This window comes from Momordica charantia (genome assembly GCF_013281855.1).
Source record: "Momordica charantia cultivar OHB3-1 chromosome 4 unlocalized genomic scaffold, Mcharantia_2.0 BLBB01000004.1, whole genome shotgun sequence".
Lineage (NCBI taxonomy): Eukaryota > Viridiplantae > Streptophyta > Magnoliopsida > Cucurbitales > Cucurbitaceae > Momordica > Momordica charantia.
In genome coordinates, this window is record NW_028275162.1 from 15,208,799 (window position 1) to 15,280,887 (window position 72,089).

The following is a 72,089-nucleotide window of genomic DNA, read 5'->3' on the forward strand; positions in this document are numbered from 1 at the left end:
TAAAGTTCATTATTATTAAATATTCAATAATAATATTTTATAATGTTTGATATTATTTTTTTTATAAAAAAGTGTTTTAATGGATGCTTTTTAATTTAATTGTTCATTATTTATTAATATTAAATAAATTATTATAATAAAAATATTTATAATAAACTAAATAAAAGTTTATTACTATCTTAATTGAAAAAAAAAAATAGCACAATAATGTAATTGCAATTAGCTAGAAAGAAAAAAATAGATGTACTAATAATTGTAATATATCCATCAATTCCAATTCCGGTGTTAATAAACATCACGGAATTCTAGTTCCAATTCTAGAAAATTTTTAGTAAATAACATAAAAAGGATAACATTCTCATTCCTATTAATTTATATTATGATTTCTGGTAAGCACAACCTAAACTCAAACTAAAGCATAAAATCTATTCAATACAGAAAGAGCAACAGAAAAGTTTAGAACATACGATAATGGTCCATCTCAAAAGCTAACAATTACAAGTTTAGCTGAAATCCATAATACTAGTAGAATATTTAAGGCAATAGAGGCCACTATTAGCATTAGGAGGCTGCATATGCTATCAAGTAAGGATTGTAGTAAAAACAGAAGGTAAGAAGGTTGACAATGACTCAGTTTATAAATAAAATGATAAGAGTTTATAGCCTGAGAAAAAAATGGAGATGCATCAGATAAACTTCAGGAACATAAAATAAATGAAATGGGGAGAGAGGGATATTGAATCACTGAACAGTGATAGAGAGATGGTGAGAAAGAAGAGATCATGGAGAAGCAGAAGTAGAGGAAATGATTGAAGAGAGGAGAATTGAGAGGGAGATAGCGATGGGAAAGGGAGGAAAAGTGAGTGTAAAGGAGTTTACCTAACGTGAAGCTTCAATCTATTCACTTATGAAAAGTTTTGAAAGTTCGACTTTATAATAAAAGGATTGCAAGTGCATTGTAACAATTACTATATTCAAGTAGTTGTGAAATATGTCAGAACAAAAAAAAAAAAAAATAGAAACAAAGAAATGTGAATAAGCCACCAACGGGCCACGCCAATGGCAAGAGCTTGAAGTTTCTTAATCATACCGACTTCGAAGTCTCGAGTTCAAACCTTCGAATAGTTTAATACAAAAAATCTTTGATGTCTTCCATTTCTGAATTTTGGGACGAGTTTGAGTGCCCCAGGTACAGGAGAGCAAAATTCAAACTCCCAATTATCAAACAATAAAAAAATAATAAAAAATAAATTAAGAAATGTGAAGAAGGGAATTCTCAAAGGATGATATTTTCAAAACCCTCTCTCAATCTCACATTTCATCCAAAACTATTCACAACTATTTTATTTTTTGAAAATAACTATTGGCATTTAAGGTACCAGAACACCCAAAATATTTTAATATTCTACATTTCTTGCAAAAAGCACTTGAGACTATCAACATCTAAATGTCATTACTTACTGGTGGAAGCATCATAAACTTCCTTGTCTATGATTACATCATTAAAATGTCGTAAACAAATGAAGAAATCATGGGATATACGAGTGAAGTGACCATTACCCAATGGCAAGCCGCCCCAATCTGAGGATAACCATGGCATCTCTGGGAGCTTGCTTTTTTGGACAACATCCAACCTGTTCACCAATCTTATGAGCTTTCTTAAACAACAGCAGAGAGTATGTCATCGGCCTAGATATTTGGCTGAAAAGGAGAATGAATAAATAAATTTATCTATACAGTGGGATACTTTCGAGGGAGACAAAAATTGACACGTAATATACAAGAGCTTCAAATAGTTCAGCAAAGGGACCATACAACAGGTTCTAAGCTTACAAACCAGCTCCTTCGGGTGATCAGAACTGACCCATTCCACAGCGTGGCATCATAGAAACTGCTGGAAGTTGTCCGAAATATCTTAAACGATGGCCGAAAGGACATCATCTGACTCAACTTTAAGCTGAAAATATGTAAAATGTGAGGCATATTTGACAGGGACGCTGGTACATAGCAACTGGAGCTGATCATTAAAATATAACATACCAACTTCAGATGATTCAACAAAGCACCACGCAATAGGTTCCTCAGCTTCTCACAAATATCCACCATGTGTCCTGAGCGGACCAATTCATCTATTCTGCACCATAAGTATTGAATAGCCGTATAGGGGAAACAAACAGAGAATGGTCTTTTTCTGTTAATTATGTCTGCTGGTGGCTGCAGAGAGTTGGAACATGTTTCAGTACGTGGCTCAGAGTGTTAGAAATTCATTTGAAAATGTTACAATTAGAAAGAGAGGTTCAACGTACACACCATCACGATTTCTTATACATTTAGTCGATGTTATATCATTGGTAAGTTCACGAATTGAATTTATCACTAGGCATAATTAATATAGTAAATTCTTCATACATGGTCAATAGTTAGATAATTGTTCTTTGATGAGTTTTATTAAAGAATATTCCTCAAATTGGAGTTAAGATAATAAGTGAAGGGGATTGCTTTGGAAGATGCAGGACTTTCAGATACCCAAATAAATAAAAGAGAGCTTCATTTTGTCGATATACTGATCGATAGAATTTGAAATATGAAAGCCAACACAATTTACCAGTGATGCAAATGATTCCATGCATTCCAGCAACAGATGTGTAGCCTCAGTATATCGACCATAATCAACGTATAATCGAAACAATGATGCAGGATTTGATTCTTCACCGGTCATCCCCCAAGACTTTGCCCTTCGACGATCCTGTCATAATATTGTTGGCTCCATTCTATTATATCAATGTACAAATAAAAACCACAACAGGACGTGTACGAGTAAATAATATGGGAAATAAAAATTAAAATTCAAACTTCTGCTCAACCCACCTATATTTATGCGATAGAGATGCGTACATTTTATTACATTGAAATTCTATCGTTTGCAATCTCTTTACGGTAAATCAACTCTGGACCATTTTAGCATTTCACGAGTTAAGATAATTTTGAACATTTTGTTATCTACATCTGCTTAAACACTTATATTTGCTAAAAGAATTGTGAAATTGAATTAACAGCAGCAAGAAAAAACTAAGGCGACCTGTGTCAAACATCCAGGAAATACAATGTTTAGGTTGAAGTTTCCGTGCAACACAAGTCAAATGCCTGAGGCAAGCAAACTAGTTAAGGCTGGTGGCTGCGGCTAATGGCAAGAGCTGGGGGATATAGTAACGTGTTCTAGTTTCTTAAGCCAAAAATTTATAGAAGGTTTCATGAGAAAATAATGTATATGCTGGAACAATAAGATTTCATAAATGTTGAACGGTTGCCCAAATTTCCATTTAGCTGCTTAATTCTCTCCAACTGCTAGCTGCAATCGTATGCCTTGCCGTTTGTATGTTAAACCTTTCTCCAATGAGTCTCAATTATCTCATAGTGATTTAAATACCAAGTTCTCTCCGTAATTCCTCAAGTTAAACAAGAATTGCACCAACGACTAAAGACAATGCTAAGATTTTTCATCCCGTAAAAATGACTAAAATATAAATCAGTGGCAAAAAGAAGAACCTTAAACATAAGAACCAGCCAAAGAGGCAATTCCATCTTAGAATCCGTCCGAAGAAGTGTTTCAGCCACAATAAACGGCAATCTAGGATTGAAACTTTTATATTTTTCCTGCAAATTTTCAATATAAATGATTAAGATAGTGAAAATTATAATTATTAAAATACAGAGTAGATAAACGTGACAAGGAATAGAAACAACAGACAAGTGAAATAAAAATACAAATGATAACAGCATTTGCTATCTAGTTTCTTTAACAAGCAACTGAATAAACTATATGCATTTAATCTTTACAAAGAGTAAAGAGAAAATAATGCACGAATAAGTTGTCTGAACTTTTAAATGGACTTAAAATGATTCTTTATATGAGCTAATGCAACAAAAAATATGCAAGAGTACATATCAAAAAAGTTCATGCACATTAAAAAATAATGCATTTACAGTGCTATCGTAGCGACATTATAGAACTTTCAGAATATTCCCATATAATAGTAACAAACATTCTGTAAAATGACAAACCTGATGTAGCCTAAAGTTCTCAAATAATCCACCAAGAAAATATTTATTCACAATGGAAATTTGATTCTAATGATGTGTCAATACAAAGCCCAAAACCTCTATTTATTTAGGAAAAAAAAAACAACTAAGTATTTAAAAACTAAAAAAATTAAACCAAAAATATAAACTAACTCACTACATCACAACCTATAATGTCTACCATATAATTTTACTAGGGAAAATCTTAATGCAACGTATATGAAATAATATGAAGGTACGTACAAGATAAAGTTCCAGAGTTTCCCAATGGCCATATCCGTTTAGATGCTGACGGACAGGAATCACATCAAGTGAACCATGAACATCATCTCCACCATTTGGAGATATCAATAGAAGACTATTTGTTCTTGGATCATTCCTGAAGTTGTATACAGGCAACAGAAATTTGAGTACAAGTTAGCAATTGAGTTTCTTACTTGTGAAGCTCACCAACCAATAGGAGAAGCAACTGAAATGATTTCTCACAAAAAAGGTTTATCTTACCGAAGCCCAGATGAACTTAATCTACTAGGGCAACATTTCAATGACATGGCAGAGAAGACTCTTTCCAACTCCCTGAGTCAACAAAGTTCAAGATTTGCAATTCTGAGCAGAATGAATGGATTTTTGTTGTTTTAATGCAATGACAGCATAAATCAAAATCGATACCTCTTTAATTCTGAATCTCTCCAGAATCTCAGTACAATAGTAAATGCCATATCATAAAAATTGTTCTGGACCAAAAGATCAACCAACTCTGAAGGGGCCTCATGAATCCCTGACAAACGAGAGTCTGCATAACATTTAAGTTGATGCAATCTACAAATAGGTGCTTTAATATCTTAGATAGATTAAAGGCTTAAGTTTTTGTACTAGGATTTTATTATATTTTCTCATCCTGCTTCACAGAAATCATAATACAGAACAACCCATATCCTTACCGGTGAATGGCCATTTGATATTTGCTACTGAAAGGAGATACTCTGACGAAGTTAGGACAAATTCATTTTCTAGTTGCTTCATATCGATAAAAGAATTCTGTTTTTGAGGCCTGATATCATCATTTGCAACTGTGCCTAAAAAAAGAAGCCATTTTTCTCAAGCAAAGGAATATTTTCAATTCAAAACAGTGAAAAATAAATACCATTCAGATCCAGAGAAAAGTAGTGATAAATTAGAAAATTTTGTCTGGAATTAAGAAAAGTACAAGGGGAATAAAGAATTCCTTGAATAAAACGTTACTTACACTGTTCGTCAACAGTTCTTTTAGCTTTTTTACTCGGGTAGTGCTTGCTCTGAATATCATCTCTTTCAACTGGGGATTCAATCCATGCAAAATCAGGATGAACAAGATGCAATGCATTAATAGCAGCAGAAAGCCCATTCAATCGTTCTAGCAGCAAGGATGAACTGAACTGGTTATCTCCCAGAGCAAGTTCCATTCTTAAACGAACTGAATAAAGGTAAATATAACTTGCTGCTTTTTGCCAATTATGTCGGTGTATTTCAAAGGCATATAGCAACTTATACAAGCTTGGCTTCGACAAGAGATCAGAACGTTCTGCCTGCATTTTGATGAAGAAACCCTGGACATGAGTTGTCTGAGAGCATCTGTTTTCTTTTTCCCTCTCTCTTTTTTATCTTTTTGCAAACAAGCTAGTAAGATAAAATAACATCGGGATGAACATATTATAAACTTCATATTCAAGCTTGACAGCTAGTACCTTCCACACAAGCTCCTGCTCCACCTTTTCTGCTAATCCAATGAATGGTAATTCACCACAACAAAGAATCTGTACAATGGACCATTAAGAGACATCTTAAACTGAGAATAGTGAAGGCAGATCTCTTCTTACTTCAGGAAATACAAAAGGAGAGTACAAACGGTGGAGAGCATGTCACAAAAACAATTAAAGGAAACACCAAGACTGCAGAAAACATAGGTTTCCTGATGTAACCGTTTCTAACAAAGAATACATTACTACGTTTTCATTTCCTAGCTTGTCAATAAAAATTTAAAAAGTTGAACCACTTCAACCTTCGACCAAAATTTATTTTCTAATTATGCTCTGTTTTCTGTAACCAAAATTTGAGGTTCTTTTTTGTACATGTTGTCAGTTTCACCTTTTGGAAGGGCTGTTCTTTTTGTGGGTCCATCGCTTTTTCATCTTCATAATGAAAATTGATATCAAATTAACAGAAAAAAATATACGGGGGATTTTTTAAGACAGTGGAAGTACCAATTTTCTCAAGTGATGCTACATCAATGAAATGACTTGAACTGACATTAATTTGAAAGTCAAATTACCATAAATCGTAATTCTTCATCTAATTTTCTTGTGTATTCATCATTGCATCTTTTTTCTTTTGTTTCGATCAAGATTTTTCGACTCTTGGTACATCTATATTCAAATTGATCTTATATTCACCTCAAACAAACCGTCCCACTGGCCGACCATGACCCCCTGTTATTTTGAGATCGTATCTAGTATTCAAAGTTTAAAAAAATTGCTCAGCAATAGTCAGATAAGTGGGGTACTCCCATAGCAATTGGGGTTATGGATTTTCAATTTATGGTGGAGCAGCAGAAAATATAACTAAAAAAACTATTTCAATATAGCAGCGTCAGTTAGAACCATTAAAGAGTCCTACTGGTTTGGAATTTATTTGGCTCAAACGAGCCGAGAGTAGGAGAAGTAAAAATTGGAACAAAAATATCGCACTGCTCTAAGTTTCTATTTTTGACGATAGTTGGAGTCGGCAGCTCTCTTTAGGGTTCTCTCAAGAAAGTCGCCCTTCCCCCTTCACGCAACATTCTTGAACTTGCTAAAGAATCGAAACTTGAACCTTTGTATAGGCATTCAATTCAAGAAAGCACCGGGGGTGGGTGCATGGAAGACGATTCCAAAGCTCACACATCGACTTGGGAAGAATCAATTCCAAGCTTTCTGTTAAATATATAAACGAATCATTTCTGGGAGACAATTGGCCAAATCCAATGAAATCGCTCAAGGACTTGAACCTACAACATCGAGTTTTGGATTGTGGGGGAGCAATACAAACGTCGTGTTGCACCCATAGTTCTACATGAGATTGCCTCACTATCTATCAATGGATGGGAGGGTAAAGGAAATGAAACAAATGATACGGTAAAGCTAGGATAGCAAGCTATTGCCTCAACTAGCTAACCAGATGCGGCTTCGAAATTTCTTATGGGAACAGGCATCCCGGGCGACTAAATCAGTATATATTTTGTTTTACACCTATGCCAGCTAGGCAAGAGAATAACAAGTTACAAATTCTGATGCAGTAGGACATGCCTAATACTACGAAATTCATACATATACATTTCTGCAACACCTTGAACAGAGGGACAAATACTCAATGTTGAAAGAACTTATTGATTATTGTCAACCTCCTGTAACAAGGAATCTTTGGATATTAGTTTGAAAGGGAAAGACCAAATATTAATCCTTTCGCAAAGATAATTCCCTCTAAAGGGGTTGCAAGACCCACCTATCGATCAGGGACAAAAGTGGGACTTATTGATCCAATGATGTCGAAACAATCAACGTATTGATATTGGAAGAGCTAGTAGAAATTCCTCGATTTCTCAAGACATCTCTCTTTTTAGGAGGCATCAAGGATTCAGCTGCTCTACCAAATGAGCTATCCCATCCATTTCTAACACATTATCCTTATTTTAGTAGATGACATAACACAACATCGTTGTTCGTAGCCATGTGCTCTAATTCTTTGAGCTACTCATATTGACAAATTCTGTATAATGCCATTTGATCACAGAATTCACCAAGATCAGGGGATTCAATTAATCGAGATTCAAAAGCTAAAATTTCTCAACTGAAGAAGATATTTCTCCCTCTCTTTTTTCTCGAAGAGAAGGGGTTGCTAACTTAACGGTAGAGTACTCTGATTTTAAGAGCGGGCATACTTTTTTTTTACATATCTCTCGTTATTTGGGACCCTATTCATCTTTGGGCTTATATTCTATTCACAAGAACTCCTGAGGATTGGCCTTGTGGCATTGGAGCAAGGGAAAATGGGACTTGGGACTTTGGTGGAAAGGGTTCAAATCCATGGTAGCCACTTAACTAGATAGAGTCCTAACATCTTTTTGGCCACCGTATGCTGTAGGGTTTTGCACATGCCTTTTGAGATAAGTTGAGGTGCGTGTAAGCTTTCTCGAACACTCACAAATGAAAAAAAAATTTAAAACTCATTTTTAACAACTGAGCACATTGATAAGGGTTGAAATCGAGTTTTAAAACCCATTGGGCTCAACCAAACATAAAGAAGACTGAAACTAGGCCACGCTAACAGCACGAACTCAACAATCTAAAAAATCTTAAAGTAACCAGCAAATCTTCCACACAACTCATGGAAGTCACAATATTCCTTTCGGACTGAAATCAATTCAATGAGAGAGCAAACATACCCTAACTTAGACCCCCTATTCAAATGTTTATCATATGAAAAATTGCAATAAGGAAAAGAACATTCAGTTAAATTGGGACATGAACTTCTACAAGGACAAAGTTTAAGAAGAAAGCGCTAAAAATCATGCTAGTACATGAAGAAGAGGCCAATGATTGAGGAGAGGCATAATTGAAGGTGCAGTAAAGGCTAAATGAAAATATGAGAAACATGGCTGAATTGAATCATCCCTGAACTCAATAGTGGGATTACCTGCACGGAGCACAATGAAAATGAAAGGGAGCTGAAGAAGAATGAGGTTTTGATTTTAGCCAACTGTAGAGCAAGTCATAATTTCATTTCACAAGAACTCGTACAACCCTTAATGGTGAATACAACGAGTAATTATCAAATTTAAATCTTTATTTTTTCAAAGAACTATTTGTACTTTCAGAATTGTTATACTTCAAAAACAGATTTGAGAATTGAGATGTTACAACGAATCACGATTCTGGTTATCAAATGGAATTTTATTTTCTTGAAACTCAATTTTGGGTGGTCGCAACCAAAGAAAGACTATATGCAACTACAGGTGTACAAAGTCATTATTTATGAAAGGATAATTATTTAAACATTGCGACAAGTGGCAGACAAAGTCACCAATAATTCGTTTGTGTTATAAACCCAAGAAACCTTAATTAGTAAAATAAATATAAGGAATTATATTATAGGTTTTCTATTTCAATTTTGGAAGTGGCTTTCATTGCAATGGCAGATGAAGTTACCCGGCCAAGCAAGATAACAACTGGAACATGATATCTTTATTTTGACTATTAATTCAAGCCATAGTAAAAGTGATGCTGAAAAGGAAATAGGCAACGAACCTTAATGTCATGACACTCATAAATAACTATTATGAAACGCCTTAAGCAGAGATATTTGCTCTCCTCTTCTGGATTTGAAATTATTGCACAATATGCATCATAGAATTGATGTAGATCCAGAGCAAACTTGAAGACATTTGCCCAAAGCCGTCCTTGGATAGAAATGGCAGATTCATTGAAAGGAAGTCTACCACAGTTATTGTCTTTCGGAGTTACAGCTTCTTCTACTAGCTCAAGTGCAGCAAGAACGAACTCAAAAGCTCCTTTGCTGATATTATACTGCTCAAACAATTGCATTGCCCACTGGTAGTAATGGAACCTCCATGTGATACTTGATAAACAACCAGCTGAGAAAAAGTGAGGTGGGACATGTGATTAATACACAAGACCAAAACGCGAAATCAGCTGTTCCATAACAAGCTTTTAAAGGCATTTCACTTTTATTCAATGAACTTACTAGTCTCAAAAGAGGAAAATCCCACTTCGTGTGGCAAACTCTGCAAAGCCTGGGAAGATCTGTTTCCAGATGAAGCTCTGCATAGAACCATAAAGAAAGTGAAATCACCTTGCAACAAATGAATATATTTCATTATTTTACAAAAAAAAAAAAGAAAAAAAAGTAATTAAAAAAGAGAACATATTTTTTTTCTTCTTTTTAACATTTTGAAGCTGAATATTCGGGATAATATTACTATATGACACAGGAGATTCTACATGAACATGTCACTGATTAAACAAAAAAGTATTCAACTATAAAATGAAAAATCAGGTGATGCAATTCCTCGTGAGGAGGATAACAACCATGAGCATTTAATTGTGCATGGAAGTAAAATAAAACCATCATTGAATTCTTGGACACAATACCTGAAGAAACTGCATATAGCTTCGTGAACCTTCCTCTCTTTCAGCACTCCGTGCAACTTATAATGTGCCTGAGCAAGTTGACAACAACCAAGCAGGTGATGCATTACACACCATCCACCATCCGCATCTTGCATGCATTGTGATGTTTTCTCATTTTGTGATTGTGCCTTCACTACACTGAGCAGGTACTTTTTTTTGTTTGGAGGGGAGCAATAGAAAATAAACTATATAAGAATGGGAACGAAAAGTACAGAGGAAAAAAAAAATAAAAGAAAATAGAGAGATTCTGAAGCAAATTAGAGAGAAACTATAACAAATTATTACTAGTAACCAGTACAAAATGATGGAAGCCACTAAGTGGGCTCTGTCTCTCTCTAGCCGGATCTACCCTGGTCCCCTGGGTCTCTCATCAAATAACTATCCCAACAGAAACTGGCAATATGATACTTTCTCCTTCTGATGGCCTCAGGCCATTAGTTACAACTAGGCACAAGACAAGCATGTTGCATGAAGATGTTCTTTTCTAGCACTGCAGCACATGACACAGTCACAATAAAAAGGACCTAAACTCAAATTCTTTATGTAATACACTCATGCACAGCAGCTGTGAGGTTCGAATTGGTAACACCATTAGTTTGCACTCAAGCGACAATCAGCAGCAACCTCTAATTAAGGAACATCTTGAGATCTTAACAACAGTTGAAATTTGTTAGATAATTAACTATATTGCAATACTCAAAGAAATTACAATATCGATAGTCTTTTCAGAGGGCTATCTCTCTCCCAAGAACTCTCTCAAGTTCCTTACACAAAACTATTCTCCAAGATACTTTCCTTCTCCCCTACTACCCTTATTTATAACCAACTTACCCCTATCCAATTACCATAACGCCCCTAACCCAAATACTAATATCATTCCTTAACTATCCCTAATAGGACTCTCACATTACCCCGCCCTTCAAAGACACCTTGTCCTGAAGGTGTGCATATGAAAACAAACTGACTTTTAACACCATCAAAACTAGAAACCTAGCTAAATAACAACTAAGAAAACCCTAGATTTTGACTACTAACGGACGGCGGCGGGCGGTGTGTGCGGCAGATGGCGGGTTGTGCGAAAGATGGTGTTGGCCGACGGCAGATGGTGGTGGTTGGCGGCAGGCAGTGGCAGATGCACAGGCGGCGGACGATGGTAGTCCATTGTCGGCGGCGTGCGGCGAGCGGCGGCCAACGGGCACATCAGGCAGCCTAGGTTGGAGGGCCTACTACCAAGGAGAAAAAGTGGAGGGGCAGCTAGGGTTACTTCAGATTTTAGGTTTAAAATCAAGGAAACCTTGGCCCAAAAGCCCATCTTTTATTTTTATCTCCTTTTTTATCCTTGAGAAGTTATGACCTCAGCCAATTTATCTAATTTCAGCCCATTCCCCTCATTTACTTTCAGCCCATTTCCCTTAGCCCCTTTGACTCCAAAGATATTAGGGTAAGAAACCCTAGCAGCTTCCCCCTTCTCCTTCGCCGTTTTGAGACGTAGGTGTCGCCATTGTTGTTCCTGCAACTCCGACCACTCCCTCCAACCACTCCAACAATCGCCGGCGAAGTCTTCCATCCATCCCGTCTTTCTTTTCTCTTTCATTTTCGCCATTATTTTCCACTTTTCCCGAGCTTCACGGGTATTCAATCCCCTTCCACTTCGGTTTTTCGTTTCTTGCCACAGAACCACCCATGGTCGACCTCCCTTCTAACATCCAACCTCCGTTGCAAGTTGTATCTCCCCTGTTTCCCTGCCCAATCTTCAAATTTTGTCGTCGATCTCTTTCAAATCGCATACGAGCCTTCCTTCCCGATATTCTTTTTCTCTTCTTTTTTCGTCTCTTCTTCATCGAAAAACTCCCGTGCAAAAAAGATTCAGCCATCCTCGGACTCGTGCTCGTCCTTCTTAGATATTCAATTTCTTCTTCATACTTCCTTCTGCAAATTTGTTGTAGTTGCATTCTTTCTCTCCTCCTTAGTTTCTTCATACTCTATTGAGGGTAGTTGTTATCCTCTGTTCTCGAGGAATCCCTGCACGAAGACCTTCCTTCTCGTTGGTTAATTTTCAATCGAACTCCGTTCCACATTCTTGGGTACGATCGTCGCCTTCCAGCAACTCGTTGCCCCTGCTTTCAATATTCCAGCTTGATTGTTTTTCACATATTTCGCACCTCTTGTTCTATTTTTTGTAGTACAGCTTCTATTTTCTGCTGCGTTTGTTTCATAAGATCACTTTCTTCAGCCAAACATCTATGAATGTTCAATATGAACTCCAACACACGATCACCATCCTTCCGCATGAACTCCAATACACGATCACGATCCATGACTAGGATGAACTTGCTCTGATACCAATTCGTTAGGATCCCAAATACAAGAACCTAACCAGATAACTATATTGCAATACCCAAAGAGAAATTACAATATCGATAGCCTTTCGAGAGGGCTATCTCTCCCAAGAACTCTCTCAAGTTCCTTACACAACTATTCTCCAAGATACTTTTCTTCTCCCCTACTACCCGTATTTATAACTGTTAGAGTATAGATATTAGTATATTTTATATTCTTGTATAATATTAATTTGTCTTTTACCTTCTCCTTATAAAATTAGGTCAACCTTGTATATTTGTCTATATATATAGACTTTAATAATGAGAATACATCACATTGGATTCTCTCCAACCTTAGTCTCTACATGGTATCAGAGCTCTAGGTTTCTTCTAAAATTTTTGTGCCCATTAGGGTTTTGATGACCATTAGGGTTTTGTGCCCATTAGGGTTTTGTTCATTGCTATACAACTCAACTCACTGCTACCGCCGCCGCCGCCGACCACCGCCACCACCTCCAACCACCACCGCCCACTGCCACTGCCGTTTGCTGATTCGCCAGCGCTGCTGTTTTTCGATTGCTGTTCGTGGGTTTCGTCTCTTTGCCAATTGCTGTCGCCGTCGTCGTGTGCTTTCGTCACCGCCAGTCGCCACCCCGTCGCCTTCGCCCCTCTGGTTGTCGTGGGGTAGCACTTGGGGTTTTTGGTTTCAGAAAACACCTGATCCGGTTTGGTTCCAGCAGTTTAATTCATCTGTTTTGTTTGGTTCGGGTGGTTTGGTCTGATTCTGTCGTTTTGTTCAAATAAATTTGTTTGTTTGTTATGGCTGAGAAGAAATCAATCGTAACTTCTGAGGTGATCCCAATGATATCAAAAATCACAGAACACAAGTTGAATGGATCAAACTATTCTTCATGGAAAATCAATGTTCGTCTTTTTTGTGAAGTATTGATATGGACGATCACACAACTGAGGATCCGCCTAAGGATGAGAGCAAGAAAGCTTGGTTGCGGGATGATGCTCGACTGGTTCTGTAGATCAAGAATTCGATCGAGAGTGACATTATTGGCTTGGTCAATGAATGTGAGTATGTTAAAGAGTTGCTTAAATATTTAGAGTTCCTTTATTCTGGCAAAGGAAATGTTAGTCGAATATTTGAAATCTGCAAACACTTCTACCAACCTGAGTTTGGTGACCAATCTCTTACAAATTACTTTATGGAACACAAACGAATTTATGCAGAGTTTAATGCATTACTCCCAGATAGTAATGATGCAAAAGTTCGGCTTGCCCAACGCGAATAACTAGCAGTTATCAGTTTTCTTCTTGGTCTTCCATTTAGATTTGATGTGGCCAAAGACCAATTACTCTCTGGTTCGAAAATTCCAGCTTTAGAGGAGGCATACACTCGAGTACTTCGAGTTGAGAAGTCACAACTCGTCTTGTCATCTAAGTCTAATAGTGCTTTGGTTGGACATAGTACAAATGCAAACAGAGATAATACCTACCAAGGGAATTCCACGACTTCGAACGCTCAACGTTGGAATTCTAGTGCTCCAAAATCAAATTCAGGAGATATTATTTTTTGCAATTATTGCCATAAGCCTGGTCATACAAAACGAAAACATAGAAAGCTATTGAATAAAGGTTTGAAAACACAGTCTGCCCATGTTGCATCTACTCCTGATAATGCTAGCAAGTTAGTTACAATTCCTGCGAAAGAATTTGCTAAGTTCCAACAGTATCAAGAGTCATTGACGGCATCGTCCTCTAATCCGATTACCACCATCGTTGAGTCAGATAACACTAGTAAATGTCTTATTTCCTCCGCATCAAAATGGGTCATTGACTCTGGTGCGACAAATCATATGTCAAGTAACCCTAACTTATTTGCTAATTTCTCCCCATCTGCATCTTTGCCTGATGTTACCATAGCAAATGGCACCACTTCTCCTGTTCTTGGCTCTGACACAGTTCATCTGTCCACATCCCTTTCACTAACATTTGTCTTAAATTTACCACAATTTTCCTTTAATTTGATCTCTGTTAGTAAATTCACTCGTGATGTCAATTGTTGTGTCTTATTCTTCCCTGGTTATTGCCTATTTCAGGATCTTACGACGAAGAAGACTATTGGTAAAGGGCGTGAATCCAATGGCCTCTACACGTTTGATACACAACTACCATTTGCACTCGAGTACCCTCTCCTTTCGAAGAACATTATCGTTTGGGTCACCCATCTCTCTCCGTGTTAAAGAGTTTTCATCCTCAATTTCATAGTTTGCATTCTTTAGATTGTGAGTCATGTCAATTTGCTAAGTGTCATCGACTTAGTTTGTATCCTAGAGTCAATAAACGAGCTACTACCTTTTTTGAATTAGTTAATGATGTTTGGGGTCTTTGTCCTATTGAGTCCAAAAGTGAGTTTCGGTACTTTGTTACCTTTGTCGATGATTTTTCCCATGTAACTTGGTTATATTTAATGAAACATTGTTCTGAGTCACTTTCTCATTTTCGTAACTTTCATGCTGAAATTCGAACTCAATTTGGTGGCTCTCTTAAAGTTATACGAAGTGATAATGCTAAAGAATATTTTTCTGGAGCTCTTGGCTCTTATTTGAGTGAATATGGTATTCTTTACCAATCCTCTTGTGTCGATACTTCGTCTCAAAATGGAGTTGCAGAAAGGAAAAATAGACATCTTCTCGAAACAGCAAGGGCCTTAATGTTTCAAATGCATGTTCCAAAATGCTTTTGGGCCGATGTTATTTCGACGGCTTGCTTCCTGAGCCTTCATCAGTTCTTAAAGGTGAGATACCTTATCGTACTCTATGTTCTATGCAACCTTTATTTCCTACTAAACCTAAAATATTTGGTTGCACCTGTTTTGTTCGTGATGTTCGCCCTCAGCTCACCAAATTGGACCCCGAGTCTTTGAAATGCATTTTCCTTGGTTATTCTCGTGTTCAAAAAGTGTATCGATGTTAGTGTCCTGATCTCAATAGATATATTGTCTCTCCCAACGTTATATTCTTTGAAGATACTCCTTTTTCATCATCTTTGAGTACCAGTCAGGGGGAGAGTTCACAAGAAGATGATAACTTTCTTGTCTATTTCATTGTCTCTCCTTCTACTGAAGAGCTTCCTAGCAATACATCTTCCTATGTGCATGATCCTTCTCTTCCCACCATTACTCAAGTTTATTGTCGTTGGCAACCTCCTACGGACTCATGCCCTATACCAGCAGCTTCTTCGCCCGAGGATCCAGGAACAAGTGATGACCTTCCTATTGCTCTTAGAAAAGGTAAGCGTAAATGTACTTATGATGTTTCTTCTTTTGTCTCATATAACCATTTGTCCTCACCTACTTGTTCGTTTCTTGGATCCCTTAAGTCTGTATCTGTTCCTAAAATTGTTCATGAAGCTTTGTCTCTCATCTTGGTTGGCAGGCTGCTATGTTAGAGGAAATGACTGCATTAGATGACAATTGTAACAACCCGTATTTTCTAATACGGTCATTCTGACAAAATGCGGAAACGTAACTTTCAAGAAACCTTAAGAACTAAAATTATTCAGCGGAAGCCGCCGCCGCCGCCGCTCACTCCGATAGGCGATAGTCCGACTTTCGTAGGTTTTTTTTTTTTATTTCTTATATCTCATTTACTCCTTTTTGTTTCCTCTCTTTTATTTCACACAAAAGTTTTCTAAATCTTTGGCTTTCTTCACACTTCACAGTGGCTCTTTCGTAGAATGGAAGAAGGTGGAAACAAACTCAAGCATCCCGGTTGGCAATACATCATATTGGATGATCCAAAAGATACAAACACGTGCAAATGCATGTTTTGTGGAAAAATTACCAAAGGTGGAGTTTACCGAGCAACAAACCATTTGGTTGGGGGAAATAGAAATGTAAAGGCATGTTTGAAATGCCCAACTAATGTGAGAGAAGAATTGAAGGAGTATCAAACAAGAACAAAAGCAAGAAAGGAAGAGAGTAATGTCCTCCCAACGTATGAAGATTTAACTTTGATTGAAGAAGATGATGAAGATGAAATGGAAGTAGTTGGTGGTAGTGGTAGTGGATCTGGATCAACATCAACCCCAATGAACAAGCGAACAAGAATAAACACAGGTGATAATGTGAGTAGTATGGGTGGGAGAGGGAGAGGAAGTGGAAGTGGAAGTAGTAACTCTCGTAGTCCATCAGTGTTAAAACCACCGCGACCAAAGGGGCCAATAGATAAATTTGTTTATCAACATCCTGGAAAAGTTGTTGATGATAGAAATCGATTGAAGAGGTTGAAGCAATCAACTATTACTGAAAAATATGATAAAGATGGGAGAGATGCTACAGTGCAATTCATCATGCGTTGAATATATCAAGCAGGTATTCCTCTAAATACTATTCTCTTGAGAAGTTTTGAAGTGATGCTAGAAACTGTGGGGCAATTTGGCCCTGGTTCGATACCTCCTTCTTATCATGAAGCTCGAGTAACGTACTTGAAAAAAGAAGTACAGTACACAAAAAATCTTATGGGCGATCATGAGGTAGAATGGAAGAGAAATGGTTGTTCGTTGATGTCAGATGGGTGGACTGATAGGAGGGATAGGACACTAATCAACTTTTTAGTTCATTCATCTGTTGGAACGTTTTTTATGGAATCCATCGATGCATCTTCATGCATCAAAACTAGAGAAAAGATTTTTCAACTCTTAGATGGAATGGTGGAGAAGATTGGAGAAGAAAACGTTGTCAAAGTTGTGACGAATAATGCCTCAAACTATGTCCTAGCTGGAAAACTTTTAGAAGCCAAGCGACCTCATCTATATTGGACACCATGCGCTGCTCATTGTCTAGATTTAATTTTGGAGGATATTGGAAAGATTGAGCAGGTGAAAAGGTGTCTTCGGAAAGCTCTAGCACTTAGTGGTTTTATTTACAACCACTTGTACGTGCTAAACATGATGAGAGAATTTACTAACCAACATGAATTGGTAAGACCAGCAGTGACTCGCTTCGCAACTTCATTTTTAACCCTAGCCAGTATTCACAGAAATAAAGCCAATTTGAGGAAGATGTTTATTTCTGAGAAATAGACCACCTCTAAATGGGAAAGGACCCAAAGGGGAAGAGAACAGCTGAAACCGTTATGATGTCATCTTTTTGGAATTCAGTTGTGTATACTGTGAAAGCATCGGGCCCTTTAGTTCGTGTGTTGAGGCTAGTAGATGGTGATAAACCGGCTATGGGTTATATTTACGAAGCTATGGATAGGGCAAAGGAGGCTATTAAGAGTGGTTTTAATGGAAATGAGGCGAAGTATAGACCAATTTGGGAGATTGTTGATAAAAGGTGGGATTGTCAACTTCATCGGCCTTTACATGCAGCCGGATATTATTTGAATCCATCTCTTTTTTATGACAACAAAGAGAGAATAATGCAAGATCGTGAGGTCATGGATGGTCTGATCAAAGTTATAGAACGATTAATACCATCTATTGATGATCAAGTTCAATGTTCAATCGAATTAGAATTGTACAATGAAGCAAAAGGCATGTTTTCGAGTAATGTAGCGATAAGGACGAGGGGTGTTAAAACACCAGGTAATGACATTATTTATTACTTTTAGTTTTAAATTTTTAATAGACATATTTAAGTTTGAACTACTAAAATTCTAAATCATTTGTTTAATATGTGCACAGCTGCATGGTGGTCTCTTTATGGTGTTAATGCTCCGATTTTACGAAAGTTAGCCATAAGAGTCCTTAGTCTAACGTGCAGCGCTTCTGGCTGTGAGCGCAATTGGAGTGTTTTTGAACACGTAAGTGAGAATAATTTGGTTTTTCCCTTGTTAGTTGAAGATTGAAAAATCCACTTTTGACTCTACATCGTTAATAATTCTGTAGATTCATTTCAAGAAGAGGAACAGGTTAGAGCAAAAGCGTCTTAATGACTTGGTTTATATAAAATATAACCAAGCCCTTAAAGAGCGCTACACTCTACAAGACCAACTTGATCCAATTACTTTGGATCATATTGATGAAAGTAATGAATGGTTGATCGGAACACTCGAAGAAGAAGATGGTCAAGAAGAAAATGAGTTGTTCTTTGATGATGACGACCTCACATGGGGAGATGTAGCCGAGGCCAGTGGTGTTAGAGAACCCATAAGGCAAACTAGAACATATGCAAGATCTAAAGGAAAGTCGCCTGCTACTCCCACTCTTACAACTTCAAGAGTTCGAAAATCAGTGCAAGTTGTGGTTAGTGATGATGATGATGACACCGAAGAAGAAGAAGAAGAATTGGAAAAGGAAGATTGTGAGGCGTCCAAGATGAAGAGAATTTAGATTTAGATGAGGATGATGAGCTTTGATTACTTATATTTACTTTTTGTTCTATTTCAGACTCTACAATTTCTTAATGTGGCATGTCTTTATTTGGAACTAAACTTATAGAATTTGGCTGTTTTATGCATCTTGTTGACATTTACTATTTTGGTATTGATTTTTTTAAGGTAATTTATGCACTATATATATAATTTTTACTTATTTATCAAGGTGCGTCTCGCTTCAATCGGGCGTCACTTTGTATCGCCTCTCGCCTCAAGGCGTTCAAAGGACTCGTCGCCGCCTTGCGCCTCGAAAACACTGATTACTACAGCATGAATGGTGGAGCTATGGCTATCCAAGACCACACAAAAGAACTGTTTTACGAGGTAAAAGATCGCTGTTGATACCCAGGCAATTCAACCAACACATGCCAATGCTACAACCAGGAAAAAGGATGATCCAACTATTCCCTTGGAAATGATCCTCAATCTAGCAAGAAGACCTCCGATTATTACACATGACAAAATATTGGAAAATGTTCTCATCAAGCATCAGGGAGGTTTGTCAAATAAATATCCTTAGCAAACAAAGGCAAACTTATAACTGGATTAATATGACGAAGAAAGAGTCCTACACCCGGCAAGGAGGAACATGAAGAACTAGCTAATATGGATAGGGATGGTGAAAAGGGAGCTTCTTGTGGTGTTCAACGTCTGTTAGTGGCTACCAAATCAAAGCACACACACAGCAGCACTCGAATTTCAGCAGTTTCTACACACTAACAATGCTTTGCGGTGTGATTGTGAATAGTGTAAGCAGTGAGAACAATGATTCAGAGGACCTAGTCAAATCCAATCTCTCATCTTCTCTCACAAGTGTTACACATTTAGAGCTTATCAGCTGCTGTAACTTTGTTCCAACAAGAAAATTCTAATAATTTTTTCCCAGAAATTTTCGTCCTGAGGCATGCAGAATAAGTAAAATCAGGTGGATTCAGAAGATGGTTTAGGCCCAATAGTTTTTCTGATTTTCCTAGATTAAAATGTACGGATACAAACGCGAGACACGGATACTATATAACACAGAAGCAATGGAACAACACTTTACAAAAATCTAGGAAATAGATATGGTAAGGATTTATTAAATATACACTTATTTGAAACCTAGGATATGGTATTGGACTAATACATGAGAGTTTCTAAGATTTTGTTCTATATTACTATTTATATTTATTTATTATACTTAATAAGTGCTCGATATGTACTTAACAAGTCATTTATACAAATAGTTTCTAACACACATTTATTGTGTTAATAAAGGTCTGACACTTGTTTGATAGTTGTTAGAGTGTTGGAGTATCCAACACATGTTGGACATGGACATGTTACCCAAATGAAAGGATATGTGCTCCTTAGTCCCTCCTGTTTTCCTTGCAAACAATAGTCTAGAATAAGGGTTTAGATACCAACCACAGCCAAAACTGTGAAACGCTAATGCGGACAGAGCTAGGAAATGTCTCTCCAACAAGTTCTACTATTAAAATTTTCAAAACTTTAAACTTAACCCTTATACCTGTAAAATTTTCTATCATTGTCCTGCCCCAGTTACCTACAATTTTATCATTTAGAAGAAACAACAGAAACCTAATTCCAAAACAGCAAGATATTGAGTCCATGCTGGATGAATTGATTTGAAGCCTTGAGGAAGATGGGTGTTTTTCTGTCCAATCCCAATCCCTGCAGGCCACCTATTCTTCCAAGGAAAAGTATCTCCCTCGTTCCTTATATAAAAGGATGTCAAATATGAGAGCCTCAAAAAATCTAAAGTCTTTCTTTGGTTTTTAGCCCTTGGCAGTGGCGCAATCAGCCGATCATATTTGGCCAAGAAATCCAAGAGTCAACCCAAATCAACAAAGAGAAAGATCAAGAGGAGAGGCACTCTAGAAAGAAGAAGCTCCATCGAAACCATAACAAGTCTTGACAATTTTTTTTTTCTTTTTTTATAAGAAACTTGTATAACAAATCTGGACAATTTTAAAGTGCCAAGAAGATCAAACAAGAGTCAAGAGGAAGATGGAGTTTGAAGATGATCCAAGAAAGCAATCATGCCTCAAATACATGATCATCGCATGCCCATGGCCTCCAAAGCAGCCCCCCCCCCCCCCAAAGCAACCCCCCCCCCCAATGTCTACACGCTAACCTCACAGTGAGACGGCCCAATGCCAATGCCCAGGCCCACACATGTCTCGCCTGCGTGCCCTGGCACCAACCACACACCCTGCATGCCTTCTTGATGGCCACACCCGCTTGCCAGCACCCCTTGCTCGCGCATGCCTACACGTCCTACCTGCCTTGCCCATGCCTACCAATGCCCACCTACTGCCTGCACACGCCCCACCTTGTCTGCACGCCTCGTAGCGCTCAAGCATGTGCTCTATCAGCCCTCGCGCACGCGTTGTCATGGTCATGTCGTCCAGGGCCTGTTGCCTATGGCCGCTTTCCACATACTTTTATGTCATGTATTTAGTTTCGCAAGTTATTTACTTTTCCTTGTACTTTTGGTAGCAAAGGTCAATCTGCATGTTCACGCCTCAAGATGGTCCAAAATGTAGTATAGGAGGGTACACGTAATCACCTTCCTACCAATAGTTATATTCTTGTTTTTCTGCTAATTTATTCTCTTCCATTCAAGCTATACAACAAGCTTTCCCAAATGCTTTCAAATGTTTTCCAAATCTTTTTCTCTAACCCCGTTTTCCAAAACTCTTTTCTCAAGAACGAGGGTGGAGGTTACGACATATAGACATTGTACCACCGGCTGTCGGATTTCTAGTTGGTTGACTTGCTTGTGGGCGGAAGCAAGTGCCGCACAATTGCTTTGTAAGTCTTGATAAAGTGCAATTGTGACATGCACCATGCCCCTTTGCTACCGCCCACTCTTGAATAATTTAAGGAATGTTCTGTTGATTTTATTTTGCTAAGAGAATTATTTTCTTTAGCAATTTAGGCATGCATTATATTTTCAAATTAGGGAAGAATATTTTGCTTTTTTTTCCCTTATATTATAGGGTTTTTTTTGGATCCCTTGTATGGCTTATAGCCTTACTCTATAAATAGCTTCCTCCCTTTTTAGTCTTTGAAAGACATTTTAGATTTAAGATAAATAACACGTTGAGAGGTTTCTCTTCACCTTTTGCCTTTGTGCAAACCCCCTTTGTGCAAACCCCCTATTGTATTCGTTTGTGTGATTGAACTTAGGATGCATTGTTGAGGAACATTCAAGCTTGATTGATCACCGACAGTATTTCAACCTCGAGTATAGTGAGTAGTCTATCTAGCCATAGTATTTAACAAGGTAATCCGTCTAACTTTCCTCTTTCGAGTTGAACCATCTATACGATTGGATTTAAGTGACTAGAGGCATCGTTTTTCCATACACTTGGCTTGTCGTATATTAGGCAACATCAACATGGTCGAAAGAATCAATAGAGATTCCAACAATGGTCTCTTTCTAAACTTGTTTGTTCTTTCTAAGCAAGCTCGTAAAGATATTTATCATCTTATTATTTCTTGCCTGGCAGCTACAAACTTATGGACCAGTCTTTATCGAGAATTTGGTATGGACTAGGTTCAACATTGCACAATTAACCTTTCCCTGTTTCATCTCTTTGCCAATCAGGGATTCGTAGCCCAAAATTAAGACCTTTGGCTCTATACTTGTGCTGCAACTTGTTGGGTAATTTGGTTTGAGCAATATATGCACACTTTATCGCTGGAGGAGAATTTTTTTGAGAAGTTACTCTTCATACTTTAGTGTTACTTAATGAGAAGTGCTATGGGGAAAAAATCCGCATGAAAAATGGTTACATAGTTCAAAAAACTGGACCATTTTCACAAGAGAGGCTAGAAGTCATCCAATGTGTCAAAAGTGGTAGGAAGTATGTGATGGATTAAATAAATAAATAAACATAAAAAAAAACAAGTTAATTTGAAGAACTGAGAGAAAAGGGAAAACAGGTCCAGTGAAGTATGGAGCAGAAAGTGAACCTCAACGGCATCATATTGGCCATGTCTTAGCAGTATCAGTGCAAGCTCAGTTGAAGTATTTAAAAATGCCGAAGGTTCTCTACTGTTCCCCCAAATAATCCAGCTGGTAAAATTTTGTGTTGCAATAACAATCTCCTGCGGATTAAGAAGACATTTGGAAGACAGGTAGATGGGGCCTTGAGCTGAAGAATGGAACTTTAGCAGAAGTAAAGAAGCCAATGTAAAATCACACTTTCCAAGCTTGCCCTTCCATATTTCTTTACCTCCATTTGTATCTGTAACAGGAAGAACAAATTAAAAATCTAAAAAATAATAGAAAAATAACATCATTTCAATAAACAGCAGCATTGAAATTTCAAATTTACATCCAGAACCACAATGCTAGTCAAAGATATCTATTTATTTATGTCCTGTGTGTGTACAATCATAACTTGAAGATTAGAGATAATGTCATGTAATGAGATGGTACAATTAGTTTCTCCTAGAAATGATATCTGGGTGAAAGCAGTGAAACAGAAAAAATGAAGGAAAAGGAATGGCTTACAAAGTTTTATTAGCACTTCCTTTAAAATGGATAAATGCAGTTCAAAAACTAATTCTTTTACGACAGGCAAAAACTACTGAAATAGAATCCTACAGAATTCACTAAGTTGATAATGCCAGCAAGAACCACCTTACACCTACCAATTTGTAAAAGTGAAAGTTGAGAACTAAAATCCTCAATTGCAGCTGATTCAGATGGTGTGATGGCAAGGAAATGAATAATGTGCCACTCACAAATAATTTCTTCAATCATTGGAATTAATTCAAGTTTTATTCTTGATGTATCATCGTGGAGTAAGTCAATCTGCATACAAAGTGGATCATTCAAATATCCAATGTAATAGAAGCATAATAAGATGTTCTTAAAGATAACATGACCTATGGAAATGGAATCGTGCTTGAAAACTTACCATTGACAACAAGAGGAATCTCATACTAAATGATCCGTCAGGAATAAGAAATGGTGCTACTAAAACTCAAATCTAGGCCTCTTTTCATATTTTTCAATTTTTTCAAAAGAACATAGAGGTACTAACCACCATACATATAATTGCACAAAGGGAGTTTAGATGTAACTAGAAACAACTACATTCATCTCCTAAATCTATAATCCCTACCTCCAATATATAAACCAAACCAACAAGTCCTGCTAATTTCTTCGGTGGTGTTTCAGGTTTGAATAAATTGATGAAGGGTCAAGTGCAAGGTGGAATACTATGTCGACAAACTGCCGGACTCCAGCATATTGAGTTTGTTAGCCTAATCATAAAATAGGCCATGAAGGTTTGTATTTGCTAAACATTTAAATGAATTTAACGTCATTGTTAACAAGCTAATGTCTGTAGAGATAAAGTTCAGAAATGAGTGCCATAACATTTAATTAAAAAATGAGCCATCATAAAAGATATAAGAGAAGAAGAGTGCCAACAATAGGAAAGATAATAGTGGGGAGTATGACTGTGAGCAGGAGGCAGGGGGAGGTGGCAACACAAAAGGAAATAAAGGAAAGAAAGAAGAGGAATGAACGGAAATTAGTCTGAATGCCCGAGAAGGACTTCATATTTGCCAAAATTTTCTTAAACTAAGATATAAGTTTAAATACCCTTATTTTGTAAAATCATACCCCTTCCCTCTCATCCTTCCTCCATCCCTCCTTCCCTCCTTCATTCTTTCTTCCTCCCTCCTTCATGTTTTCCTTCCTCCCTCCTCCCTCTCTCCCAATTGAAGGACCAATCCAGGAAGCAGGAGTTTATTATTAGTCTTTTGTCCTTTATTGTAACTTTAATTAGTGTAGGATTTCTATGCCTGTCTATGCAATATGTAACTCTATTGCATAGAATGACATAGATCTCCTACATTGACTCACATTATCATAACAAAATACAGTTGACATATCACAGAAAAGAAGAAGGTTCCTATAATCAGCTTTGAATAGTGTTTGTATCCTCTGTAAGGCAGTGTAAGACCAAGCACGCTTTTTTATGAGTGCGCTTACAGCAGGAATTGTTGGGCCGGGCCTATCTTCTGAGAAACTATGGTATATCTTGGGTATCCAACAAAAGCTCCATAAAAAACATTCTTCAACTATGTGGAGCTGAAAAACAAAGCAAATTTGTTGTTGATCAATGTCATTAAAGTTCCTATTTGGGAGATTTGATTTGACAGAAATCAAAGATTAAAATTTTCAACCTTGGCTAGAAATGATGGATTCTACCAAATTTCATGCATCTTGTAGGTGTGATCTTTATAGTTGCAACTATTCTCATAATGTAATGCTTCACAGTTAGGAAGTCTTTTAATAATTTATCTAACTAGTTTTATGAAAAAAAAAATTTTTAAATAAGAAACTAGCCTTTAATCATCGAAAAGGAGAGTAAAAAAGGTGGAGACAAGAGATCCTACCAGGCCAAGGGGATTACAAAAAAGCTTCAGTCGGCAAAAAGTATTATGAAAATGTTATTAGTGTGTATGTTCTATCATCTGTATTTCGTTTCTTGAGGGGGCTGTTTTTAATATCCCAAATGGGAGTTTTGTCCTTTATTTACATAGGTAACTTGTGAAAAGTTTGTTTCTTCTGAAAAAATAATAATAATAAGGAAACACGAACATGTTTACTGGAGAAATAGAAACTGCCCAAGGTATCAAACAAATAACAGAAAGGATATAACAATATTACATGGTAAAAGCTAGATTTCTTGTTCAGAAAAAAAAATAAAAAAATTAAAGATACATTGAGCACAAAAATAATATAATGAAATTTTGTGTGGTCCTCACAATTAATTAAAATAGATATTTTTAGAATAAAGAAACAAAAAGCAGGTTACCAGTATACTGATAAAAGGGTGCTACACATTGAAAGTTTTAGCAATCTGCAATATGTACATGAAAAGAAACTGACCTGCCCACTGATGGAGACCATATAATTTAGAAACAACAGGACGTCTAATGCTGACTCAAGCATAACCTTTGCAATTTGGGTGGTGGCTTGAACCAAGATGGATGTATTGGCATCTGATGATGTTTGAGCCTCTACCTTGTGAGCCATCTTACGAGGAACAAAATATTTGAGAAAACTCTCAATGACATCTAAAACCCTGCCCCATGTGGCACCTTTTTTGCACAAGGCATGAAGAGATAGCATCATTTCAATAGAAAATTTTCGAAGATTTTTCTTATCAGTGAGTTCCCTTTCCGAACTGCAGCCGACTTCAAGATCTGACCTTTTAATCATTACAACGGATGAGCTATATCCATTTTCTAGAATCTTCAAAATTCTACAAACAACTTCTCCAAAAGGGATAATCGGTTTGCTCATTAGTGACTCATAAAAAATAGCTAAAGCAGTTTTTCCCAACCTACGGCTAATACTAATAACACATCGTAAGACCTCTAACAACAGTTCTGAATCTGAATCATTGTCAATCCAATCGATGTCAGGGCCTCCAAGTTCGTCAAGTTCCCCAGAAAAACCTATCAGATAATCATAATGTTAATGTCAATGCACAATAATTAATAAGAGGGATAGGTGTATTCATCAAGGGGTGGTTATACAAAAACAACCTATACTGCTCTCCTACTTGAAAAACTATAAATAGCAAGATGAATTATATTCTTTTGTGTTGCAATAATGGCAAAAATCTTTAAAATACCATCTAAAAGTTGCTCAACATTGTCCAAGCATCTAAAAAGTGATACCGAATTCCTTCTGACTAACCCCACAGCAGCCGATGAATTGTCAACAAGTAAAAATGAAGGTGCATTCTCTGTGCACCAGTGATGGATGTAGTGGGTACAGAAATTTTTCCACCAAAGGTATATTGAAACTGGAGTTGCAGTTGCTCCCTAGCACACAAAATATAACATCATCATTCATCCCTGAGTTCCCTTCAAAATCATCTTAGATTTATTATTCAAAAACACATTTAAATCAAGAACCAAACTAAGATAAATTTTTGTTCGAGGAACAAAAGAAAAATAAGATAACAAGAGAAAGCCGCTGTTACATGGACCATAAGATATAACTCTAATAGATAGAACCAATATAAAGAAAGCCTACATATGAGAGTGGAAAGAACCTCTTCTTCAATGAGAGAAATAATTTCTTGTTTAAGTTCATCAGAGGTCATAGATCGAAAGTTAGAATCTGTCCAATGCCTACTATATTCCAGCAAAGTAGCTCGAAGAGCCATTTCATTGTAAACCCCAGGCTGTAGTAGTCTGCGTATGAATATAGTAGATATAAATGGCACAACTTCGTCCTGCAGAAATTTATATTAAGAAAACCAGTATAAGCATCATAATCTATTTTAACATTCAAAGTTCGTGATTCTAGTTCAAAAAGTATTTCAACAATGAAATGGAACACCAAGAGCCAAAAGATAAATATAACATTTAAGAACTTGAAGAAAAGATCTTGCATCTCTAAGAAAGAAAAACATGTTAATTGATAAGAAAAGAAAATAATTCTTCCTTGATTACCACAAATGATTGATACAAGATATAGCAGTCACAAAGAAGAAACTAAAAATAAGTTCTATTAGGATAAGGAAATACTTACCTATTAGAACAATAAAACCCTAACCTAAATAAAATAGGAAAACTATAATTTAACACTCCCCCTCAAGCTGGTGAATGAATATTTTCCATTCCCAGCTTGTTAATCAAATGCACAAAGTTGTTGTTGTTCAATCCTTTTGTAAGAATATTTGCTATTTGATTGTTTGTTGGTACAAATGGAGTACATATGAGGCCGCTATCTAACCTCTCTTTTATGAAGTGTCTATCAACTTCAACATGCTTGGTTCTGTCATGTTGAACTGGATTATGTGCAATACTGATGGCAGACTTGTTATGACAATAAAGTTTCATAGGCCCTTCCCATGGAATCTTCAAATCTTCTAAAATAATTTTTATCCACAATAATTCGCAGATGTCCAATGCCATTGCTCTAAATTCCGCTTCTGAACTTGATCTTGCAACTACATTTTGTTTTTTAGTTCTCCATGTCACTAAGTTCCCACCTAAGAAAGTACAATAGCCAAAAGTGGATTTTCTATCGTCTATCGATCCTGCATAATCTGCATCTGTATAAACTTCTAGATTGAGTTTCTCGCCTTTCTTAAACAACAATCCTCTCCCAATGGAGTTCTTTAAATAGTGGAGTATTCGGTACACAACTTGAAGATGAATTTCTTTTGGACTATGCATAAATTGGCTTACCACTCCTACAGCATACGCAATATCTGGTCTCGTATGAGAAAAATATATTAATTTTCCAACTAACCTCTGATAAGTTTCCTTATTTACTGGAGGACTCTCTTCAGATGCACATACTCTATGGTTTTGATCAATCGGCGTTCCTATTGGTCTGCTGCCAAGTTTTCCTGTTTCAGAAAGTAAGTCAATCACATATTTCTGTTGTGATAAGAATATGTCTGGTTTAGAATATGCTACTTCTATCCCAAGAAAATATTTCAGTCTTCCCAGTTCTTTAACTTCAAACTCTTGGATTAAACAATTTCTTAGTTTATCTTGTTCATTATTATCATTGCCAGTGACGATAATATCGTCCACATAAACAATTAATGCTGTTACTCCCCCTGTAGCAGAATGTTTATTATAAACAATGTATGATCTTCTTGACTTTGTTTATAGTCCATCTTCCTCCTAACTTGAGAAAATCTACCAAACCATGCCCTAGGAGATTGCTTTAATCCATACAACGCCTTTTTTAATTTACAAACTTTATTTCCTGCTTGCTGATACCCAGGTGGAATCTCCATATAAATTTCTTCTTCAAGATCACCATGTAGAAAAGCATTTTTTACATCATATTGTAACATGTACCATCCATGATTTATAGCAAGAGATAGAAGTATTCGTACTGTGTTCATCTTGGCAACAGGTGCTAAGGTTTCAAGGTAATCAACTCCATATGTTTAAGTATATCCCTTAGCAACCAACCGTGCTTTGTACCTCTCGAGTGTTCCATCTGCTTTATACTTTACAGTATATATCTAACGACATCCTACAGCTTTCTTATCTTTAGGCATAGTAACCAACTCCCATGTTTTATTTTTTTCCAAAGCCTGCATTTCAAGATTCATTGCTTGCCTCCATTCTTCATGTTGTATTGCCTCCATATATGTTTTTGGAATATTTATCTGAGTAAGGTTAACCATAAAACTTCTGTACTGACTTGAGAGTTTGTCATATGATACAAAGCGAGACAATGGATACTAAGTACAAGTCTGTTTTCCCTTCCTTAAAGCAATCGGCAAATCCAGGTCTAACTCATCATTAGCAGATATTGTAATGTCTGACTCATCATTGATTATTTTCTCGTTAATTTCAGTTACAGGGATATGCTCAGACTCTAGGACTTGCTTATCTATTTCAGTTACAGGGATATGTTCAGACTCTTGGACTTGCTTATCTTTTTCAGTGTTCCTTCTTGAATAAACCTGTAATGGTGTAGTACTAGAAGGGTTAGATGGTCCTGATAAGGTGTCTAAGGATGGTGGTAAAGGATTTGATATAGGAAATGTGAGGTTGGGAATGGGCAAATCCTTATCTTCCAATAATAGTTCCTCCCCCTGAAGATAAGGTGAGGTAAAGTAGCTGGTGTCTTCATAAAAGGTAACATCAGCAAAGATGAAGAACCTTTTTGAAGGAGGATGATAGCATTTATATCCCTTTTGAGTGTTCGAGTATCCGACAAAAATACACTTGAGTGCTTGTGGATCAAGTTTACCTAGCTGATGACTGTGAACATGAACAAAGGCTACACAACCAAAGACTCGAGGAGTCAAGTTATTTGTTGTTCGAAAATCAGGATAATATTTTGATAGGATATTCATAAGAGTTTTATGGTCTAGAGTAGCAGATGGTAACCGATTGATTAAATAAATGGCTGTTAACACAGCTTCCCCCCAGAAGGATTTAGGAACATTTCTTTGAAAAAGAATGGCACGTGTCACAGAAAGGATGTGACCAATTTTTTTTCGGCCACTCCATTCTGTTGAGGAGTGTCCACACCAGACGACTCATGGATGACTCCATTGTTTTGAAAGAAGGATTTTAAGTTTTGATTGAAGTAATCTCGAGCATTATTAGAACGAAATCGTTTGGGTTTAATTCCGAATTGGTTTTCTATCATATGAAAGAATGTTTGAATGGTAGAACCAACATCAGATTTTTGTTTTAAAAGAAACTAAAAAGAAGTTCGGTTAGGATAAGGAAATACTTACCTATTAGAACAATAAAACACTAACCTAAATAAAATAGGAAAACTATAATTTAACACAACATGAAAGGCCAGTAAGCCAATCCATCTCAACAATTAAGATGAGGTGTTCAAGGCATAGATTCTTGTATTCCTCCTTTCGATTTAATTTCGATTAAGGACATTCCAGCTTAAAAAAATGAAAAAGATTCTCCTTTCGATAAAGATTCATAAAAGTGCCCTCTTCTTTGCTGTTATCTGGGATACTTAAAGGCTGGCCTTTTTCAAGGATGATGAGTTGATTTTCGGAATAAGAATCTGATCATCAATTGCTTCCCTTTTGCTTTCTTTCAATTTTGTAAATGAAAGCTCGGTCTTACAATAAAAACAATTTTGATTGAAATGTTAACTTCAAGAGAATAAAAATATTATATTGTATTCAAATACGTGAAACTTAGGTCTACTTACATAGGAGAGAGACCTACTATAAAAAAAGGAATATGAGACCTACTATAAAAAAAGGAATATGAGACCTACTACAAATAGGAATAGGAGACCTACTTCAGCAAGGAAATAAAGACCATATTAATGTCCACTTATAGATACTAATAGACATGTGATAAACCTTGATAGATGTCAACCCTACAAAATTGTCATATTTGTAAAATATTATTCCTTGGACTATATTTGCAAATTTGATAAAACTATTTGTCACGCATTACAATTTTTCATACAATAAAATAATAAAAAAATCAATAATTACCTTTGTAGAAGAAAATATTGAATGCGTAACCCAAAGAATCGCATCAGAAGAATAATCAACACTCTGAAATAGTTGGTCTGCAATAAACTCTTCTTGCAAAGCATAGCATTGTGCTTCTCCCCTGTCAGATGTATAGACAACATCATACTAGAACAATTTTTTTTTAACGAGCAAGAAGGATACAAAATCCCAAAAGGGAATGACACAAAAATGTAAAAGGGAAAATGCAGCCTAAATGGATATATATGCATCCAAAATCATACAAATATCACCAGAAAAATAATGCTCAAATAGACTAGAAAAAGAACACCAATAGACAGCTCTGAAATTGGCTAAATCAAAACACGATGGGGAGAGAAATTAGAACACCAATAGGCAGCTCTGGATTTTGCATCAAACTACAACAAATCATATTTGACAACCTGAACAACCACCTAAGTTGTTAATTACCTGCCTATTTCTAAAATCTTTTGCTTCTTACCTAATTGTTATTAATAGGTTTTATTTACAAAAATGAAAATTTTAAAAATGAATATAAAAAGACCAAGTCAACACTAACTGTCGTAACCCAGAACTCAAATTTTCATAATAATAGATAAGAAAATTTCCTTAAATGCTTAGCCGCTGATTGCAACAGCAAACAGGTTAATAAGAGCCCTAAGCTGCACCTTACATTTTCTTCTAAAAATCTTCAATGACTACTACCATTTTTCTTCTTCCAAATGCCATCTAGTTATAATAAAACAGTGCATTGAAAAGTAATTCCATAGTTTCCCTTCTCGTACTCCTAGAATCTGAAAGAAAAGAAAAGATAAACTTACACACGATCATCAGAAGGTAACAAATCGAGAAAGATCAACGCGTTATCCTTTAAGACCCATATCTTATCAGATGCAAGTTTGACATCAAGACATCCACCCTAATGAAATTGGAGCAATTAGTATCCCGCTCAAAAATTATCAATTCAACTACGTTAAACAAGTTATAAACCTCGAATTTGAATGAGATATTTTTTATTTTCAACTACCTGATCCAAGGGAATATTGTGTGTTGAAGGCTCCAACATCAGACTGACCTTGTCTCCCCAACTAAAACGTAAGCTATATATGTAGATCGTTTCCAGGCTTAGATCCTTCACAATTATGCCAATAGATTAGTACATAATTTCGGGGGATTAAGCATGAAATTGTACAATAAATACATATGCAGCATTACTCTACTAATAGCAAATTAATCAATTGATTTAAGACAACATCATTTTTGGATTTTCCGTTGATTGAAAATTAACATTGAAGGTTAATTTTAGCATATAACCGTAACCATAACCATATCCAACTATCAAGTTCAAATTAAATATTAAAGGTCTTGTTAGGTTTGTGATCCATTCCAAAAACAAGGAAAACAATAGAACAAGTTCAAATTAAATATTAAAGGTCTTATTAGGTTTGTGATCCATTTTCAAAAACAAGGAAAACAATAGAATTTCCTTTTTTTTTTCTTAACAAAATACGAACTTTTCATTGATGAAATGAAAAGGAACAAAATTGTTCAAGGATACAAACTCTCAAACAGTGATTCAAAAAGCTCGAGGCTCACTAAAGCCCAATAGACCTCTGGAGCCTAAGCGCAAGGGGCAAAAAAAAAAGCACGGGCTTTTTCTCGCGAGGCGCACTATATATAAAAATACACAAAAACATATATACACACATATAAGAAACATATAAAAGCCAAATAAGATTCAGAAACATCATAAGTCTTAGCATAAAGAGTCAATGCTCCACAAAAACATGAAAATTAGAAATACATATAGAGAAAAGAATAGAAACAGAGAGAGAGAGCGCTTACAAACGAAGAGGGAGAGTTGCAGAGAGTTGCAAAGGAAGAGCTTACAAACAGAGAGACCACCGGCCACGGGAGATGGGAGACAGAGTCGAAATCGAAGATACTAGAGAGAGAGATGCAGAGAGAGTCAAAATCGAGGGAGAAGAGAATGTATCGTGACTGTTGAGATTTCTACGTGCATGGGAAGGAAAGGAATACGAATAGGGGAAGAATATGACGACGTGGGAGAGGAAAATTAAAAAGACCGATTGTCTGTTGAGATTCTTTCCATTATTTAAAAAAAAAAATCAAATTTAGATTGCAAATTTGAAAAAGTCGTGCGGCGTTCTCAATTCTATTTAAAAAAACAGACCCTAAACGCAAGGGTTTCTGCGTTTAGGGTTTGTACATTAAATTTTTTTTAAACAAAAGCCCATAAAGCTCACGCTTGCTTCATGGGCTTTTCGATAATTCATATGAGGCGAGTCGCATAGGTGCGCTTAGCACCTAGACGCGCCTTTTCAATCACTGCTCTCGAAAAAGTGAAAGAGAAACAAAAATACATAAAAATACAAAAATTTAATCTAGAAAACAGAATTACAGAGGCAAAATAAAAGCATCTCAATTATTGAAAATAAGAGATGGAGAATAATGAGAGAATGGCTCAGAGAGAGAACACCAATGAGATGCTATGAACTTTGCAGTCGTGAGACAATCTATCAAAGATCTTCGTTTACTCTTAAAAATCCTCGTGTTTCTCTCAAACCAGATTTCCAAAAGAAAACTTTTCACCACATTAATCCATAAAAGTTTTGCCGAAGGTGACAGATGTGTGAATCCATTTAGCAATTGAATCAAATTAGCATCAGCCCTCATATCAAAAGCCCAATTGATCTTGAACCCACCAAAGAGAGAAATCCAACCTTGATTTCCAAAGGAACAATGGAAAAACAAGTGATCAATATCTTCTCCACTGGATTCACAAAGAACACTGAAAGAAGGAGATAATGAGGCTGTAGGTAGCATTGTTTGAATCATATCAGCTGTATTTAACTTCCTTTTGAGCAGAATCCATGAAAAGATATTAACTTTCCTTGGACTTTTAGACTTCCATAAGGCTGCAAATAAATCTTTAGGCATCAACGAGGAATTACGCAATTTGCAAACTGAATTCACAGTAAACTCCCCTGTGGGGTCAAGAGTCCAAACTCTTTGGTCTTCCTCTTGAGTGATCGAATATGAGCTGATTTCTTCTAAAAGATCAACAAAATCTTGTAACTCATCTTCCTTCAATGATCTTCTCAAAACTATGCTCCATCAATCTGTGTCAATATCCCAGAAGTCAGCAAATGAACCAAGGGATAGCAGGGAAAGCTTAAACAGTTTAGAAAATCTTTCCTTTAATGGACTGTGTGAAATCCATGGAGAATGCCAAAAAGAAACCCTTCTCCCACAACCGATTTTGTATGAAACAAAGGATTCAACTCTTGAACCCGTAAACCACCCATGAGACTCCACACCATATATGCTTTCCACCACTTACCTCCAAAGCGACATAGGTTCCCAACCAAACCTCCAGCCCCACTTGGCTAAAAGAGCATCATTTTTCCTTGAAAGACTGCCAATGCCTAGACCGCCATCTTCCAAATTAAGGGAAGTAATTTTCCAATTGACCAAATGCTTCAAGGCCCCTTGGAGTTACCTTCCCATAAAAAGTCCCTCATGGATTTCTCTAGCAGCTTGACAATATCTTTTGGCACTCGAAATATGGACATATAATATGTAGGAAGGTTGGCCAGAACCGATTTACACAATGTCAATCTACCTCCACGAGAGAGGTATCCAACTTTTTACCAATTGATAGGTTTGCTATTAGGATAGATTAGGGATATTGTTAGGGTATTAAGGGTATATTGATAATTGGGTTTAGGAGGTTTAGTTATAAATAGAGGGAGGGGGAATTGGTGAAGGTAGGCAATTGGTAGTATGTTTTAGGCTTGAGTAAGTTTACTCAAAGAAAGAGAGGGGAGAGTCCAAGTGCCTCGAATTACTTGGTAGTTCTTGTACTTCTTATATTTTGTTATATTTCAATATATTTCTAGTTCATGTTCTATCACCAACCTTCTGAAGAACAGGACGCCAAAAATCAGAATGTTTAGGGTTACCTCCTAAGGGCAATCCAAGATACATAATTGGGAAAGAGCTAGCTTGGCATTTTAGAGAAGAAGCTACAAGTTGTGCACGTTGAAATGGGATATTCACCCCACTCAATGATGATTTCTCCAAATTAATAGATAGACCCGAGAGTCATTCAAAGGCATTGATAGTTCTAACTAAGTTTAAGAGCATGGCATCGTCGCCTTTACAAAATATCAATGTATCATCTGCAAAGGTGAGGTAGATGAAATGCATTGTGCCCAAACAAAAAGCCATCAAAAGAACCACAAGCATGAATACTATCCAATAAACTGCTAAAGACGTCACTTACTAAAAGAAAAAGGAAAGGGGGGAGAGGATCACCCTACCTAAATCCTCTAGAAGCGACAATTTTGACTCGTGGTCGCCCATTTATAAATATAGAGAATCTAGTATCCCTTACACCACCATTAATCCATGAGATCCATCACTTTCCAAACTTCTTTTGAACAAGAATATCTTCTAGGAATTTCCAATCAACTTTATCAAAGGCGTTTTGAAGGTCTAGTTTAATCAGCCACCCACTCTTCTTTCTGAATTTATAATCTTCAACCACCTCATTAGCAATTAAGATACGATCTAGGATATTTCGTTCTTCAATAAAAGCACTCTAGTTGAAGGAGATGGTTGAAGAAATCACCCTTTTAAGCCTCTCTGCTAATACTTTAGCCAACACCTTATAGATGGAAGTAGAAAGGCTTATTGGCCTGAAATCCTTAATTCTGATAACATCCTCCTTTTTTGGAATAAGACATAAAATTCTCTTTAAGACAAGAATTTATATGACCATTCTGGTAAAACTCTATAAAGAATCTCATAAATCTGGCTTCAGCTGCTTCCAAAACCGAATAAGGAATTCCGTAGAGTAGCCATCAGGTCCAGGTGCTTTATTTTTTCCCAAAGATTTCAAAGCAGACCAGATCTCTTCTTATCAAAATGCCTTTCCAACCACGGCTAATGTATCATAGAAATTGGACGCCAATTAATGCCTCGAATGGAGAATTTCTGCGTGGAAATTCTAGTATAGAGTTGGCCAAAAAAAACCAATGATTGCTTCTTCTATGTCTTGTTCATTCAATAGAATCAAACCGTTAGAGTCTGATATTTCAATGATCATAGTCTTACGTTTTCGAGCAGCTAGATACTGGTGGAAAAAACTCGAGTTTTCATCCCCTTCTTTCAACCAATGAATTTTGCATTTGTGGGTCAATACACGTTCTTTCTCAATAAAGATATTGAGTAAATCATTTTGTAGGGAAGAACAAAGGGTCCTTTCCTCATCCGATAGGCCAAGACATTCTTCTTTTGCATCTAAATTGGAAATTTCTGAAGTAATCTTCTCTGACTGTCTCCTTTGTTCCTGATTTTTCTTTTCACTCCACTGTTTGAGAATAGGTTTTAGATTTCTGAGCTTTGAGTGGAGAACAAAACCAGCCCATCCATAAGTAACGTCAGCAGACAACTTGGATTCAATTAGGCAGACACAATCTTTGTCCTTTAACCATGAATTGTAGAACCGGAAAGGGCTAGGATCCCATACGAAGTCCCCTACTTCTAAGAAAATTGGAAAATGGTCGAAGGTAATCCGCTCGGCCCTTGATGAACTTGAGTTGTGAAAGAGCTCTTCTCAGGCTTTAGTAATAAAGAATCTGTCCAAAAGAGAATGAATTGAATCATTCCTGGGTCTTGACCAAGTAAACTTACCATTAGAGAAAGGAAACTCCAATAAGTCTAACGAGTCAATTGTGGAATTGAACTTTTCCATAGCCTTAGTTGTTCTGCCATTTGAGGATCGTTCTGAGGACCAACAAATGACATTAAAATCACCACCGATGCACCAATAGTTCCCACAGTATCCTGCTAAATCAGTCAATTCTGTCCAAAAAAAATTCTTCTCTGTAATCAGTAGGGCCACAGGCATTAGTTAGCCAAATATCAGATGAATTGGAGAAGGAGATACAAATAGAAACAGAAAAACTCCCTTCCAGAACCTCTTTGACTCTGATTCTACTTTCATCCCACATGGTAATCAGGCTTCCAGACTTACCAGAGGAATTAAGTGCAGCCCAGCAGACATCCTTCGAACTCTACAAAGGTTTAACAAATTTTTTTTTTAACAAGAAACAACTTTTCATTGATATATGAAAAGGAGAAAAAGTTCAAGAATACGATCTTGAACTCCCATATGAGTGAAAGAAAAAAGAAAAGATGAAAGCAAAATATAGGCTCAACAAGGAGCGATACAAACAAAATAAGAGTGATATCAAAAGCCAACAATAGGATCAAGCTAACTTCAAACAAAAAGATCCACCAAGATGTGATGACTCAAAAGAGAAATTTTAGGGGTCTTTAACTTCGGGTTCACCATCTTTGTCTTCTGTACATAGTTCTTTGATTATCCGAGAGAATTTGGCTTAAATTTCAGCTAGCTCCCTAGTCCGAGCAGCTTGAAACTCCAACCTTCTTCTAGAAAATTCTTCTAACGACAAGGCTCTTTCTTCACGGGAGCCTAACTAGTTCAGATTCGAGAAGGGCTAGATACTCATTCAACTTTCTATAAATATGCAGAAATCTACCACTTGTTTCCTTTTCACCATTGTGGCAGATTCTATAAATGTTTGTAGACAAGAAGTGGTGTAAACTAATTGAGAGAGAATTTTATTAAACTTGAAGTCTGTTTTAAAAGAACAGAAGAACTCCTATTTATAGGTAGGAGCCTTAGTACACTAGATATAAAAGGAACTAGCCATTGGAGGCTAACTACCTAACCAGACTAACAATAAGAACTAACAGACTTAACTAAATAAACCCTTTAACTACCACATCTGAACAGCTCGTCTCCAGTTAGCCATATTTCGGCGCTGGTGGTTACCAAACCTACGAGGTTCTTGATAATGAAATGAGGCGGGGAAAGGATCTTGGAACATACCAATGTTATGTCGTGGAAGGTCAAGTTCTGGATCATTTTGTTGCTGATTGCGCCGAGGGAAAGGGAGGGGTTCTTGAAGAGGGAGGGGTTCTTGATGCATTCTTGGAGCTGGTTGCTTTTCCTCTGCATCGATCCTTATTCCCTTTTCACGACCCTCTCTTGCAGAATCACTTCTTGGGCAATCTTGGTTAAGGTGAAGACTATTGTAAACAAAATTTGACGAATCTCTACCACATTCCTTTGGAGGCTTTCGACTGGCCCCTCAACCATCATCAAACGGTTGGTCGTGGTTCGTGGAGAGAGGACGGCAGTGGCTTCCGTCTCTTTGCCGATTGCTGAAGAATCCCCTACCGCTGGAATCATCTTCTTGTCGGCCATTTCCTAAACGAGCACAAGAATCTTGATGCTTTGATACCAATTTGGTGTAAACCAATTGAGAGAGAATTTTATTAAACTTGAAGTCTGTTTTAAAAGGACAGAAGAACTCCTATTATAGGTAAGAGCCTTAGTACACTAGATATAAAAGGAACTAGCCGTTGGAGGCTAACTACCTAACCTGACTAACAATAAGAACTAACAGACTTAACTAAATAAACCCTTTAACTACTACATCAAGAAGTCTTCATAGAGGGGTTCAAAGTGGTAAAAGACAAGGTGCACATCTCCCACATGCAGATGCAAATGACACCCTCTTATTTTGTGAGGGGATTGCTTCCAAATAGAAAATTGGTGCAAGTTCTTAAAAATGTTTGAGAGCTTCGGGTCTTTCTATAGATATGCCTAAAACCGACGCTCATTGGCCTCAGTGTTGATGATAGGGTAGTCTTCCAGTTGGCAACACCATTGGGATGCAAGGTAGAGGTGCTTCCTTTCACCTATCTTGGTGTCCCCCTAGAAGCAAAGCCAAGACTCACTTCCTTATGGGACCGGTCTATGGAAAAATCAAGAACAAGTTGGCTAAATGGAAGGGCTTTTCAATTTCAAAAGGGGAAGAGTTACCTTGGACTATTGTATCTTTTCATTGATGAAAAGTTGTTTCTCATTAAAAAAAAAAACTCTTAGAAGGGACAATGAAGTATGTAGTCAAGGGGACCAAAAGAAAAAGGCAAAAATTGCTACTCCATGATAGGCCATTAAGTTTCTTCTGAAGTAACATTGTTATAATAAATACTTATTACAATTCTTCTTTCTTCTTTTCATTAATAAATGAAAAGAAAAAAAATGTTTAAGGATACAAAATCCTGAAAGGAATGAAAAGGAAACAAAACAACCAAACAATCAAATAAATAAAGCCAAGTTTTCCAAATATTACAAGAGCCAGAAGATGAACTAAAAAATGAAGAACAAAATCGTTAGGGGAGATCTTGGAAAGCCAAAAAGTGATGTCAGCAAAACCCACTACCACTAAAGCAAACGCCCATAAGAAAAGATCAACTAGAAAACTTTGTAGAGAGTCAAAAACTAAAGAGGATACCCAACTATTATAAGGAAGGTTGTTTACTTTTGCATTCTCAAATTCTCAGCCAAACACAATTTTCAATTCTGCATACAAAATTAAAATTTTTGAACAGCAACACATTTTCGAATATAGTAAAACAAGAAATACAGTTCTGTTTTCTGCTAAATCTGTTATTTCCAAAAACAAAGTTTTCGATTAGGAACCAAAGGGAAGGGGGCCTGCAACTTCATCACAAATTTTAGAATCACTGCCAATTTAAAGTTGCAATAATTTCATTAAAGAATTTGCTTTTAATTTACAAATTGGATCAAATATATGTCCATTTTTACATCCCTTTAACTCCCCATAACCATACCTTAAGAAATCCTTATATATGAAACATGAACATTGTAACAACCGAAAAATATATATATATATAAATATATATATTTAATTTTTTTTTTCTTTCATTTTCTCAAAGATAAACCTTTTTTTTTAGAAATTATTTTTAAAAGATAATTTGTTCTTAGAGTAAAAAAAATAAAAAGAAAAAGAAAGAGTTTTATTAAATCTTTATCTTTTTATGTTATCCTTCTAAAAAAAGGTTTCTTTAGGGTTTGTTATAAAAACCCTTGTTATAAAAGCCCTTAAACCCAAGGTTTTATTTTTCTTAACTGCTAGACCTAGTTTTCTCTCCAGGAGAAAGAGAAAAAGAAAAGAAAAAGAGTTTTGATATTTTCTCTCAAAGATCGGTAAGTTTTTCTTCCTCATTGTTTTAGTTTTATTTTTCTTGATCTATAGTTCTTTAATTCAGTTTATTGGGAAAAGTTTTGAGGTCTTTGTTTTTTAGAATTAAAGATTTTAAGGACTTTTTATCCTAAAAATTTTCCAAAATTTTTGGTTTGAATCTTTTTGTTTATGAGACTGTTTTTGGGCTATTTTGACTTTTTTTTGCATAAAAAGTTTACTTATTTTTATCCTATAAACTATAGTTTATTGTTCTGATTTTTACATGAAAAATTATATGTTTTTACCAAGTTTTAAAGGTTTTCTATACAGTTTTCAGATGTGATTTTTTTTATAAAAATCAGTAAATTGTTAATTGTTTTATGGAAAATTCTTAGAAGTTTTATTTTATAAAACAGAAAATTTTCCAGATTTAAATTCCCCAAATTTTCAATTGATTATAAGACTTTTAAACTTGTTTTGTTGAGAAACTTTTTGTAAATTTAGTCTGTATTAATTTATACCTATTCTTGTAATTTTAAAGTTTGTTATTGTTGATTTTAGAGGCTTTTTAACCCAGTTTTCAGATCTGGTTTTGTAGCCCCAAATCCATACTTTCCTAAGTAGTTTGCATAAAAAAGTGTTTTGAATAGAAAAATTGGGTAGATAAGATTTGGTTAGTAATTGGTTGAATTTTAAATCCTTGGATAGGATTTAAGGATTGATTCTTGATATTGGTCGTTTCTAAGCTCTAAGTTGACAACTACCAAGGAAGAAATTAATTAGATTCGTAGGATTTCTGAAAGAAGTAAGTGATTTACCATATCCCTTCGAAAAGTATTGTAAGTGATTTACTATATCCATTCGAAAAGTATTGGAAGTAATTTGTCATATCCCTTCAAAAAAATAAAAATGTATTTTGGATTTGATAGGAAGATTTGAAATTGATATCTTGCATATGAAATTGAAGTTTTATTATGGATTTGAAAACTAATTTGGCAATTGAAATTATGTTTATTTGCAAAGTATTTGAAGTATTCTTAAATGATTTGATAAAGTTTTGTTTAGATTTATTTAAAGGTTTGAAGTTGATATTTTGTTTATTCGTGAAATATTTGAAATCATGTTTTAGAGGATTGATAAAGTTTGTTTTAAATTAGTTCAATGTTTTGAATTAATGTAATATTGAAAGTAAGTATTTGTTTTGCATTTTATATATTTTGATTGATTTGATAGGGCTATCTAGATATGCCATGATTTTGTTTTGAGGAACGTTTTGCTTATTTGGGGGAATGAAGATTCATGTATGTGTGTTATTCACTCACATGGCCTCACACTTAAGTAATCGTTCTGTTTGTTCTGGTCGATATTATTTCGACAACTCTGTTATGGTCGATATTAATTCGACAACTCTGATAGAAGCTTCTGATTGATTGGTGTTACCGACGGGTAACTACATATGTTCTGTAGGCTACCCAAATAATGCAATCTTCCACTCTGATTTTGAAAGTATGAATGAATATAAGATTATTTTGAATGTTTGAATGATTTAGTTATTCGAAAGTTTGAAAGTTGTACCAAATGTTTTAGAAGGAATTTTGAAAGTTTTGATTGAAAGAAAGTTTGTTTTGAAGGATTTGAAGCTTGATCGAATGAAAGTTTGTTTCGAATGAATGGAAGATTGTTTTGAATAATTAAAAGTTCGTTTTGAATGAATGAAAGTTTGTTTTAAAAGAATGGAAGCTTGTTTTGAAAGAATGAAAGTTTGTTTTGATTGACTGGAAATTTTATCTTATTTGAAGACTTTGTTTCTGAAAATCTAGTTTGTTATGAAAGTTTTGAAAATTGTATTAAATAATTTAAAGGACTTTATAAGTTTTGATCTGTTCGTACTTTTGTTTACGAATGTTTTGAAAGGAAAATGAATTTCGAAATTCGATAGGGAAATTGCTTATTGAGTATTTTTGTACTCATTTTTGTTTTCCTAAATGTTTTTCAGATGAAGGACTGAATGATCCTTCTGGTAGAAGGTGAAGATTAGCGTCCTGACATGAGTTTGAAAGTCATCTTCCTATTTAGTTAAGTTAGTTTAGAAAAATTCTGTAAAGAAATTGTTTCAGCTGAATAAATTTAGTTCTTAAAGTTTCTTGAAAGTTACGTTTCTGCATTTTGTCAGAATGACCGTATTAGAAAATACGGGTTGTTACAAACATGAAGACATTGCAGCAAAGTTTCAACCCTATAAACTATAAATCCCTGTATGGAATCGTTTTATACCAGCGTCGACAATTTAAAATTATAAGAAATATTATGTAAATCCACACAAGTTTCATGGAAAGCAATCTAATAGAGTAATTATTTAAGAATATACCGGGTGTTTATACAAAATCGCCAAAGGAATTGTACTCATATCGATGCTTGCTTGACCCACCCACAACCTCGCAAACTTAGCTCCTAAAACACAAAAAATGAAGAAAGGGGAAGAGTGAACATACAAATTAAATTTCGAATTTTATGTCATGTTTCAATTTAATTGAAGTAGTCCCAAAATTTTTCTCATGTCTTTTGAATCAAATATCATATTTCTATGTGTTTCCAACAATTCAAATATTTGGAAACTCAGTATACATTCAATTTTCAATTCAAACAAGCTAAGAAGCACAGGCACGGACATGCAACATGGCTATGACACGACACGAACACGGCGACAGGTCAATTTTAGAAAAAATAGGACATGACATGCTGGGGATACGTTAATTTTTTTAAATGAAAATTATGTATGTTATGCTTTTTAATTGGTATCAAGAGCACCAAGATTCATGGGCTCATTTTGCCATGGCAAGCAAGAAAGCTCCCACCAATGTCGCAGGAGATTCTTCTTTTGTGAGAAAAGCGGCGGATCAAACCACTGCTGTCTCACCACAAGCCACAATCAAACACTTGATGTCAGTTGAAGGAGCTATAGAAGATATCCAAATCGTAGGTGAGATACAACAACTTTTGAGTAAAATAGCTTGGCAACTCGAAGATCTAAATCTATTGCAACATCAGGCAAGAAATGGCCAAGAACAACCAAGGGAACAAGATAATCTGACTCTTCAAGACCAACGATATGTTCAAACAAAAAGATAAGAACTTGTTTGAACCAAGAATTCTGCAAGAACCACGAGCTAATCGGCAAGAATTCAATCGAAATCCTTTGTTTCAAAGGAGAGATGAAATACATCTAGATTCTTCGAGTGAGGAAGACGAGATCCTTAATTTGGTAGAAGATAGACGAATAATTAGACCCAACCAACAGCAATTTTATGATATAAAAGGTAACGACAATAATCTTCATCAAGAACGACAAGAGCAATCTATGTTAACAACAAGACAGCACCAAGAACAGAGGAACCAGTCCACAGGAAGTATTATAAATTTTTTCTACCACAATAGACCTCAAGAATGCAAAATTAAAGGGTTATTGCTTCAAGAATCCAACTTTTCCAGCAAAGAATAATAGTTTTTCTAAAGAGTTTTGATAATTTTTCGTTATGCCGTATTTTTTGGATTGGAGTCCTTTTTTTGTATATAGCGAATTGTTTGGCTCCTTTTATTGGGTTGGTTTTTGTTTGCCATTTTGTATTCTTTCATTCTTCTCTATGAAGGCGGGTTTTCCACAAAAGAGTTTAAGAAATGTTAAATTGTAATTTAAAGAAAAACTACAATTGTCCATTTATTTTTTATCCATCTTAATACCCAATGTGGTTGTAAATCATTTATATATTTTGCCATGAGGCATAAACAAAACATGTCAATAGAATGTTGTTTTGAATAATAGAAAGTACCTGCCATAGTTGCAATATTCATGGAGTGATTAAGTACCCTACTATGACATGAAAGATCCCACACTCGTAAGACTCCATTGAAATGAAGAACAAACAAAAATTGCCTTCCATAAACCTGAGATATTACCATGTCTAGCACGGCTCCTACCAACTTGACCCTACATAAAGCCAAGCTATCATTTTAAAAAATAAATAGATACGAACAAACTAAGATAACACAAGAATAGACAAAAGGTTCAGCTATAAAATACAACACGAGTAATTAATGCTGCAATATAAACAACTTCAAGTGAAGTTTCATATTTACTTCAAAGAAAAGTAATCAATTTAACAATTTCAACACCGTGAATAAAGAAATGAAAAGGTATGTTGCAATTTTGTCATTACTTGAAAATGAAAAAGGAAAGATTCAATAGCATATAAATGGGCCAACCAAATTGTTCAATTCAATGTTTCATAGGAAATCAGATCTTTCCAATCAAATCCCTCAACCTTAAACTCATTTCATACTAATACATTAGTTATATGTTAGTATTTCCTTTCTTTATTCAGAATTCCATTGCTGTTAGTAACGGTTGGAGGAGCTTATGAGAGATTTTCTTTGGGAGGGAGTTAACAAGGGTGGGCGGGTTTCCCATTTGATTATTTGGGGATGCTTTCAAGGCTAATAGAGCTTGGGGTTTGGACATGGGTAATCTCAAACTTCACAATGAATCTTTGTTAGTTAAGTGATTTGTTGTGGCACTTCTCTTTGGAACCAAATACTTCATGGTGTAGGGTTAATAGCATATCGAAAAGCCCTTCGGAAGCTATCCCTTTAGGTTTTCCTTTCATATCTAAGTTTGTGAAATGTTCTATCGGGAATGGCTCAAATAATTATTTTTGGGAGGATTATTGATGGGAGATATTCCTCTTCGTTCTCTTTTCCATCGTCTAGACTATCTTTCTTCCTTGAAAAATTGCTCAGTGGCCTCAGCGACGAATAGAGAAACAGTGGACGTCTCTTCTTTACTTTCTTTATTAGATTTTGTTCTTTTTTCTTCGAGGTGTAGGGATTCTTGCTAATGTTTTGTGACATGTTTGGCACTATGCTTTCTTAACCGTCTTATGGCAATTTGGCTAGAGAGAAACAAGATTTGAGAGGTTTTGGGAGGAGGTGTGGTCTTGTGCCAAGGTTAATGCATCTCTTTGGGCATTTGTAACTAAGGATTTTTGTTACTATCCTTTGGGCCATGTCCTTTAGGATTGGAGCCATTTTTTGTATATCTAGCTAATTTAGTTGTCGGGAGGCTCCTTTTTTGGGCATTTTTTTATGCCTCTTTTGTATTCCTTCATTTTCTCTCAATGAAGGCTGGTTATTCGATCAAAGTATTTGTTGAGCTGATAACAATCTTTATCAAGACCCAACTGCAACATGGATGGCAACACAAAAATGCTTAAATTGTTCTCCATAAACGAGTGCACTGGTTTCTTGAAGCAGCAAGTACATTGGCCATGATCTATGAGTTGGTATAATACATACATCCATTTCATAAGGATTGTTTCACCTACTCTTTAATACCTCTCTCTACTTCCTTTGAAATTCTTAACTGAGGTGAAGTATCTTCAAATTATCTTTATCATTTGTGTCATTAAATATAGGGACGTTGACCTCCTTTGCTATGAAAACATCGACCTCTTTTTGTCAATTAAATGAGAGTGTATTTTCAGTTCTGTCAAAAAAAAAAATCAAAGAAACCAGTAAATGACCGAGTAGTTCTACTCAAATTCCCAAAGTAAAGCTTACTTAATAATAACTATAGCCCTTCTATAAATTTTCTTTGGAAATACAGGTTCAAATATGTGTAGGTGATTGGCAACCTCAGCCTCATTGTCAATCATTTAATCAGAAACAAAAGCAAGCAAATTTTTCAAGTAAGATGCACGCCTGTATAATGCGATAGTTCATAAATGAGCACCTTGAAATGAAACCCAATAGACGATTGATTCCAGAATCATCCCGTAGTTCATGTTCAAAGCCTAGAAGTATACGAAATGGTTAGAGATAATGCATAAACATAGCAAAATAGTACAAGTCTCAAAGATCCTCAACAACCACGCAACACAAAAATAAAGAATTAAAATGAATTGCAGATAGCTGTAAGTTCGCATTTACATCCACTGCCTAAACAGTAATAATAACGCTGGTTAAATAGCATTACAAGAAGGTATGTCACAATTGACAAATAAACATCTTAAAGTTTTAGACAACAACCATCTGTTGTCAGTTACAAAGAAGCTTCCTACTAGTAATGAAGTAACGCATTCGTCCTTCTTTCAATCCTATTTCGGAAAATCACAATACATGTAATAATTTAGCCACCGTCAAAATCGAAAAGTAAATTCATACCAGGGGTGTGTTGGTCAAGCAACCCAAGTTTGAAACATGAAACTGATCCATCATTTCTCCCAATCACGAGACATCCAGCTATAGCTGATACGCTGGTCACTGGTTTGCAGTTAGGATCGGTTTGCAGATCAAGCTCCACAACCTCATCAAGAGGGATATCAGAGCAGGATATGTACGAGGAAATATTTCTCAGCTTCAAACAATATGCAACTCCAGACAAGGTCACTGCGTACACCAAGAGAGGATGTAGGGAAGACGGAGAAATCTGCAGTTTTCCTCGGGATTAAAAACCCATTAAACCATTCCAGCAGGCAGAAAATTCCGACAGGGAAAAATAGAAACCGACCTCATTTTTGCAAACAAACACGGCTGGGTGAAGTGTATCCGGAAAAGAAATTCGCAGGCCAACCCTACGAAATTCGTTGGCAGTTGAAAACTCAAAGAACTCGAGTGCACGAGGTAGAATCTTCCGAATCCTCCTGTTGTGTAGAAAGAAAAATGGAAGAGCGATTGGGCTCGTTAGCACCGAACAACGCAATCAATAAACTGAGGGAGAAAGATGGATTTGTACCAGATGAGATGGGTTGGAGGATCTCCTACGACAACGCAGGAGGCATGGTCCTCTGTCAATGAGGTGGTAGCTTGTGAAGCAACAGCGCCATCTCTGAATGAGGGAGAAGGAACAGAAACATCAATGAATTCTACTGCGTGGGTAGCCATGATAGAGGTCTCCATTCCGGCCAATGGAACCCTACGCCCCATGTTCTCCCTTCTCGTCGGATTCATCCCCCACAACTCTTCCTTCTTGAGAATCTGAACAGAAGCTAGAACCCTACTTCGGGGTTTTGCGGACTCCGCATATTTTAACCCATTTGCGAGTGGGCTTTCGTTCTTTTTTTCTTTTAAGTTTTTTAAATAAATTACATGGAAATATGAGATATTGTTGTGGCTACTTAGCAATAAAATTTGTTCGGAAAAATATGGGAAATTTGAGGGAATAGGCATTCCGTGGAGCCTTTTAACTTTTCTAATTGTCCTTTCAAAACACAAGTTTTCTAAGCATTTGATGATGTGAAGTTATGTATTTACCTTTTTTCCACTTTTTTTTCCCACTCTATTTCCCTCTCTCTCTTTACTGTATTTTTTTTTCTTCTATCATTTTTCATTAACCCATTCTTTCTCTCTTCCACCGTGGGTTTTTTTTCCTCATCCTCTCTAAAATTTTCTTAGGTTTCTCGTTCCCTCCTTCTTTACTCTAAAAAAACCCTAAATCTTTCTTTTCTTTTTAACGAGCAGCCTCCATGATTCCGGTGATGCCAGCGACGGGTGCATCAAAATCGACGAGGGAGGTCGTTTGCCGAAGAAGAAAGCTCAAGGAAGAAGAAAGTTCAGCCTAACCTTTGGGGATGTGGATGGGGAAGAAGATAAAGAGAAAGAGAGAAAGTTGAGCAAGCGAGAGAGCGAGAAAAGTGAGGGAGTGAGAGAAAGTTGAGATAAAACGTTATTTGGTATTAAAATTTAATCTAAATTTGTTTCCTTAAATTTCTCGAAAGTAATTTTAAGATGTGATCTTAGTTTTGATTTTGAGTTTGGAGTTTTATTAATTTAGGAGATTAAAGGAGAGATTTTAAGGAAGAAGAAAAAAATATTAAACAAATTTGATTTAAATTTCAAATTTGAATATGAATACACTAAAATGAGATTGAGATTCTATTTTCTTTAATTCTAATTTTCAAATTTTTAATTAAAAAATCTTTAATCTCTTAAATTATTTGGTAATAATTTTGAATTTGAATTTTACCCAACATTTTATTTATTTACATTTAATTTTATTTATGATTTCATTTAAATTGACCAAATTTTATTAATAGTTATTTAGATTAATAATTAATTCAATAATTTGTGAAATTTATTCCATAATTATTCGTTCTATAAATAGATTTTTAAGTAATTAAATTAAATTAGAAATTCAATTCTCTTTCTTCCCTCTCTCCCGTTCTTCTCTCTCCCCCCCATCTCTCGCTCTCTCTCGTTCTCGTTCTTCCCTCCCTCCCTCATCTCTCGCTCTCCCTCGTTCTCGTTCTTCTCTCTCTCCCTCATCTCTCGCTCTCTCCCGTTCTTTCCTCTCCCCCTCCAGGCGTTTTCCGGTGATATTCTTCTTCGACGGTGGGTCTCACGTTTGTGCCAGCAACATCTCCTCCCTCGTCATCATCTTTTATGAGATTTGCTAAATATTTTGAAAAATCTAAACTTTCCTTAGCTTTTCTCAACTGGGATTTTGGGAAAAAGATAACGGAAAAAAAATCAAGGAAGTGGGAGGGAAGAAGAAAATTATGGAAAAAGAGGGAGGGAACAAGAAAGTGGCAGATTGTGTATAACTTTAGAAAAATAAGGGAGATGGTGGAGAGAAAAAATGGGAAAGAAAGATATGGAGAGAAGAAGTTGAAGAATGAGAAAGAGAAATAATAATGAAAGAGAGAGAATTGAAAAATGAGATAGAGAAATAGTGAAAGAAGGGTAAATATGTAATTTCATATTATCAAATGACTAGAAAACTTTTGTTTTCAAAAGGACGCTTAAAAAACGAAAAAAGGTCCTATAGAACGCCTATTGAGTCAAATTTCCCAAAAATATGTCGTTTTAAAAGTGGGATTAGAGCAAAATTAGGCAAAAAATTTTGTCAATGGTGGAGCAACCGATTTTGTAGATAATTGATGAAGAAGCATATTAGGGCATAATTGGGACTTCTTTTACAATCGAGCAACAGAAATTTGACGGTACTAAACAATTCATTGACTACTATACGAAGAGAGAAGGTGATTATGTTTAGGTAGTTAAATGTTTTTTCCCCCTGAAAATAGGAGTTAATGTTTTTTGGTTAAAGAATTAGTTATATAGTTTAAGACTTGTATGTATCCTTAGTTATTGTTGTAATTATTCTTATAAATAACAAGTATTTCTTATCACATCAATTAAGTGTTGAGTATTGTAATTTTACACGTTATTGCTGTGTCATATCAAAGGTAAACTTCTCATCTTCGTGGATACTCCTTTCTTCAACCTTAGTTTTCTTTCCTTTTTTTTTAAAAGCTTCTACAGTTCTCAATATATATTTCCACAGTCTGATAAAGAAAATTTGTCTCAGATTTCTCCTTTCTCATATATCTACGCTCGTCTCGGTACAACTCAACTCTTCAAACTACGTTCTATGGTGTGTTCAATTGACGTCTATTTTGAAGCTCACTCTCTCTTTGGATTCATTGATAGATGTCCATATAAGTTTTTTCATAACGATGAATTTCACTCCCCGAATCCTAAGTTCAAGTTGTTGCATGCTCAAGATCATGTCCCTGCTACACTAATCAATGCAACTTTGTCTCAAATCGCTCTATCTTTCATTGATGGTTGCACAAGTTCTACGCAAGTATGGGATTCACTTGAGAAACATTTCTCTTCCTCTACTCGGACTAGTATTATCGGTCTGAAATCTAAGTTACATAGAATCTCCAAGAAGAGTATTGTTGATGATTACATTTAGGGAATCAAGATTGTTCGTCCAAGACAAGGTTGTAGCTGTATTTGTTCATATCGATGACGAAGATGTAGTGATATATACTTTAAACAATCTTCCACTCAACTATTATTCCTTTTGAACCTCCCTTCGAACTCGATTTACAGTCGGCCTCTACATCTACGATTATTGTGTCCTTTACCCAATTTTCTCATGCAACCAGCCTCATCAATTTTTAGTCCTCCCTTACTTGATAGTATATCTTTTGCAAATATCTCTTCCACTGTTCCCGCTACTAAAAATATCTCATCAATTTTTCCATCTACTTTTTGTTCCATCATGCTTGCTACCACATCTAACTTGTTGGGTTCTTGTTCATTACCCATTAGTATACCAATACTAATCCCATGGAGACTCGTTCTAGTGCTAGTGTGTTCAAATCGAAGGCATATGTTGCTTCTACTTATTTATCCAGTGTTGAGCCTACCTCATTTAGTGGAGATTAGCCATGACTGAGGAATATGAAGCTCTTCATCCTCAGAATACTTGGTCTTTAGTTCATTACCGTACCTAAATTTGATTGGATGCAAATGTATCTTTCGTGTTAAATGGAATCATGATTACGATGGATCGATCGCTTGTTATAAGGCTTGTTTCGTTGCCAAGGGATTTCATCAAGAACATGATCTTGATTATGTGGAGACTTTTAGCCTCATTGTTAAAAAAGCCTACGGAATTACGTCAATTAGATGTCAAAAATGCTTTTTCCTTGGCAATCTTTCTGAAGAAATATATATGACTCGACCATCTGGCTCTATTGACTCTATGAATCTTGATTATGTTTGTCATCTTCACAAGTCTCTTTATGGGCTCAACAGGCACTTTGAGCCTGGTTTGCATGTTTTGTGTTATATATCGTCCCTGTGTTTGACTTAGTTGCACCAGCTACTCCTTCTTTATTTGTACGATGGGTTGACTCATCTATTACCTATTTGTTATTACTATGAGTAACATGTGCAATGCACGTGAAATCTATCATTTATTACATTTTTTTAATATCTGTGAGTGTCCGGGCCAGCTTACGCGCACCTCGACTAATCTCACGGGGCAACCACCTGACCCTACAACATTTGTTGTCAGGAAACACATAGGAATAACTAATTCTTAAAGTAGGTGGCCATTATGGGATTCTAGAGAACAATTTTGTCATTTAAATACAAACATTTGTCTCTCTCAATCCCTCTAGTGTGTGTGGTGGGGGGGGGGGGGGTAAAAAAAATAGTAGATTGGGAAAGAGAGATCGGAGAAAATAGTAGAATGTGGATGGTGAGAGAAATTGAAGAATTTGAGTGGGTAGAATTTGAACGAGAGAGAGTTGGATGACAAAATTGTCATCAAAGTAATAGATATAAGATTCAAAAATTAAAGGGCAAAATGAAAAGAAATTATCTTTCTATGTGTGTATTTTATATATACTATATATATATATATATTGATGATATACTTCTTACTGGTAATGACCCGTCTTATATTGATACTTTTGTTACTCGTCTTCAAATGCATTTTGAAATGACTGATCTTGGGAGACTCTTCGGTATTTTCTTGGTCTTGAATTATCATCTACTAGTACTAGTCTCCTTCTTACTTAGACCAAGTATACTACTGATGTTTTACAAAAGTTTAAGCTTTTTAATGACAAATCGTGTAAGACTCCTAGTGCATTTAAAGAGTCTGCTGTGACTCTGTTGCATAGCTAAAAAAAACATGTATTGTTGTTAAAATATTAATCTATTTATGAAACTAATTAATAAGTCATTTATATGGATTTTTTATTTTTCTTTTTATTATCTTTTTTAATAGGTAGTCATTTATATGGATCAAAGTTAATACAATTAAGACATGAACCTCCTCACTCATAATTATCATGCTATATTCAAAACAAATTTATAATTTCAAAATAACAATTAAGTTAGTTACATCAAAATCATATTCACCCAACGCTGAGCATCAATTGATTATCAATTAGTCGAGACATATATCATTGACTAAAAGATCTGAGGTTCGAATCTATACCCCATGTGTTGCTTAACTGAAAAAAAAAATCACCTTTATGGAAATTATAATATGTGAAAAAGTGCTATCATATATTGATAATCCTAATGTTTGAGTGTTTTTCTACCTAGCTATGTTATTTTAAAATTTTCAATTGAGTTCTCTTACATTATAATGTTTGATTCTCTCATGATCGATGAAGGTTAAAATTGACTGATTATAAACTTACATGATAAAATACTTAATGTGCCGCTCATACCGGGTAACGTGTGTCTCCTGCAGCTCCTACGTACCATATGTAACTGCATATGGTCCAGTGCTTCTTTGTGAGCGGACACCTGTCCTGCTTGGCAATACCACTGGGTGATATATAACCGAATGTGGTCCCACATCCCTAAAGGCGGACACGCGTCCTGCTCGGTTTTTACCCTCAACAAAGATATATGTCAATTACCCCAAAGCTATCCCCACTTTAGCGATAAGTACAACTGTTTGATGAGGTAATGCATCTATCAACGTATAAGTGTCATAAGAAATCATCTACAAAATAAAAGATTATGTCTTTTTGCCTCTTTGACGTAAAACTCATTTTCAAAATATTAATGAAGATTTTTTCTTTTCTTCATGAGTGAAAACTGAACCATGTCAAAAGAATATTTGAGAATTCAGAAACTTATTTAATCAATTAAGAGTTTGAGTATAAAATTGTATATTCGTATTATCTTCAACTTTTTTTTAGATGATTTTAATTATTTTTTATGATACCTTCGTGTTTTAATATTTATTTAATGTTCTTTTCAAGCTTAATTTAATATTTAGTTAATCTTCTTTTCGGGGCCGTTTGATTGAAGATTTCAAAAAGTAGCGTAGGATTTAAATGTTTGGGATTAAATGCCTGAGATTAAGATGTCTGAAAATAAATTATATAAATGTTTATTTTGTGTGATTACTCTACAAATATGCATTTTATATTATTGTAAACATTTATTAATAACTAATCAAATTTAATTAAAAAATAAATAATATAAATTAAATTATTTTAATTTATTAACTATTTTATATTAGTATTCTAAATTTTAAATTGACAATTTAACTATATTGACAATACAATGACCAATTCAACATTTAATAGTAAATGTTATTTAACTAAAATTTAACAGATGCATATTTAACAAAATTATATATGTGTATAGAGCTTTAAAATTAATCAAAATTAACTTCCACTCATTGATTTAGATTAGTTAATTTATCTATATTAAGTTAAAATATTAAAATCATTTGAAGCAATTATTTTTTAATTTAAGTTTCCCTTATTAGTAAATAGATTACAAATAATATATCTAAATTTATGTTGTTGATTTTATTTAGAAATCAATCTTAATAATTATGATAAAAAATTTTGTTTAATAAAATTAATCATTTTTATCAATTTAATTGCATCAATATGGTAGATACCGTATTTTGTCTGGGTCATTTTTAATTTTATTTTGTAATTGTTATTAGTTATAAAAAATACATAAATTTAAAATATAATGGAAGGTAAAAATATAATTATAAATTTTTGTGATTTTAATATTAAGAGTTAATTAAATTAAAGTTATAAAACATTCCCTAATTTTTTATCTCATCCACCTCTCCCCCAATTTCTCTAAAAAAATCTCTCTTAAAAATCATGTTTTCCTATTACCTTTTCCCTCTGTCTCATATTCTCTTTCTCAAATCTTTTTTCTTTTTTTACTATATCTGTTTCCTCTCCCTCCCTCATTTTCTCTAAACTCTTTCTAGTTTTCTTCTCCTCCCTCCCACGTTCTTTTCCTTAATTTTATTTGGTTGTTTTAGTTTTTTTTTTTTCCTAACTTCCACTTTCATCATTTTTTATCTTCTTCTTTTTCTTCAATTCTCGACTTGTTTCTCTTATCCACGTTCAATACTAAAAAGAAGGGAAGTGGAGAGAAGTGGACTCCTTTCTTTGGCAGAAAGTTTTGACTTCTATACAAGGATCCATCATTAAGATTTAAAGTGGATTTTTTAGGATCCAATTTGATTCAGGTTTCTTTAAAACAAGTAGAGATCCTCCAAGGTTCGTATTTGTTCACTGTGAAGGAATTAAGTGGTGGTCAGTGTAGGTTTTTGCCCATAAAGGTACTCGTTTTCTTGAATAATATACATTTAGGGTAGTTCGCTATTTGTTTTTATTGCTTCATGTGTACCTATTGGTGTTCAAACTTCATCTCATCTTCCATTGTTTAATCTGGTTATTAAATCGAATCGCATGTCATCACTGTTTTCTTTCTTGTGTTAATGTACATAACCTCATTTATTCCTCCTTCTCCGTTCACTGTGTTGGGCAATTCCAACTTACAATAACAGCATTAACACATTCAGAAAAATATATAATACCAACAAGCTAAGTTTCAACAATAAATTTAACAAAGTAAATGAGTAAGAGAGAAGAAATGACACACTGATTTATAGTGGTTCGATCAACGTGATCTACATCCACTGTGACGATCCATCCATTCCATTCATATCATCAAGTTCAACATTTAAATACATGGAGTCCAAGGGAATATTGCAAGAGAAAAAAAACTCACTCAAAAACTCTAGTTTTGGCTCACATACTCGAAGGAAGAAAAAGAAGAAGAAGCTGCTGCTCCCTCTCTGTTTTGCTTCCTGTACAGCCGCATACCACACACGCACAAGCCAAAAAATGGTTCTCAACAATTTTTACCAAATAAGTGGGATGCCCTAGGCACGTGTCCCACATGATTGTGAATATTCCCAGCCCATGAAGATGTCAATTTCAGCACAGACTAATTTTGGGCCTAAAACAAGTACATGGCTCAACAAATCTCCACCTTGTTGAAAAAAAAAACTCCACCTTGATTCAAAAAACCGAATGAATGAAACGCCACTTATTTTCTGATCCTGAAGGTCACTGTTTAGCCTGCTTCTAATTGAAGCAGGTTCATGCATTTCTCAAATTTTCTAGATGACAAAGTCTTCGTAAATGCATCAGCAATATTATCTTCAGTAGAAATCTTTTCAAGAACCACAATTTTCTCAGCAAATACCTCCCTTACAAAGTGTAAACGAACATCTATATGTTTCGTTTTCTCATGATAAACATGATTCTTTGACAAATGAATAGCACTTTGGGAGTCACACCACAGGATAACAGGATCATCTACTTGAATCAATTCACCAACTAAGCCCCTAAGCCATAATGCTTCTTTAACACTATCAGCTAAAGCTATGTATTCAGATTCAGTAGATGATAATGCTACTAAATGTTGTAAAGATGTTTTCCAACTAATTGTATTACCAAATAAAGTGAAAACATACCTTGATGTGCTTCGCCGTTTGTCTGGATCTGCAGCATAGTTTGCATCAACATATCCCACCAAGGGATACACACCTCTGTAATCTCCAGTATATGCTAAGCCATGACTGTGAGTTCCCTTTAGGTACCGAAGAAGCCATTTCACTGTTGTCCAATGACCCTTCCCTGGATTTGCCATAAATCTGCTCACAACACTCATACCATGAGCCAAATCTGGTCTAGTGCAAACCATCGTGTACATCAAGCTTCCCACAGCACTGTTATATGGAATATCCTCCATATCACCTTTTTCTTGCTCAGAACTTGGACGCTGTTTCATAGATAATTTGAAGTGCGGCGCCAAAGGAGTTTTTACTACCTTTGAATCTGTCATATTAAACCTGCTCAATAACTTTGAAATGTACCCCTTCTGAGACAAAAACAAACGTTTGGCATTCCGGTCTCTTGAAATTTCAATACCCAATATCTTCTTTGTTGTCCCCAAGTCTTTCATTTCAAATTCTGAGCTCAACTCCACCTTCAACTTATCTATCTCTACTTTATCCCTGCAAGCTATAAGCATATCATCAACATAAAGTAGCAGATAAAGTTTGGTTGCACGTCGTACCTGTTTAAAATACACACAATGATCAAACATACTTCTTTTGAACCCCTTTGACAATACAAAACTATCAAATCTCTTGTACCATTGTCTAGGAGATTGTTTAAGTCCATAAAGGGACTTCTTCAACAGACATACTTTGTCTTCTTCACATTTTATCTCAAAACCCTGTGGTTGCTTCATATATATTTCTTCCTCAAGTTCACCATGAAGAAACGCAGTTTTGACATCCATTTGCTCAAGGTAAAGATCAAAGTGGGTAGTCAAAGCTAATATCACCCTTATCGATGTATGTCTGACAACCGGTGAGAATATTTCATAATAATCTTCTCATTCTTTCTGTGTGTATCCCCTTGCTACCAGTCTGGCCGTAAACCTCATCTCATCGTCATCTGTCAGTCCATGTTTAAGTTTGTAGATCCATTTACAAGATACAAGTCTTTTACCTTTTGGCTTGCTAACAAGCTCCCAAGTCTTGTTATTGTTCAATGAATCAGTTTCTTCCTTCATAGCTTGCTCCCATTTCTCACTATCATTGCATTTTATAGCTTCAGTGTAGGTGGATGGCTCAAGTTCTGCGAGTTCATCAGTAACTGCTAGTGCATAGGCAACAAGGTCTGCTTCACCATATTTTGCTGGCGGTCTGATGGTCCTTCTCACCCTATCTCTGGCGAGGTTATAATCACTCAAATCAGTCTGCTCAGTCCCCTGTGCTTCTGATTCTTGATCACTGCCATCATCCTCATCAATCTGCTCAATACTAACTTCTGGTTCAGTACTTGTTGATGTGCTTGGTATGTTGTTAGAAGTGACTTGCCTTTGGATTGAAGTGGGCTCTACCTCAATCTCAAATGTATCTAAACCTTGAGATGTTTCCTCTATTGATGTTTTCGATTTTGAGTATGGCATACTCCATTCATCAAACTTAACGTCTTTGCTTATTATACATTTGCTTCTATTCGGTTCCAAAAACCACGTTTGTAGCCCTTTACTCCTTCTAGATAGCCTATAAAGACACACTTTAAGGCTCTAGGTTCAAGCTTGCCTTGATTTATGTGAGTATATGCAGTACATCCAAAAGCTCTCAAGTGATAAATGTCTGGTTTTACTCCACTCCACATCTCCTCAGGCGTTTTGAATTCAACAACTGATGAAGGTGTTCTATTTATCAAATAACACGCTGTGGCTGTTGCTTCCCCCAAAACGACTTGGGCAAGTTTGATTGAGATAACAAACACCTTACCCTTTCCAAAATGGTTCTATTCATGCGTCAGCAAGACCATTTTGTTGCGGAGTGTAACCAACTGTTAAATGTCTAGCAATACCATGCTTCGAGCAAAGTTCATTAAACTCTCGATTCACAAACTCAAGTCCTCTATCAGTCCTGATTTTCTTCACTTTCTTCCCAGTTTGATTCTGAACCAAAGTAAGCCAATCCTTGAACTTTGACACTGTCTCACTTTTATGCTTCAAGAAATAAAGCCACAGTTTTCTGCTATAATCATCCACAATGAATAGAAAGTACTTGGATCCTCCATGAGTACCACATTGATGGCCCCCATAAATCTGCATGAATGTAATCAAGCTTTTTTTTTGTGCAATGCGTTCCCTTTGTGAATTTTACCCTTGTAGACTTGCCAAAAATGCAATGTTCACAAATAGGAAAATCACCCACTTGCTTCAAGCTTAAAATCCCCTGATTACTCAGCTCTTTCATGCCTTTCTCACTAACATGCCCCAAACGTGTATGCCAGAGTTTTGTAGCTCTGAAATTTCTATCCACATCATCAGAGACAAGTGAGAGATTTCCCAACACCGTCTGACTACTCAACACATAAAACCCATTTTTTTGCTTCCCCTTTAGCTTCAACAGTGAGTCTTTATATATTTTCATCTCACCATTTGCTATCTTGCTGGTATAGCCAAACTTATCTAATGTTCCAAGAGAGATAAGGTTTCTTTTCAAGTCAGGGACATACCTCACATCAGTCAAAATTTTCACCAAATTATCATGAAGTCTCAGTCTCACCGTGCCAATCCGTTTGATCTCACAGATCTGATTGTTACCAAGGTAAACTTTTCCAGCTTGCAATGGTTTAAACTCACTGAAGTATTCCCTTGAAGGTGTCATATGAAAAGTACAACCGGAGTCCAAAACCCAGTCATCTGACCATTCATTCCCTGAAACCAACAAAACCTCAGCTGATTCATAACCATCCAATACATTTGCTGAACTCTCCCTCTCGGCCTTATCTTGGTTAGACTGTTTGTTCTTTTCCAACAAAGGACAATTTTTCTTAAAATGCCCTTCCTTCTGACAATTGTAACACTTCTTGCCTTTGACTCTCGATTTTGACATTGATTTCCCTCTCTGCTTGCTGTAATTTTTCTTCTTTGCTCTACCCCGAGTATACAGTGCTTCACTGTCCTTCCTCTCCAGCTTAATCTCAAGTTCTTTTGATTTCAAAGCATTCAGAACTATCTCCATATCCAAGCTGTCTCTTCCGTACTTAATTGCTGTCTTGATTTCTCTATATGAATCGGGGAGTGAATTTAACAAAATTACCGCTTGATTTTCATCAGACATTTTCTCATCAATGTTGGCTAAATCAAGGACAATTTTATTAAACTCATCTAAATTTGCATCTAATGGTTTTAAAGGATCCATCCTAAAACCAAAGAATTTCTCCTTGAGATATATCTTGTTCGGCAAAGACTTAACAAGATATAACTTATCCAACTTTTGCCATATCCCTAAAGCTGTGGTGGCATCATCAACCTGTCGTAAAACATTATCCGACAAATACAAAATCAGTGTACTAAAGGCTAAATCAAGCATTTCTTCCTTCTCTTCTTCCTTCATTTCAGCGGGGTACTTCTTTGGATCATCAAGAGCTTTCACAACCTTTTGTTGTACTAAAAGCGCTCTCATCTTCTTTTTCCATAATCCAAAATCACCTTTGCCATCAAATTTCTCTAGCTGAAACTTAATAGCCATTTTCAAGATTCAACAATAAAAACTTGCCAAATTTTTCTGATAAATGCTTGCTGTAAAAATGCTCAAACGAGGCTTTGATACCACTTGTTGGGCAATTCCAACTTACAATAACAACATTAACACATTCAGAAAAATATATAATACCAACAAGCTACGTTTCAACAATAAATTTAACAAAGTAAATGAGTAAGAGAGAAGAAATGACACACTGATTTATAGTGGTTCGATCAACGTGATCTACATCCACGGTGACGATCCATCCATTCCATTCATATCATCAAGTTCAACATTTAAATACATGGAGTCCAAGGGAATATTGCAAGAGAAAAAAAACTCACTCAAAAACTCTAGTTTTGGCTCACATACTCGAAAGAAGAACAAGAAGAAGAAGAAGAAGAAGTTGCTGCTCCCTCTCTGTTTTGCTTCCTGTACAACCGCATACCACACACGCACAAGCCAAAAAACGGTTCTCAACAATTTTTACCAAATAAGTGGGATGCCCTAGGCACGTGTCCCACATGATTGTGAATATTCCCAGCCCATGAAGATGTCAATTTCAGCACAGACTAATTTTGGGCCCAAAACAAGTACATGGCCCAACACACTGACACCGAAATTCAAATTTTAATTTTCCTTTTGTTTCTCACAGTATGTATTCCTCTTTCTACACATGTTTATCCATGGATTGATTTGCTGTACATATTCTTGGGTGACTTTTAATTCATTATTGTGTATTCCTCTTTCAATCATATCTCTGCAAGTTTCAAACTTTGATTCCGTGAATCTTTTGTATAAAATTTTGGTTCATGTGCAGAATCTTTAATCCGTTCTTGGAAATACTTAGAGAGTAGGAATGCAGTATCTCTTCTTTTCCAACCCTTTTATTTGTCGTTAGGTTTTAAAATGAGGTTTTGACATTTCGAATGGTCCCTGTTTGTTTGAACGACTTTTAGCTATTTTGATATTGGATAAAATTTGTTTAAAACATTGACCTTTAAATATTTGATCAAAATTTGTTTTAAAATTTTTTTGTAAAATAGTAATCTTAAAAAATTTCCTTATTTTATTTTCTAAAAGCCGGATATTGGAAATTTTTTTTAAAAAAATTAAAAATAACATTAATCTTTAAAGATTTGATCAAATTTGTTTTTCCTAAATTTAAAATAAGATTGGTTCTAAACTTTTTTAAAACTTTCTGCTTTTGTTTTCTAAAGGCAGGATGTTGGATAAATTGTTAACCTTTAAATTTTTTTTTATCAAATTTGTTTTTCCTAAATTTAAATTAAATAATATTGGGTAAAATCTTTAAAAGTTTCATTGTTTTGGTTTAAAAAAAAAACAAAATTTTGGATAAATTATTCAAATTAAAAAAATAACGTTAACCTTTAAATTTTTGATCAAATTTGCTCTTCCTAAATTCAAATAAGATGGGGTAAAAAGTCTTTAAAACTTCCCTGTTTGTTTAAAAAAAACAGGATTTTGGATAAATTATTTAAAATAACATTAACATTTAAATATTTGATAAGAACTTTTTCCCTAAATTTAAAAATAAGATTTTGGTAAAAACATCGATAACAACTTTTATAGTTTTTTTTTTTTAAACGGGATGTTTGATAAAAAGTCCTTTAAATTAAAATAACTTTATTTTGAGGGCTAAGTAGTGCGTTTTCGTGGAGTTTCGACTCCGTGCAGGTGCATGAAAGTTTTCAGTAGTGTCCTTTCGTGGAGTTTCGATTCCTGTATAGGCACACAAAAATTTCCAAAATTTCATTTTAAAAGGGTTTTAAAATCTAGTCATGTAGTTCATATGATGGACTTGAGATTGTAAAATTTTTCAAATTCTTGAGTCAACTTTTTCTCTTAGTTAAAAGGAAATTTAATAATGATATTAGATTAATGGGTCTAGTCCCAATCACCCTATCAAATCCTGATTATAAGGAGCTTTGTGTAAGGAAGGTCCTGTCTAAGATGAGGTATTTAAATTGACCGTAGGGAACAGCTCAACCTGGGGACTTACTTAAGAGTTGAATTGATCATCTTTGAAGTTGAAAATTCTACCAAATGAGATATTTCTTTAGTTACAACGAAATTTATATTTTTTTTCTTTTCAAAATAAGGACCTTTTTTTATATGATATTTGGATAATATAAGATAAAATATGGTAACTATTTTTAAATGGGTGTCGTAGGGTGCTAATACCTTCCTTACACACAAATGACTCCCGAACCTAACTTGGTTTAAGCATATTAGTTTTAATATTCTAATGAGGTGTCTAATCACACCTTCAATATGATTGGTGGCTACTCCAAAATTCTTTATTTAAAGAATACCTGTGAAAGGAGGACGTCGACCGCTCCGCGTCGCGATCACGTTTCGACAGGTGACTCCACTGGGGACAAATGACAATTATACAATGAAGAGTCAAGGCATTACCTTTTCTTATATTATCTTTATTATTTGGTCCATATGTCTTTTTTGTGTGTGTTTTATATTGATATTTTTGTTATATTTTTAATTTATTTTTCACACACGCTCACCAACCTCCTACCCGGGCTATACCCTTTAAGATTAGATCGGAGACTGAGTAGTGTGACCTTCGTAGAATTTCGGTTCCCATGCAGACGCATGAAATTCTCCACCCAAGTTGACTATATTGTGAAAGTTCATGGAAGATTTAGGGACCGTTTTCCTAGGATGCATCAGTACCTAACTTTACACCCATCTTTGCTACAGGGCTTAGAACTTCCCTGGCTTGTTTTTTTTTTTTAAACAGGATTTTGGATAAATTATTTAAAATAACATTAACATTTAAATATTTGATAAGGAAATTTTCCCTAAATTTAAAAATAAGATTTTGGTAAAAACATCGATAACAACTTTTACAGTTTTTTTTTTTTTTAAAAAGGGATGTTTGATAAAAAGTCTTTTAAATTAAAATAAATTTATTTTGAGGGCTAAGTAGTGCCTTTTCGTGAAGTTTCAACTCCCGTATAGGCACACAAAAATTTCCAAAATTTTCTTTTAAAAGGGTTTTAAAGTCTAGTCATGTAGTTCCTATGATGGACTTGAGATTGTAAAATTTCTCAAATTCTTGAGGTAAAGTTTTCTTTTAGTTAAAAGGAAATTTAATAATGATATTAGATTAATGGGTCTAGTCCCACTCACCATATCAAATCCTTGCTTTATTTTTAAAGTAAGATCAAGTGTGACATTTTGTTAAAGGAGCTTTGTCTAAGGAATGTCCTGTCTAGGATGATGTATTTAAGTTGACCGTGGGAAACACCTCAACCTGGGAACTTACCTGAGAGTTGAATTGACCATCTTTGAAGTTGAAAATTCCACCAAATGAGATATTTCTTTAGTGACAGCAAAATTTATATTTTTTTCATTTTCAAAATAACGACCTTTTTTATATGATATTTGGACAATATAAGATAGAATATGGTAATTATTTTTAAATGGGTGTTGTAGGATGCTAATGACGGGATGTGAATCCCGGAGCGGAAGCGGACCGTTGTTCGTGATATTTGGGAAACAAAATCAAAACCGTTAAGAAGAAAATACAGAGGAAAAACTTGTTTTCCTTACCTTTGAAGAACCCTTCTTCAATGATTTCCCGACACTACCAGTGAGTCTTCCGTTCTATCCTCTTGAGTCTCAAGACTGTGCTTGTGGGAGCACTTCGTTTGGAATGTAAGGAAGAAAAAATGAGAGAACCTTAGATTGAGAGAGATACTTTTTGGGAGTTCTATTCTGTTTCTTCGTTTTCTTTTGCAGAACCCTTCTGCATACCAAAAACAAAAAACCAATGACGTGGGGAGTTACCCCCACGTCATTAAACTCCCTGCTCCCCTGCTAGAATACAGGGGAGTTACTTATTATTATTATTAATATTAATTAATTAATATAATTAATATATATATTAAATAATTATTAATCAAATTAATAATTAAATAATATTAATTAATAATTAATTAATTAAATATAACATTAAATAATTAACAATTAATTATTTAACATTTAATTAAATATCTCATATTTAATTAAACCATATTCTCTCTTGTATAACCTATAGATTTAATGTACATCTTATGTGCATTAATTTATAACCTATAGTTTTCATATGAATCATATTCATATTAATTTTATTTGAATCTCATTCAAATAATTTCTCTCATAATATATAGTTTTAATTTAGAATTAACTATATATTATAATGTATCAATATACATATAATCCCTTAAGAAATTTGAACAGTTCAAATTGTTCCAAAAACTTGATCCTCGTTTTACCCGTTATGAGCTAGCAAGGGGGCCTAATGCACCTACAGATCTGAAGCTCCAACGATACGAGATTAATCGGTCAAACTCATTGACCGAGTTAATCAACATTCGTTAACTACAGGTCATTCCACTAAAGACCCGCAGTTGCACTCTTCTCACTGCAGAATGTTTTCGTGTCCATGGATATACGACCATTAATGACGAGTCAATCCTTCACGAGTGCTCGTAACTCAAGTTGGGTCAAATTACCGTTTTACCCCTGAGTTACATCTTACTCCTTAAATACCACTGCTCCTCTAATGAACAACCCGGTTATGGTCCAACCAATAACCGGAAGTCCTTCTCGGGCTAATGAGAGGGTGGGGCCCCTTGTTCAAGTCCCAGAGTCAGCATTTAAGGGAACACTCATCTACTCCCCTAAAGTCGGAGAGGAGTGAATTCCATCTTGTGAAGTTATGTTCCCAGCTCCACACTCGGTCTCGTCCCGAAAATGGTAGGAATATTGAGTCGGCAACTCGGGCCACTCTCACCCATACAAATCAAAGGACAAGCCCTCATGGGCAGGACTCCATAACTCACTCAGGATTGAGAATGAGTTGTCTGGTCATCCTAAGAAACAGCAATCTATTAGTTAACGGTGTTACATCTAAAGATTGGCTATTTCGTGGTCCGGTCTTATACAAACTCATTGTATAGGATACCCCCACTCACATGTCTCCACACAAACGACCTGGATCGAGTCGTCTGTAACCTTTACAGAGTGGGCCATATCCATAGTGTTGCCAGGATAAGGTACCCAGCCTTATCCATATACTATAGACCCTTTAGGTTATTCACGGGACATTATCCACTTGTATATCAGGGTATATCAAATATATACCTCGTATATCAGGGGTATATCAAATATATACCCAGTACATATACTGTCCCGGTTACACTAAAATAACCTCGGATGTTTAGTTTATTGGATTTTGGACAATGCAATGCTATGAATTCAACAACAAATTTATTGAATAAAACTTTATTGAATATACATTTGTTTTTACATAAATACAAACTACGAGTTTAGGGCAACACACCCAACAGCTAATACCTTCCCTACACACAAACGACTCCCAAACCTAACTTGGTTTAAGCATATCATTTTTAATATTCTAATTAGGTGTCCAATCACACATTCAATATGATTGGTGGCCACTCCAAAATTCTTTATTTAAAAAATACATGTGAAAGGAGAATGTCGGCCGCTACGCGTTGCGATGACGCTGCGACAAATATATTACATTTTTATATAAAAAAAAGTATATACTTTATTCAAATAATTTATTACAATAGAATAATTAAGTTATTATATTATTAGTAAAATCTTAATGTTGTTTTATTAATTATAAAATTAATTTAATAAAATGTAATTACATTAAAATTAAAATAATTTATGGAAAAGAAGAGGGAGGTATGACACAAAACTCATGGACAAATCTATGAAAGTGGAAGGGCAAAGAAAACCCTTGTCCATTGGTATAAAGGATGGCTAGGAATAAGTTATTTCGAGGCAAAATCTTTAAACCTGTGAAACAAACAATGGTTTTACTTGCCCTTGCCCATGCCCATTCCCACTCAGTAAACCCCCAACCAAACGACCGAAGTTTTAAAATATATTCATGTTGTATTTTAGTATTAGTTTTTCTATTTATCTTAATAAGACATTTTGATTGGTGTTGTTCTTATCTTATTTTATATTTTTCGTGTGTGATTCTTTATCCCACATTTTTTCAATTATATTATGGCAGTACATAGTATTCAATTTATTTCTCAAATTTCAATTATTTAATTTCTCTTATTTGAGATTCCTTATTCTTTATTACATAATATACCTAAGATAAAAGAAAGTCGGTACAAGTAAATAATTTAAGAAAACGAACAAAAAAATTGTTGTTGTTGTTCTTTCGAAAAAAAAAAAAATAAGAATTGTCCTGTGTTCAGATGAATTTTGCATTGAAATTACGGCTACATAGATAGTAACGAGTCATTATGGGTAGAAGTTTCAAGAGAGGGCATTAGAAGAGTTCTCACTTTAAAAGTGTTTTAAAAAAACAATTATTGAAATTAATAATTAATAAATTTTATAGATAAAAGTGAAAGATTCTCCTCCATAACCTTTATTATATATATATATATATATATATAGTAAGATAAGTGTTGAACGGTTTACATCCCTTTGTGCAAGTGTACACAACCGTTGTAGCAAGTATTAAAAAGATCGTATCAACAGGGATTGATGACTAAACACTTCAATATTTGCTTAAGAAAACCAAATAAGCTTAGTAATTATATGGTTGAGTAACAAAGATTTTGGAATTTAAAAAGAAATAGTGTATAAATGACTTGCTAACAAGGTAACAAGGAAAGAAGTAAATGCAGTTCAATTATAGAAAAGTGAGCTAAAGGGGGGTTAACTACTGCTGTATGAAACGTAAGGGGGAAGAGTACATGTGACTGATTTTTGGACTAACATAAATGATGCTTATAACATTAATAATGTTATCACACATGCCTAATAGACATGGAATCTTCCTAGATTTTCCAGATTTTCTGTTATGTTAAGATTCAACACAAATTAAGACCATATCATTTTAGTTTATAGCCTTACTATGTGAGCCTTATTCCTAAGCACCCACACTCTAAACTCAAGTAGATCTAGCACGAGTTGGAGCCAAACACTCTCTATTACAATTTTCCGAAAGTTAATAAAGAGATATCTCAATATGTTGATCAAGCACATTGAAAATCAAACATTAAAAACAACTTCAACTCAGTATGAATATCAGTATTGAAGAACTAAGCAAGGTTTTACAGCCCAAAAACAGTTCACAACATCCTCCCCTTACAATAAGTTTAGCTACGCATTGTCATAATGAAGAAAATGGAAGAAGAAAATACAAAACTCATGAACTAGAGAATACAAAAGAAGAAGAAAAGGAAGAAAAACAGTCGCTCTTAACTGTATCAGCTCCATTTGTTGTCTTCTTCAAGTTCCTCCCCAAATGTATTCCTTCCTCTCTTGTCTTGTTATCTCTAAGGATTGATGAAGAATGAATGGAGGCAGCCTTAAATGATTGCTTTTATACCTGACAGCTCTCCAAAAGAGAGTTATTTATGCAAGAATTTCATATAAATTAGCTAAGGATAGCCTCACTAACACCAATCTACACTGATTTTGTGCAAAAAATGTTATAAATTCATTATCCTCCTTCTTTTTGCTGATAATGCTGAGAGTTATGAAGAATGACCTAATTTTGAATATTTTGATGCAGCGTTGTTGATGCTGCAGCATCGGAATAAAAAATGCAGAAAAGACAGAGCGGACAGTGACAAATTTTTACCTGAGAAATTACTGCAGTAAAACAGAGAAATATCTGATATTATGAGCTGGAGCCCATTTTATCGTTTATGTTGCCCTAAAATCCAGGATGGGTATAAAAGCAACATTTCAAGGTTGCCTCTATTGATTCTTCATCAATCCCTAGAGATAACAAAACAATAGAGAAGGGAAGACACTTTGAGAGGAACATGAAGAAGACAATAAAAGGAGCTGATACAGTGAAAGGTTGTTGTTTTTCTTCATTTTCTTCTTCTTTTGTAGTCTTAAGTACATGAGTTTTGTATTTTCTCCTTCTCTTTTCTCGTATGACGTTGCGTAGCTAAGTTCATTGTAAGAGGGAGGATGTTGTGAACTTGTTCTTGGGCTATAAGCCTTACTTCAGTTTTTAATGATGATATATATACTGAGTTGAAGTTGTTTTTAACGTTTGATTTTCAATGTGTTTGGCCCAATGTGTTTGGCCAACATATTGGAATACCTCTTTATTAACTTTTGGAAAATTGTGATAAAGAGTGTTTGACTTCAACTCGTGCTAGATCTACTTGAGTTTAGAGCGTTGGTACTTAGGAATAAAGCTCACCTAGTAAAACTATAAACTGTGTTGATATGCTATTATGTTTGCTCTAAAACATAATAGCAGAAAATTTGGGAAATTTGGGAAGATTCCTTGTCTGTTTGGCCAGTATATTACACCGTTAATTATGTAGCATTGTTTACGTGAGACCAGAAAAAGTCACATAAACTCTTCCCCCTTATCCTTGTTACATCAGTAGTTAACCCCTGTTTAATTCACTTTCCTAAAATCAAACTATATTCATATGTTTTCTATTCAGTTAATTAGTAAGCTTTTTATGCACTATTTCATTTAAATTCCAAAGTCTTTGTATTCAACCATACTTTTGCTAAGCTTATTTAGTTTCTTAAGTAAAATATTGAAGTGTTTAGTTATCAATCCCTGTGGATATGATCTTTTTATCACTTGCTACAACGGTTGTGTACACGTGCACAAACAGTTCTAAACCACAAGGGGTTACAAATAAAGGATGAATGGCTTGGTCATCACACACCAATCAATTGCGAAAACACGTGTCCCACAAACCAAAAAATCCACCATAACACGCTGATAAGCACCAAGGTTGCTCGAGTTTACAAAGCTAGAACTTCTTCTAGGATCCTTGCAAACTTTCACAAAAAATAGCTAACCTACCGAATGATTTCAACCAAGAGTAAGGTTAGAAGATGAATCACTCCTAGATCAAACCTAAAATCTATGATAGTCACTCCTAGATCCTAAGACGACTCACTCTAGAATTAGCTTGATGGAGACTAATCTAATGAATCGGTTTAATATCAAACCTAAAGCAATATTTGAAAGAGACAACACCAAATGTGTTAAGGAATAAAAGTTCTTGATTTGAATATCACAAATCTACCATGTCCCCAAGGGATAGCTTGGGTGGCTCGAGACTGTAAAGAATATCCTTGAGGTCTTGAGTTCAAGTCACATGGACTGCAACTCCAACCAAGTAATGACCCATTGCGTATGTACGGGAAGGGTCATTCAACGAATAAATACCAAAAGTCTTTCAAAATCATATTTAATGCAAATCTAATGTAGGAGGCGCTTCACGTCTGAAAAGACACATGTTCACAATTCTGCACACTTTTTTCGTCCTCCTTGCTATCTCTCAAAATAGAGAACTTTTTTTGTGTCATCTCATTCTCATTTTTACTAATTGAAGTAACATTGATAAGCGCAAAGGTGGCTCGGGTTTACAAAGCTAGAGGTCCTTCTAGGATCCTTGCAAACATTCACAAAAGTGACTAACTTACCGAATGATTCCAACCAAGAGTAGAGTTAGAAGGATGAATCAGTCTTAGATCACACTTAGAATCTACGATGGTCACTCCTAGATCCTAAGACGACTCACTCTAGAATTAGCTTGATTGAGACTAATCCAATGAATCAGTTTAACATTAAACTTAAAGCAAGGTTTGAAAGAGACAACACCAAAAGTGTTAAGGAACATAAAAAGGTGATTACAAGCCTTTAAATAGGCCAAATGGTCGTTAAAAAAAGGAATGCCAAAAGTCTTTCAAAATCATACTTAATGCAAATTAAAGAAAATAAGACATGCAAATTAAAACTAGATTGCACATCAATCTAAACGACTAAATGCGGAACATAAAACATAGAATGGCTTTAAATTGACTTGGAAATCACATGTAGGAGGCGCTTCACATTTGGATGGATTTTTTTTTTTACTATGATCATATTTTGAGTGCTTTTGATTGTTGTTTTCCTTGGTCTTAACTATGGTAGAAATTTTTTCGATGGAACACAACTATGTTTTAGTTTGACTTTAAGTTGAGGGATCACATATTATAGGAGACTTTTTGTTATTTTTATTTTTAAATGCTAACATGGTAGATTAGACAATTTTATTTCCAAAATTTTTAAATATTTTTATTTTAAAAATCCTATTTTAAATGGTTAAGTAGACTATTCAATTAAGTTCCGTTGTGTTCAATTCTATACTGGTGTACAATATAAGTTTTTCTTTTAAATCAAATTTTAAGATCACACTTATTTGTGATCAAAGATTTCAACATGTCATAATTAAAATCAATAAAAAATACAATATTTAATAATCTTCTGGAAAATCACCCAATGCCCTAGATTTTATCATCTTTTTGAAGAAAAATAAGAAGCAGATTCGTAAAATAATATATTAAAAAATAAGAGGTATATATATATTTTTTCAAAGACTAAAAATTACAAAAATTTAAAAATTGGGATTTGAAAATTAGCAAATAATTTTTTGAATGTCTTACTTGCTTGCCTAAAATATTATAAGTGAAATATATTTTACAATATTAAAATATAAATTAATATATCTTTTATGAAAATATGAAAAATTTGTGAAAATAATAATAATAATAAACATAAATTTTTTTTCTAAAAGTTAAACATTTTACATCAATTTTAAATAGAGATTCAACAAAATTTCTTAAAACAAATATTTCCTACTTCAATTATCCTTACATTGATTGATATTCCAAGATCTACATAATTTACAGTTTTTTTTTGGGTCAAAAAAAAATTCTAACTTTTTTTCCGCGAATCATGAAATATATTACTTTTTTTATATGAAGATTAATGGGAATTTTAGTCATTTTAGTCATTTTTTCCTTAATGAAACTCTTCGAACTATGGATCAACAAGAAGTTCTTACCAATTTTCTGAAGGATCAACAAGAACCAGAGATCATTGTTCAGACGAGATTTCCGGAGAAATTATACTTCGTGAAGTTGAATATTGTTTGTATATGTTGTATAGTGGATTCAATCTCTAATCTTTATCCTCTGATTCTTTCTCTCGAACTTGATGTGAAGATTGAGATGCTTGTTCTTGAATTTGGATCGAAGTTATATGTTCTTCGAAAGTCTTCAAGTCTTCAAGACTTCAAGTTTTCAAAGTCTTCAAGTTGGTCTTTGAATCTTCAAGTCTTCAGAGAGTCTTCAATTTGGTGTGAATTCTCTCAATTATGAAATTCTCCAATTCTGACCCGAGGTCTCCTCTATTTAGAAAGGTTTCCATAGGCTTTGGTCGGTCATTAGGCTTGAATAATTTTAGGCCAAGCCCAATTCTTTAAATAGATTTATTTAAATTTAAATATTAAATCATTTGATGTCATGGTAAATTGGGTTTTGGGCCAAGTTTGTGAACCAAATTAATTCCAAGCTCAGTTCTCATATGACTCAATTACATATTTTAAATGTCAATTTATCTTTAATTTTAATTTAGGGTTAATATATAATTAATCCCTAAGTAAATTAGATAATGACGTGGCCTTTTAGGATTGGCCCAAAATTTATGATTCTACAAATGTCTCACTACAACAAATCTTAGTTTTAATGTCGGACGAAAAAAAATGCGGAGGAAACGATGTCGGACAAGAAAAACACGGAGGCAACCATGTCGGACACGCTAAAAAACAAGCCGAATTTTTTATTTTAAATTTTTTTAAGTATCCATGTCGGGCCTAGCCCGCCATTGTAGTTTTAGTTTTAGTGGCGGGCCTGGCTCGCCATGAAAAGTGCCCAATTTTAACCCTAAATTAAAAATTTCACCCAAAATTTTTACCCACGAAATTTTTTTGCCTCCTCAGCTCTCTTTGCCGCGCGAACCCTCTCTACCCTCTCGTGAAACCGGCGCGAACCTTGCTCCATTGTCGGGGGAAGGGGAGCAAACGCCACGTGAAAGAGGCGCGAGCGAGACCCAACAGTGAGGAGGAAGTTCCGGCGGCAGAGAGCGACAAAATCAGCAGCGGCGAGCTTCGATTCGGTGGCAGGGAGCGAATGATCTCAGATCACATATAAGTCTCTCCTCCCACGCCTAAGCTCCGGCTCTCAAATCATCTCTCTCTCGACGCTGTGCTTTTTACCAGACGCCCACCGGCGTTGCATTTTCCGGAGGAGGTTTTCTTGAAGGTGAGCATTACCAATCTCTCTGCGTCTTCCTTAATCTCTGTTTATTGAACTCTGGAGGTTATTAGATGGATACTTTGCTGGTCGAAAGTGGTGTAGATGGAGGTTGTAGAGTTACAATCAAGTTCATATCTCTCTGTGGAATGTTCCTATCTCGTTTTTGCATTCAAACTAATAATAATTACCAACTGATTTTTATCCCAAGTTCAAGACAAACATGTGGTTTGAAGAATCGAAAGACTAAAATAGAATAAAATTGGAAAGGAACAATCAATGTGCTTTACATTGTAGAAGAAAAAGCAGTAATTAAATTTACTTCTTTAGACGACAACCCATGTGAGTATTTGATGTCCTTGAAGCTTTAAAAAGGCATGTTGTACGTCTTGAAGTGTATTTAGCTTTTTATGAAAAGAAAAATGTCGTTTTTGTGTTTCCAAAATCTCAAATATGTTCGATTATGAAATTAAACAATGTTATGGCTTGAAAAGAGCAAAAAACTGTCTTTCTGTTTGTAAGTTGAAGAAGTGGGCAGTGTTTTGAAGCTTCTTTTCTCTAAATTTTCATGTAGACGTTTTTGAATTTCTGGATGGGAAAGAAATGTTTTTACCTAATAAGAAGTATTTTTCAAATTTGTTATGATGTTTGGTTATGTGTTTTTCAAACTACTGAAATGGTATGTGTTTTTAGCTAGGGTGTAGTGGGTTAAATAGGGTAAGAATTTCCTTGTCTCTCGAGAACGGTGGAAGGCAAGCTTATTGAGGGGGATCAGGCTGTTGATGGAGAGGTCCTTTCCTTTTTTTCTTTGTTGTATGGACCTCCCTTGACTTCTCAATGGAGGGTCTAGATTGGTATCCTACTTTCGAGTTTGAAAGGTAAAGATTGGAAGCCCCTTTTTCTTTGTGAGAGATTAGGAAGGTGGTTTTTGATTTTGAAGGAGACAAGTTGCAAAGCCCAAATGGTTTATCGATGGCCTTATTTTAGGAGAATCGAGAGCATATTAAAGGCGATCTTTGGAGAGTGTTTTCTGAGTTCCAAAAAAGAGGTATTATTGATGCTTCTATGAATGAAACC

General features: G+C 35.2%; 2 protein-coding genes across 7 annotated transcripts; one reads left to right on the plus strand and one right to left on the minus strand.

Annotated features, from left to right (window-relative positions):
- Positions 1 to 1,251: 1,251 nt before the first annotated feature.
- SAR1 (SUPPRESSOR OF AUXIN RESISTANCE1) lies at positions 1,252 to 47,226 on the minus strand. Of its 6 annotated transcripts, none has more exons than XM_022300300.2 (28): positions 46,929 to 47,219; positions 46,704 to 46,836; positions 46,358 to 46,622; positions 45,927 to 45,987; positions 43,969 to 44,126; positions 42,510 to 42,592; positions 32,056 to 32,160; positions 31,850 to 31,947; positions 31,029 to 31,149; positions 27,117 to 27,299; positions 26,691 to 26,883; positions 25,940 to 26,511; positions 23,683 to 23,845; positions 22,999 to 23,273; positions 10,263 to 10,450; positions 9,856 to 9,932; positions 9,399 to 9,745; positions 5,805 to 5,873; positions 5,327 to 5,645; positions 5,022 to 5,156; positions 4,750 to 4,858; positions 4,585 to 4,656; positions 4,324 to 4,459; positions 3,547 to 3,654; positions 2,606 to 2,746; positions 2,041 to 2,214; positions 1,816 to 1,957; positions 1,252 to 1,701 (listed from the first exon to the last, which is right to left on the minus strand). In XM_022300300.2, the coding sequence occupies exons 1-27, from the start codon at positions 47,141 to 47,143 to the stop codon at positions 1,916 to 1,918; spliced, it is 4,542 nt and encodes a 1,513-aa protein (XP_022155992.1). In that variant the 5' UTR covers positions 47,144 to 47,219; the 3' UTR covers positions 1,252 to 1,701; positions 1,816 to 1,915. The 6 variants fall into 6 exon arrangements, with proteins under 6 accessions (XP_022155992.1, XP_022155990.1, XP_022155991.1 ...); XM_022300298.2 differs by having other exon boundaries at positions 1,838 to 1,957; positions 4,750 to 4,873; positions 46,929 to 47,218; XM_022300299.2 differs by having other exon boundaries at positions 1,834 to 1,957; positions 4,750 to 4,873; positions 46,929 to 47,218.
- Positions 17,002 to 21,073, plus strand: LOC148211914 (uncharacterized). Its single transcript, XM_088122496.1, has 3 exons — positions 17,002 to 18,248; positions 18,312 to 18,441; positions 18,527 to 21,073. Exons 1-3 carry the CDS (start codon positions 17,728 to 17,730, stop codon positions 18,968 to 18,970), a joined length of 1,095 nt encoding a protein of 364 aa, XP_087978622.1. The 5' UTR covers positions 17,002 to 17,727; the 3' UTR covers positions 18,971 to 21,073.
- Positions 47,227 to 72,089: the final 24,863 nt, after the last annotated feature.

Excerpts from the sequence above, each read along its gene's own strand:
- LOC148211914 (XM_088122496.1), top strand. The coding sequence starts at position 17,728 with ATGGGAAAGGACCCAAAGGGGAAGAGAACAGCTGAAACCGTTATGATG. Across the intron at positions 18,249-18,311 it reads GACATTATTTATTACTTTTA|TATGTGCACAGCTGCATGGT; the intron begins GTTTTAAATTTT and ends TCATTTGTTTAA. Across the intron at positions 18,442-18,526 it reads ATTGGAGTGTTTTTGAACAC|ATTCATTTCAAGAAGAGGAA; the intron begins GTAAGTGAGAAT and ends ATAATTCTGTAG.
- SAR1 (XM_022300298.2), bottom strand. The coding sequence starts at position 47,143 with ATGAATCCGACGAGAAGGGAGAACATGGGGCGTAGGGTTCCATTGGCC. Across the intron at positions 45,988-46,357 it reads GCTTGACCAACACACCCCTG|GCTTTGAACATGAACTACGG; the intron begins GTATGAATTTAC and ends GTATACTTCTAG. Across the intron at positions 23,274-23,682 it reads ACTTTCACTTTTACAAATTG|ATACAAATGGAGGTAAAGAA; the intron begins GTAGGTGTAAGG and ends TTCCTGTTACAG.